The sequence below is a fragment of the Nelusetta ayraudi genome, unplaced genomic scaffold (genome assembly GCF_046127955.1).
Source record: "Nelusetta ayraudi isolate G7.1 ecotype Tasmania unplaced genomic scaffold, CSIRO-AGI_Nayr_v1 ptg000011l, whole genome shotgun sequence".
In the NCBI taxonomy this organism is placed as follows: Eukaryota; Metazoa; Chordata; class Actinopteri; order Tetraodontiformes; family Monacanthidae; genus Nelusetta; species Nelusetta ayraudi.
Window position 1 is genome coordinate 16319765 of NW_027466061.1, and position 70465 is coordinate 16390229.

At 45.0% G+C, this 70465-nt stretch overlaps 4 protein-coding genes across 10 annotated transcripts; 1 reads left to right on the forward strand and 3 right to left on the reverse strand.

Moving 5' to 3' along the window:
• Nucleotides 1-12303: 12303 nt before the first annotated feature.
• Nucleotides 12304-21344, reverse strand: ss18 (SS18 subunit of BAF chromatin remodeling complex). Of its 7 annotated transcripts, XM_076021465.1 has the most exons (11): nt 20948-21065; nt 20603-20679; nt 20335-20419; nt 19681-19837; nt 19000-19230; nt 18646-18816; nt 18269-18346; nt 16949-17071; nt 13727-13857; nt 13236-13298; nt 12330-12468 (listed from the first exon to the last, which is right to left on the reverse strand). In XM_076021465.1, exons 1-10 carry the CDS (start codon nt 21023-21025, stop codon nt 13281-13283), a joined length of 1149 nt encoding a protein of 382 aa, XP_075877580.1. In that variant the 5' UTR covers nt 21026-21065; the 3' UTR covers nt 12330-12468; nt 13236-13280. The 7 variants fall into 7 exon arrangements, 4 of the variants coding, with proteins under 4 accessions (XP_075877578.1, XP_075877577.1, XP_075877581.1 ...); XM_076021463.1 differs by lacking the exons at nt 13236-13298; nt 20948-21065 and adding an exon at nt 21142-21343 and having other exon boundaries at nt 12304-12468; XM_076021462.1 differs by lacking the exon at nt 13236-13298 and having other exon boundaries at nt 12304-12468; nt 20948-21066.
• A 585-nt stretch (nt 21345-21929) lies between these two features.
• psma8 (proteasome 20S subunit alpha 8) lies at nt 21930-24923 on the forward strand. Its single transcript, XM_076021467.1, has 7 exons — nt 21930-22130; nt 22704-22830; nt 23008-23132; nt 23296-23418; nt 23563-23682; nt 24285-24347; nt 24440-24923. Exons 1-7 carry the CDS (start codon nt 22029-22031, stop codon nt 24533-24535), a joined length of 756 nt encoding a protein of 251 aa, XP_075877582.1. The 5' UTR covers nt 21930-22028; the 3' UTR covers nt 24536-24923.
• Nucleotides 24924-44966: 20043 nt separating this feature from the next.
• Nucleotides 44967-53475, reverse strand: kctd1 (potassium channel tetramerization domain containing 1). The gene is made up of 5 exons (XM_076021456.1): nt 52777-53475; nt 51874-52052; nt 50745-50889; nt 49197-49502; nt 44967-46231 (listed from the first exon to the last, which is right to left on the reverse strand). Exons 1-5 carry the CDS (start codon nt 53011-53013, stop codon nt 46070-46072), a joined length of 1029 nt encoding a protein of 342 aa, XP_075877571.1. The 5' UTR covers nt 53014-53475; the 3' UTR covers nt 44967-46069.
• Nucleotides 53476-64734: 11259 nt separating this feature from the next.
• On the reverse strand, nt 64735-69971 carry LOC142885212 (aquaporin-4-like). Its single transcript, XM_076021458.1, has 5 exons — nt 69706-69971; nt 68842-69259; nt 67650-67814; nt 67037-67117; nt 64735-65905 (listed from the first exon to the last, which is right to left on the reverse strand). Exons 1-5 carry the CDS (start codon nt 69765-69767, stop codon nt 65651-65653), a joined length of 981 nt encoding a protein of 326 aa, XP_075877573.1. The 5' UTR covers nt 69768-69971; the 3' UTR covers nt 64735-65650.
• Between the last annotated feature and the right edge of the window lie 494 nt (nt 69972-70465).

Sequence of the window (70465 nt, forward strand, 5' to 3'; positions counted from 1 at the left end):
AGATTAGGTAGCTCAGCTGAGTTTGAAGAATTTGTTTTTAAAAAAAAATGACCAAGGGGTCTGCACACTGCTCACTTTTTGGTCTCTCAAAGTTTTTCCTCTGAAGTTGGCACGCAGCTCTCTTGGGACTTCCACAATCCCATTCTGTACAAAGATGTTTATCTTTATGGCTTTTGCACGAACGGGCAGATTAACCCCATAACAGGCAGGCATCTTATAGCTGATCTGAGCATCATTAGTCCCCATTAATAACCCATGGAAGTGCAAATAGCTTTTTTTTATCATCTTAATTACGTGACATCTGAGGTCTTTATCTAACGACGGCTCTTTAGAGTCAGACAGCCTCTGCGACTTCGAGTGTTCTTTCTAGTCTGCGAGCGCACCAAGAAAAAAAATCGAGCGTGTTAAACACACTCACGCACGCACACACACACACGCACACACACACACACACACACACACACACACACACACACACACACACACACTGGCAATCTACACTAAAAAGGATGCCATTGCCCATTAGAGAGATGGATTGACAGGGGTGCAAAATAAATCTTTGTGGCAGTGAGTCAGAAATATAAATAGAGCACCTAAGATAGATTTGTCTCTGGTGTTGATGAAGCTACCTTTGGGGGTAAAGCTCTGTCTCTTTAGTAATGAGGACAAGCACAAACAGTTTGGTCTTCTAATGAGAAATGATAGTTTTTGGAGGCGCAGAACAAAAATACCGTGGAACAAAACCTCACCCTAAACATTTTCTGCTGCAAATCTCAGCAGAGGTGCCAGGGATTCATCTCGGAAAGATTCAGCCCCACCTGGTGGACTTGAAGCTCACAATACCCTCCTGTACACAAGTACGAAAAATTGTTCCCCATTATCATTGTACCAAAATTGTGCTGTATTGACTACAAATTACATTTTTTGGAGGGTTGTTTGTTGACACGATTTACAGAGTAATGATGATGTATTTTCAGCCCTAAAATAACAAATTTAGGCTCCTCAAGCTGCTGGATGAAAGGGGATGCAAAAATTCTGCTATTACAAGCTAGTTCACCTGTTAGGTTTTTTTTCTGATGTTATTTATTCATTTATTTGGTTACCGTCTGTAATCAAAACTTCTAGTCCATGTGAGGGTGGAGGAGGGGGGCAGCATTTACAGCAGACTTATTTTAATTAGATCAATAAATGATGGTAAAATCAGGTAGGCAGGGGAGGGGATGAATGCTCCATTATCCATTTTATCATCAAAGCGAGCGCCGTGCTAATTATGCTAGCAGAACCCAGCCGGAGCAGCCCACCAGAGACTGATAACGGAGGACTGCCCAGGGTTACAGTGATTGCACACTGCAAACTCCCCCGGCACCACCCCCATCTCAACGGACAGGTTGGGTTGCTGATGTTTATGCAAACACTGGATTCATAATGATAAATAAATAAATAAATGAGAGCACTAAGAGGGTGAGGCGCCAGGCTATTTTTTTTTTCTTTTTTTTTCTTGTGCTTTTGACTTGAGTTTGAGAGCTGGCCTCCCATTAAAGTGCCATTGATAATCGATGTAAGGCATTATAGGTAGTATAAATCACACTTTGACACCTGCTGTATGGGTCGTTAACAAAGAACTCACCGGGGAGGACAGACAAAGCAAGAACGCAGACGCGCAGAACAGAGACGGCTCAGGCTCAGGGCTCAGGCATTGATAACAAAACAGTGCCACAGTGATCAAAGAGCTAATTAATTGGAGGGCTTAGTGCTACCTAGTATGAGGTCACATACACTTCATAGCAGCGAGGCATTTTTCCCGGTGAGAAAGAAAAATATTTGGTCTGCAGATACACATTCAGGCTGCCTGCTTTCTAATAACGCTTTGTAATCTCGGCTCAAATGGTTATTTGCAGTTACCGCATAACCTCAGACCACCGGAGGTGGTTTTCAAATATTAGGAGGCAGAGAAAGAAGAAAAAAAAAAAAGGTTCCTGTGAAAATTTTTAATTGAGGATGTAGTTATTTCGCCCGAAAAGGCATGCAGGAAAGTGCACACGCAGGCATTTGTAACCTGACTGTGCTACAGAGGGGGACCATCTGAAGACTCGCAGGCCCTTTGATGTCTTCTGAATACGGGCATAATGCATGTGTAATTAATAAGCCATTTGCATATGATGAACTAGGGCACTTAGTCAAAGTTCTCGGGATACAAATACCTGAGGAAAACAATAACAACGGAGAACATTAAAAAGGGGAGTCTATGCAAAAAAAGACAAATCTATGGCTCGCTTCGGATTAGAAATACATTAGCAGCTAATTATGTCCTAATTGCCAATATTTTAGCAGGTGTTTGTACTTAACCAGTGGTAATGCCCTCCTGGAGCAAGCTCATCAGGGCTATTCTCCAGTGGGTGTGCGCAGTCCTTCATGATTAAGATGCGACAAGATGGACTCCTGGTCAAAAACACACACGCACACACACGATAATGAGGCCACGCAACGCAGCAGCAACAAGAACAACAATGACGAGAACGCGACATCAATAATCATCATGCGAACGCAAAGCAAATGTTAATAATGGCAATGAAGGCAAAGACAAAATTGAGGATGTGTGGGACAAAAAAAGGTTGAAGTGCCAGTTCAAATTAAATGCAAATACTAGCTGGATAAATACACAAATGTGGCGATGAGGAACCGTCACCGGCGCTGAGATTTAAGTGGGGAGGGCACACGGTTCAAAGACGAGCATTCACTTTTTTTTGCGGCCCAATATTTTCAAAGCAATCACAGACTGCAGGAGGCGGAATTCTCTTACCTAATCAAACAGCAAATGTAACCCGGCGCTTGATTAAATATTGAGCTTAGAAGTTTCACACATTTTTTTCTTCCGCCCTTACGCCTGCTGGTGGCAAGGGAACATCAAACTCCCATAAGTCCCTGGAGTTGGTCCACTCTGGAAAAGTGCTGAGTGTGCACATCAAACCGTGGACGTGCCATGAAGTGAAAGTAAATGTAAACCGCGAGTGCATCAATCCTTGAGTCCTCTCGCCGCTTGTGACAGTTTGTCCGTGCCTGATGAGTCTATGTCGAGTTAAAGGGATAGTTCACCCAGAGTTGACTTTGCTACTCTACCTTATTTGAGGATCTGGTGACATTTTCTAATCCACTCAACTGTTCACAGATGAAACATATTCCTCCCAATTAGAGCCCACTGTGGTCAAGCACTCCAGTATGAACAAAAGATCTCAATACTGCTTGTGTGTCATCATCTAAGTGTGTTAGTCCAATTCTTTTTTTCTTTTTTTCCCCCCAAAATGGCAACTTTAATATCGTGTTTTTCGCCAAAATATCCTATTGGGCGGAATTCATGAAAATCCGGTATGGTTTCACGGATAACAAAATGTCACCAGAGCCTCCACTGACAAAGTGCTTCCGTTGTAAATAGGTGAGATTTTCAGTGCAATACCCCCTGCCTGGAAACAAGCAATCAAGCCGCTCAAGCCGGCTGCTTTCCGTGGTTCGACACTGTGCATCCTATTGCGAGGCAGTGACAGGAAATTGCAGAGTTATCGCTGGTCCTGACCATTATTAGTGGAGGCCTGCACTTTTTCCCCCCACTGCAACAAGTCAGGGTGCCGGCGGTGAAAACGGCCTCTGAGCAGTTTCCAGGTTTTGCTGCACAAATTCAGAGACTCTTCAGCTAGTGATTTGTGAAAGTAGTCCGGGCTGAATTGCATATATCCTTGCATGTTATTGAAAGTACCCCAAACAGCTCCCTCAACATTTACCTCCTCTTTTGATCCTAAATTCCACATTTTTTTCCTGCACTTAGTACCCAACGTTGATTCAGATATCTGCTCAACTTTCCTCCTCTGTCTCCCCTCCCACCCCCCAGGCCCCCCCGCTCTGTTCTTCACTCTTACCATTGTATTGTTCGACCTTGAGTGAGATGCTGTCAGGCGCTTTTTTAGAACATAAGCGTTGCAGTTTCCCCATAATCCACTGGGAGCGTTGAGGTGAGAGCGGTGGCCCACTAGCACTCTGAGTGGCTGGCAGCGGATCAAAAGCAAACGAGGTTCCTGAGCTCATTCCAATTATAACAGCACACACTATCAACTACAAATACAAACAGCACGTAAGTGATAGCGCTGGTGGCCTGGAGGACTGCTGCCAGAGAGCAGGCAGCATGCTAATCAGGATAACTCTTGCCATGGGCTATTTAGGGAATAGCCTCTTATCCCACCAATTCCCCAAGCCTTAGCCAGGGAGACGAAAGAGAAAAAGGGGAGTGAATTCCCCGAGTGCGCAATCCAAGGACAAAATATTAGAAAATGGATCTTTATCTTTGCTCTCGGCCAATATCCATATTAATTACAAAGAAAACATTGGATATGTACTGAATAAAATATAAAGAGATTTGTCAAACACACACAGCTACAAATTATGACCAGACTCTTTAATTGCCTCTTGTTACGATCCTATTTTTTTTTTTAATCATCAAACAAAAGTAAAATAATCCTGGATAAATTTTTACCTTGAGCGGTAGATTATTTTTCACATTTTGAGCGTCTCTGATCGCATGTTGGCTCGCCTCGCTGCTCCTGGCACCCCAAACTTTAACCCGCGTTTTTAACCTCTGCGATCGCAGGGTGCAGGAAATCCAAGTCATTTGCACATCATCCTCACACTGTTTATTTGCAATTAGTCTGATTATTCGCAACAACATCTTCCCGAGAATCCCATTGTAGTCAGCCAATTTCGGCAAAGTGATTTATATCCGGTCGAAAGCCACGGGGGAAGGAAGTGAGACGCTTGGAGCACACCGCGGTAGCGTGCGCGCACCCCCACTTGCACGGACAACCCCTCAGAGTTTGGCAACTCTCCAGAGCCATGCAGGGGCGGTAGAGTGCAGCGGGAGCCTGAGTGAGAAGCACACATTGTGCACGGCGGGACCCCACCAGCCCCGGCCCGAAGGCACAACTCTCAAGGACACGGAGAACTGGGGCAGAGAACTTGCAGGCTTCCCACTGCTAGGGCAGGCGGAGCGAAAGGAGGCAAAGTTTCCACAGTGTGCGACGGTGTGAGCCAAGCCGGCAAACGGCTCCGTCGTCGCAGTTGTACGATTTCTGGGAAAGCAGGCGGTATTAATCACAAAAATGTTTAGAAATATCTGCTTTGAATGATAATACCTTCTCCCCTGCTCTCCTGCTTTCCCAGCAACAGAGTGTGCTGTGATGCTGTGATGCTGCCGGCCTGTGCGCTCAGCCTGGGGTCTGCGGTGGTCGACTGCACATCTGACTTCTCAGTTCTTCTTTGCATTGCGCTGCAACTGAAATATTTGCTAGGAGTGAAAAATGCACTGGTGTTTATCCACTTACGACAATGAACATTTGGTTGAGTCACTGACTCCATTATGGAAAGCCAGGAAAAAGGGAAACTTTGTCAAAATAATGACACGGAATTTTTAAATATTTGATTGACTCAGTATCTCAGAACAATGATGGTCAACATCAACAATCAACATTTCAAGAATCTCTCAAGAAGTTGTTGTTTTTTTTCTGAGAATATGCGCTTTTGAAACCGCATCAATAATTTAGGAAGTTTCCTCATCATCTGAGATGCCATGTCAATATATTTTGAGATACCAAGTCATTACACCATGGTACAATGGTCTGCACAGTTGCCTCGCAGCCAGACGGTTGTGAGTTTGATTCTGGGAACCCTAATTTTGTGGAGTTTTTTTGCCTTTTCTCCAAAACAGTTGGGATTGGCTCCACCCCACCGTGACCATAAGTGCAGGAGCAGCTGTGACATGAAATAGATGGAAATCATTGTTTTCAGAAAGTTTCTCCATTTCAGGGCTAAATTTGGCTTCCATAGACTTGCAAGGTGTGCACAGTAGTTCTTGTCTGTTAGGACAATTGGTAGGCTCCCGCATGACGTCTGTGCACTAAAAAGACTGAAAGAGTTGCTCTCATTGTCTCATTTTAATTATACCCTCCTATAAAAAAGAAATAACCGTCCACTGAGTTGCATTTTGTCAACGCACAGGTCTGTAATGTACTGCTAACTGTGTAAGTGCAGATGATTCTGTTTGTGTTTCTGTGTTTCCCAACTTTGATCTCCCGGTCAAACATAATCACTGACGAGCAAGTGAGCCCTGCAAGTGATCCGTTTGAATCGATGGCTCACGGTGTGGCGTAATTCCATGTTCCAAATGAGGACGTTTTCGTGTCACAGTTTAAAAGGAGGTGCCAGAAAAAGGTTCAGCTTTCCGGCATGAAACAGCCCTCGTTCCCTTTCCCTCATTGTCCTTCCAGTCAGGAGCTCGGGTTTACCGCGGGTCAACCCCCCCTATCTCTCCAGATCAGAGGGGAAGGAGCCACACTGATCTGAGATGGAGTACCCCCAACCAAACCTTAGCACATCGACCCATGCCACCATCCTGGGCCTCTAATGGAAGCCCTGGGCATCCAGGCGCCTCCCCTGCTCCCACACGGACGTCAAGTAGGGCTCGACTCATCATTGGAAGCAGCAGGCCTCGCAGCCCTCCTTTTCTCTCCCTGGGACCGGCTTTTTGGGAACATGGCGGGCAGATGTGTCCAGATGAGCACGTTCTAATTTGTGGGGCCAGGTTAATGCTCTGCCAGAGGCCCCGGCGGATCAATAGCTTTATTTCCCTAAAACGCTGGCGTGGTGAGATCCAGCTCACTGGGTGCTTTTAATACCACCATAGTTCCAGCGGTGACTGGGCCGTATTGATTGTGCCCATGTGGAACTACGTGCGCCTTCTGGGGAAGGATCTATTTGTGTCACCCTGGGCTGGGATGGGGGCTCCACTGGAGGAGTGGAGAGCTCAGCCAATGGAGGATGCCAAAAACATCAAAACAGCCATGTTTACAGATTACCCAAAGGGAAAGCAAATTACAGCAATTATGCAGGCTGTGGGAATACTGATATCAGCATACCTGCTATTTCACCCAGAGACTACTTTTATGAGGCAAGCGCACAGACAAAACAGCACACTCAATTTGATTTGATGGCTAAACCTTCAACAAACGATGGGATTTAAACAAAGCGCCGCACGTCAGATGCATGCAAAACAATGTCTTTCTGGGGGATCGCCCTGTTTGTGCCTGCCGGCTCCAAAAATCTTTTCAGTTGCTTTGAAACAAGTCAAAATACGTAAATATCCATGTGGCGAGAATATATCTGGCAGTAGCAGCAATGAACATGTAATTCAGAACATAATCGCTGGCAAATTCTTCTTTCCCCCCCCTCCCCCGTCCAAACAATGACAATTAATCAATCTTTGTAAACACTGCAAATTGCTTCACGGAAAACTAATTTAGCCTGGTAGCATTTATCTCATACATCAGTGCAGACAACATACAGAGGAGCCTTATCCAAATCGCCGGCTTTTGTTTGCAGCTGTCCTGACATATTCATGACCGGGGCCATAATAGTCAGATTCCTGTTCTATCCCCCAGAGGGAGCCGAGAGAATGGTGTCACATCCAATTACTGCAGCACAATGTGGAGGTAAATCATAACTCGTGCCATGCACTCTGAAATCTTGCGCACGCGCTGGCGCGGAGCAAACAGCAAAGCAAACAGTTGCATCAACACTGATAGAGTATCGGAAAACACATTCTCCTGGTAACATGGAGGTCATGTATGGATTACGCAGTGGAAATGGGATTGGCTGTGGGCTGCTGGCTCAAAACATTCCTCTCCAAACATAAACTGACATTGGCAAAAATCAGGGAAGGTGAAGAACCGACTCAAGATGTATATATATATATATATATATATATATATATATATATATATATGTATATATATATATATATATATATATGTATAAAATACATATATGTATAAGTTATGCTTTTAACATTACGGATATGTCCACCGGTAAGCACAAAAATTGGATTGCAAATGAAATTGCAGATGAGGACAACAATATTCTCCTCGCTGCTGAAGAAGCACTCGGGTCCTTCAGAGTTCACCCGCACCTCCTGCCGAGGAGGAAAAAAATGCATGCCTTTTGTCTCTCCCCTCCGCAGCAGGCTCACGGAGGCCCGGTGCTTTTGCCGGCTGGAGCATGTTGCGACGGTGCATAGCCCAGTTTCACCCTGGAGCGGTGCAAAGCTCCTGCCCAATAAAACAGGCTGCATCCCCAGGGCCCCTCCCTCAAGCCTCCAGTCAGCGCTTGTTTTTGCGCCATTTATTTAGTGTGACACATCTCCAATTAAACTGCGGAGGCTGCTGCATTCCCCCCCATAACTACCTCTTATACCTCCCCATAGACTTTCTGTCACAAGGAGAGTGTGGGTATGAGCGAGTGAAAGGAAGAGTTAGTGAATGAGGGAGGGAAGGAGGGCGAGAGAGAGAGAGAGAGAGAGAGAGAGAGAGAGAGAGAGAGATGTCACATCTTGCCTGCCAGCTATGATCACAATGTCATTTTCCCCTCAGTGCTTGGACGCCTCTTTTTGAAAGGTGTCCTGAATTACAATTATCAAAACATTGAACAAGATAATCGCCTTCTTAAAGCGCCTCACAATGCCGTATTCCTGTCCCAAAATCTCACTTTTAAAATCATGCCATGACTCGTAACAGGTAGAATGGCATCGCTGCCATGGGCACAGCACCCCCAGCTGGCCAGTCATAGGACTATATCAATTTGGTTTTTGGTTGACTGCCCGGCACGAGGGTGGCTACGCTCATTAAAGCCGAAAACGAAGGCACTTCACACAAAAGTAATAATTTATAATAAGTTGACACTGAACTTGAAAATAATAAGGAAAAGAATATAAGTATAAATGACATAGAACTAACTACTACCACTGCTACTAATAATAACAATAATGATTTAAAATAATAATAATAATAATAATAATAATAAGCACAATAACTAATAATAAGTATATATGTTATTATAACAATAACAAACAGGCTAATTAAGATAACACTGTTATTTGGTGTGGTGAGATTTTAGTAGCCTGTCAGAACGTTGTTGTTTTTTTTAAGATGCTGAGGGCGTGTGAAATTGAAATTAAACTAGTTTGTCGCATCTGTTATCATGTTTTTTTTTTCTTCTCCAGAACCCTTCATTTGTTCACTCTACACTGTTGGGAAAATAAAAAAGATGGTTTCAGAAGAGGACAAATCAGCGTCCAGGACAAACCTGGTTAGTGGAAGGACACGATGCTTCAAAATCACATTGTGATCTAAAAATGGACAGGTTCCCACCTTACCTCTGACCCTCCTGCGGGAACTGGCCTGTCCAGTCCCTTGCTCAGCAACTCTCTTCTTCTCTTTCATGTTCCCTCAGTAGCATCATCTTTGGTCTTGTTGGAGCCGCTGCCACAACACAGCAAATACAGAGAATAGTTGAGTTAGCTTCTTAAAGTGTCGCTGTGTGTTCTCATGAAGCGGTGCCGGGCAAGCGACCAGAGTTATATAGCCCTATACTAGGCCAGCCAGAAGTGCTGTGGCAGTGGCAGAAGGTGTAATTCTCCCTGGGTACACTTCAGGGAAGCGTAAAAAAAAGATTTTAAAAGTGAAATTTTGCGAGAGGAAAAGCTACATGGCGATGCTTGAAACGATGCCTCCTGCCTGCAACTTATTTACTGCTGCGAAGTCGCTGCTAAGTTTGGACACTCTCTGTATTATTAGGTGCCTGGATTGGTTACAGTCACACCCAGCCTCATAAATGCATGCCCCTGTCAGATGTCCTCGACAGCATATTTGCTTACTGTACACAACCATTTAAATTCCACGAGCTTTTCAGGAAGATCTCCTTGCCACCCCTTCATCCTCCCCGCCCCCCAATGGCCCCAGACACAGTCACAGGAGGAGTGACTTTGTCCGACCCCAGTACCGTCTGCGAGAGCGCAGCTGAGGGCAGCAGCTGCCAGGGAGGACTGGTGGGGGAGCGCCCAGCCCTGCCAAGCCGAGGGGCCGGGGGGAGCTCCAGTGGCAGCTGGGAAGGGTGGGGCAGCCAGCTGTGTGCAGCAGGATGGTGGGGCGACCATATGAAGAGATGCCACTAAACCTGGGCAGGGGTGCGCAAGTGCACAGGTACATTTTTATACATATAGAAACACGCGTGCGCACACACACACGCACAAATGTGAGGACGCGTGATCCGCCACACCGAGGCAGCACAAGGCGGCGTGAGGTCCTCTTAGCACCAACACCACTCTCCCATCACGAGCTCCGGCCACACATCTGGTGTACCATCTGTGTCACTCCACCCCGATGTGACAGGTAGTCCCTCTCCTTCTCTGGAGGGAGTGTAGAAGGGGGAAGAGAGGGACACGCAAGGTAATTTTGGGTGTAAATGCGCCCTGGACCTCTCTCGGTGCAGCTGGACGAAGCCCACACACGCCACTGGGCAGTGGAGTCGTTACCAGGAGGTAAGTGATTAGCACAGAGCACATGACGGCAAAACAATGATATCAATCTGTCACACGACGACGGCACCGACAGCGCGCACGTCGTACATGGAGTCTGCGGGACAAATGACCGAGTTGCATCACAGAAAAGCCCTACATTTGATCAGAACACAGGTTTTGACCAGTCTTTTGAACTGAGGCCCGTCAGCAACCAAGACATTAAAAGAAAATTCTACCCTTTCCTTACTTTGCTTTACTTTTCAGTGTTTGAACAGGTTAAGGAAATGTGCACTTTGTGATGTCACGAAGGGCACTATCACCCCACTCCCAGGAGTGGCAAACAAAGTCTTGTGTTCTGTGGAAGGCCCAACAACTGCACTGGCGGCTGAAAACAGAGGGTTAAACGGGCACTTTTCCGCAGACCTCTGAAGATTAATCAAGTGTGGCAGCTCCACCGAGTCTAGGATGAAAAATAACGCTGGATATGGGTAACTCAGTACTAAAAATAACACAAGGGAATGTATATTAAAGGTTCTTCCAATTTATTGTAATGTACAGTTATACAATGCAAAGACACAAATGAGAGCAGTTGCTTGGGGTGCAGAATGCAAAATATTAAAACAGCCATATAAACAATATCCGAGGCCAATGGATTCCTCTTCTTTCTGCCGCTGTACATATGGGATCAATAATATGCACCATAAAACACACATCAAGCCAGTGATAGAAAACTGCACAACCAGTTGGTTTTTTATCTGTTTGTTTTACTGTGAAATGAAAAATCCATCTTGGAACATTATTTTCACATCTTATGTTACATATTTGACAGTAACTTTGATATTCACAAACAACACTATTTAAATGACATACGGTCAGGCTTTTATCAAAAGGAAAAATGGGGGGGAGGGGAATTCCAGCATTTATGAGCCCCAAACAAAGGAGGGTTTGATCTCTAAAAACCGCAAACAGCTATCGACTGACAAGACTGAGGTGTTCAAAAAAGCAACCAGAAAAAAGGCTGCAGACCTGTAATTTGCAGGGGAACAACTTCAATTGAAGAACATGTCAAATCAAGGCCAAAGACTAGCATTGTAATCCTGTTGTGTAATTAAAAAAATATATTCGTTAACGAGGTCAAATTACAAAGTCCTCAACATAATACTGCAAGTGCTCGCTGAGCTTTCAAGCGTAAAAAAAGAAAATAAAAAGTTTTGAGTTTGCTGTTCCAGGTTTTTTTGTTTTGAGGAGTTTCTCCGCTTGTCAATTAATTTTCCATTTTTACACAAACAAGTCATGGGATGTTTATGTCACTGAAACAGGGAATCCTAGTTAGAAGTTATACAAGCCAACAGAGAAAGAAAACAACAAAAAATGTGCTGGATGGGATCATCATTAAAAAATGATTTAAAAAAAAAAAAAAAAAAAGAGACCTTGACACGAACACCTCATGAAATAAACAACACAGCTTTAGTACTACTTTTCAACGTCTTATACAAAGTTAGCTTGATCTAAAAAGCATTAAATATATTTTTACATCACATACATCGAGACGTGTACCATGGCCTAGCAGGAAGTTTTCTCTGGTGCATTGTTTCAAGTTCCCACAGATTCCCCCCACTGCTGGCATTATTGCTTCTGATGAACGTGGAGCTGTGGGATGCAGAAAGAAATGCACCAGAGTCAACTGAACGAGCACATTTAAATCACCTCTGATAGCCACAATTCTGTTAGCATGTTTCACAATCTGCAATGCAAGAGGATAAGGCAGTTCCATTTTTTAAGGCATTGCTGCTTTGAGACATACTGAACCAGAGGACAGAGACATTACCAAGTCAATGTACACGATAAACAATGCATTTCACAGGCAAGTAAGAGCCACGTGAGATCCCAAAAAGATGGGGAAAATGTAAATGGTACTTTTGAGAGTTGGGTTCTTTGTCTGAGAGAATCTCAGTGAGCTACAACCGTCATTTGAGTCTGTTTTCGCAGCCGACCAGGGGTCAGCTCTCAGACTGAGATCAGAGCAGAGCAGTGTGGGTCGCTGTGAACTTCTCTCATTGCTGGTAATTTCCGTAGTGGCCCTGTGGACAGAAAGAGGACACACTCATGTTACTGACCTGTCCTACAGAGATACAGAGAAAGCAACAATTCACAAATCACAACGTGAGTGCAAAAAAACAAAAACAAAAAAACGAAACAAACATCTGGAATATTTTTTCAACCATGTCCTTTAGCAAATCATGATTTATAGCTGCAAGGGCCAGTGTTGACCAGCAGGTGGCAGCATGCTCTCACAACTCGTGAGCTTTAATGTCCAAGTGTAAACCCGAGGTTTCTGCAGCAGCATGGCTGAGGAACGCTGCTTGAGAGTGGACACTACTTTTACGAATTCAGTGCTAGAACACTGATGGAGTTCTCAGCAGGGGTCGAAGTGCATACGGCGGTAAGTGAAATACAACGGACAACAATTTGGAACAACAAATAATTTCAGTCGGATGCATTTATACAAGATTTGACAGTTTCAGGCAAGTAATTCAGTGTAATTGATGGCACAGTTGCCATCCAAAAGAGACTTCCGATCAGAACCAAAAGCTTTGTGCTTTGACGATCTTTTCGCAGACAAAGTTTGCTGTGTTTCTGGACCTCATTATTCAGAATTCGACCCCTGGTTATCAAAAAAAAAAAAAAAAAAAAAAGAAGAGTACAAGGAAGAATATTATTAAGAAAGAAAAGGAGAAAGATGTGGAAAAAGATAAAGACAAAAGAGAGACAGAGGAAACATAACAAATGCAAATTAAGGCTAGGTGGTCAAAAAGTCTAGATTGGAGGTCTTCACAGCAACCATTACCTTTGCTTCTTACAGAGCTAGTCAGGGGTTCAAATCCCTGGGTCTTTATTTCCTCATGTGCCCCTGAATATTCAAAGATAAAGATATCAAAGTGTAGCTGTGGTTCCCACATTAAACCACAGGAAATACAGGGCAACAAAAATATCTCCCTTTAAACACTCAGGCAGTCTGCATCATCACGTTAAAGGAAGAATCCCCTCTAAAAGTCCTCGTATTTCATCATTATAATGACATACCTCAATAGCCGGGATGCACAACTCAAATACACAAGTGGAAACACAGTAGCAACACAAAGAAACCCAGTTGTTCTTATCTGATATCTCCCAATATGGTGGCGGCATGCACAATTAACCACCATGGCTGTTGTTGAGTTTAACTTCACTCACACTGGTCTCTGGTTTTATGCACAAAACATTCAGCTACAGTAATTCAGGCGTCGGGAGACCTGGAAAGAATGTATGAGCGGGTCTCAGCGAGGCGGGTATACTCACCTGGTCGTAGCCGTAGGGACGCTGCTGCTGGCCCTGGGGGGGTCCAGGCTGTGGTGGGCGATAGGCCCCGTACTGCTGGCCCTGCCCCTGAGGATAGTTTGGATACTGTCCTGGGGCACTTTGGGAAGGACCTAAACAATCATTAAGAGCTCACTTTAAAACGACGCACACTTGAAGGTGGAAAACATCACAGCAAAGCAAGCATGAAAAAGGCCACTTGTGCCAGGGTATTTTCCAAATATACTATTTTTTTGTTCCTGACAGGTGGTTGGGTTTTTGTTTTTTACACGTCATCCACATAGATCTTTCGCTCCCATTACAGGGGTCGTTGCTCTGTGCAGGCGGAGCTTCTATCACTCTCCTCACCCAATCAATCTTGGACTCTATCTACTCTGTCCAAACTAGCTCATTATGCTTTGTACAGTATGCTCGATATGCATGATACTGCCGCAGTCTCTGTGCCCCCTGCAGGTGATGGCCACTGCACCAGGAGCTGGATTGTGCTGTCCTGGGGGTCTTGGTGTCATCGCTTTGTCCCACCACCACGCCTAGGACCTGGACTTGTCCTATCGGCAGATTGCTCATCGAGTTCGGCTCTTGCCTTCCAAAGCATGGACACTTACACTCCACATGGACAGCAGCCTTGAATCTATTTCCTCTTCTTTGTGTCTATATCCATTTTGTGAATGCCAGGTTGGTCTGTTTTTCACTCTGTCCTGTCTGCCACCCTGGCTCACTCTGCTCCTTTCTCTCTTTCTCTGTCTCTCCTCTATTATTCACCCCAACTACTCATAGCCAGATGATGGCCCTCTGGAGTCTGGTTCTGCCCTAGGTTTCATCCCACAGGGGAATTTTTCCCTGCCACTGTCGCATCTTGCTTGCTCCGGGGGCCCGGTTGGTTCTCTCTGATTGTATAAAGCGCTTTGAGACGCCATTGGTTGTGATTTAGCGTTGTACAAATAAAGTTGCTGTCCAAGGACGTCAAACCAGGATGAGTTGAAGGGAATAACCTCATAACCTGGCCAATCAGAGGCCTGAGGAAATGGTGGAACTGTCTCAGCAGCAGCAACAGAGGAACAGCACAGGTGGGGGACATGCGTGTGCATTTATCCAGGAGCATGTCAATGATTTGACGAGGAATTTTAAAGCTCATGCTGTTCGGCCAATGGCTGCTATTTTATCTGCCGTTGCTTCCGTGCAGCTGCTTTCACCCTCCCTAAAGAGAAATGTTGACTGAGGTATCCTGTCATCTTCTCTTTTTTCCTTTCTCAAAACTTTTGGTTTAATGATCTCAGGGCGTGTGTGGGCAAAAGGCTCAACTGTAGTTGAAAGGTAAGTTTGTGGGAAAATAGACCCACATTAGAAAACGATGCAGCAAGATGAACTCAAAATGACATGTGAAAATTCCAAAAATACTGTGTTGCCTTGAAACTGGACACCCCCATGTTTTTTTTTCATTCACTAATATGCCACAAGGGGAAAAAAAAACAAATGGATAAGAATGGGGGGGCTGCGATATGTTGCAGCCATTTATTTAGTCTGCTGCCACAGTTGTGCAGTGAATGACAACGACTCAGGATGGAGGCTGGGCAGTCGTTCCCTAATAGTGCAAGACGTCAAGGATTCCAATGGTCTTTATGACAGGAACTATCTTCATTGAAAAAGAAAGAAAGAAAACAGAAGAGGACTGTCAATCAGCCCCTGTGCCATGGTGCTGCTGTCTTGGAGCAGGTGCTGCCATGGACCAATCAGCCAAGCAAAGGCTGATTGCTGCTCCAGTCAAATGAGGCCCACGCAGCATCGTTAGGCGCTGGTAATGTCTTATGTGGTTGAGAATAACCTTGGAGGGGCCTGTGAGAGACAACACACAGACGTGTGTGTGTGTGTGTGTGTGTGTGTGTTCCAGATGGAGTTCACCTCACAGCCTCTGCCTCTCTGCTAGCTCATTACAAACATGAGTTCTAGTTCAGAGGGTGAGTGGGAGAAAGTTCCAAGAAGGGAAAAAGGGACGGTGGGGGATAGGAGACTAAATAGAATGCAGGAGCTTTAATGTTGCTGCACATGGACGTTTTTTTAAGAACCCTCATTTAGAGTAGTTGAAAATCAGCACCGTGGGCTCATTACCTATATGTTCACAAAGGATAGGAGGCTCTTAATAAGCATATTCATTTTTTCCTGAATAGAATTTAATAAAGACGCACTGAACTGTGCTTTGTTTTCTGTTGGCTGTGTGTTCATCATGCTTTTATGTGTCTTGCTAGATGTCATTTGTCTGCAACAGTGCTGTCAAAAAGCTGTTGTGTTCTGTACAATAAGGCCATCTTAATAATGTGCCACATTATCCCGCTTTTTAAATGGTAAATGCTATACAGCTTTCCTAGTCTAAAGTTTTACTTTCAGAGTCATTTTTGTTGTTCACTGTATTTGAAAATCCCCATCACTACTGACACAGTACATCAAACTGGCCTGGGACCTCAGCCATGACATTACATACAAAGACTTTACAACCAGGTCAGTGTTGCAGTTTAGTGTGATAAGTGGCTGTAAAGTGAAAATAAAAAAGAAGCACCAACTATCACCTAATAAGTGCTGCTGTTCTCTTTGAACTACTGCGTGCATCAACTGCACTTTCATTTATCTTCTTCAGGACTACAGTTGAAAATAAGCCATAATGGCTTAACTACACCCTCACAGAAATGTGATTAATGAGCCTCGTCCCTGTAACCTCAACCTGCATCAAAAAACATACAAAAAGACAAACTAAATATGTGATTCATATGATTCACAGCAGTTTAAATTACATTTCTCAACTCTGTATGGCTGTGAACAACCTACACACACCTTCCCCATCATTAATGCGAGTCCCTTGCGTATAATAACCATGAGCACCTTGCCAAAGTGCCATTAAGTAAGAGGCACCAGCAGAAGTGCCAATGTGCTGCCAGTTGCGTCCTTCAACAAAATTTCTCCCGGCCCGTTCTCCAATCGCCAATCCATTCATTAAGGCGGTCCTTTAATGCTCTGTTATTGATGGTGCCCTTACACCCACCTGGCACGCTGACACAACTAAGGAGCAGTCATCACTAACGCTGCTATCTTCTGAGTTACTCTGCAGCACTGACTTAGAGAAATAAATAAATGAGCACAAGATGAAAGTCAGCGAGAGCTCAGAGTGCCTCCTACTGGTAGAAACACGCACTTACTCCAATAAACCCAACTCACCGTAACCCTGCTGCTGCGGTGGGTAGCCCTGCTGACCTGGGTACTGCTGTTGAGGCGGGTAGCCCTGCTGCTGAGGAGGGCCTTGCTGGTAGGCTTCCTGCTGCTGGCCGTACTGGGCAGTTCCTAATCAGGGAGTAACGGCAAGAAACGTGAGACTGATGTTGAGAACAGCGTAAGAGCACAAAGAGGCGGACAGACAAGGACACGGCACCAAACACAGCAAAACATCTCATCACTGTGAGCATGCGCTTTTCAGAGACACCTTAGCGGCAACATATCTGGTGCCAGAAGTTGGGTTTAACATATTAACATAAGGTTTAGGAACCAAATGAACAGTATTTTATAGTGAACTGTACATGGTGTAGTGGTGCAGACATTGAGGTGTGAATAAGTTCAGTCACCGGTGTGATTTTCAAACATACAGTGAGTTAATAAAAAAGTTAATCGTTTGAAAAAAAAAGAAAAAAAAAAAAAAAAAAAAAAGGAAAAAGAAACATGAAAACACATTTGGACATTTTCATTCCTGCACATTACAGAAGGCATCACAATACACAATGAATTGCTCACAATGTCGTTGAGGACTGATGACCCATAACAAAACTTCAATCAGTGAAATGCACAGAGGCTAGTTTCAGACGTATGTAACCAGCACCCATTACAGTTTTATATAGTTTATTATTGTTTTTATTTGCAGACAGGCTTTAACATGGAGAACAGAAAAACACAAATGAGAGGTGAAAAATAGAAATATTGTCATGAGCAGGAAAACAACAAAACAACAAATGAATAAATGTTAATTGGTCAAAGAAAGAAGAGTTGTTTTTTAGTACTGTGAGCCACTATAGAGTCCCATTAGCTACCTGAGACACCTGCTGTTGAGAAGCCACAGATCAATATGAAAGCTACTGGCAGCTAGAGATGGACTTGGCTATAGCCTCACTCTTTTGAAACTTTGATCACAACAAATTGTCTCCATTCCTCTGAGGTCAGCCTGGGTGCACAATAAGCTGCATGAGATGAGTGCTAACACACATTCAGAGCCAACGCTACAAAAAACACCCACTACACCTGGCTATGAGTAAGAGTATTCCCGAAGACTCTGTCCCTGACTTTCCTCTTTCCCAGACTGTATACACAGTCGATTCCTCTCAAAAATTAAGGCACATTTTTATGAGCCCAAAGTGACTTTTGATTTCCCAGAAAATAATGAAGAAACTGAAAATCTGATTTTCTCACAGTCTCTTTGCATCATTTGTGTTTTAACACGACTCCTGGGTTCTGTTTACTTCTGTTCTCCAAGCGCCTGGAGGGTATTCCTACCTTCTGAGGCTCCCTGTCCTGCGTGACTGTACTGGTCCCCATAGTAGTCTTCCTGCCCTGGATACTGCTGAGGGGGTCCTACATACACATACACACAACATACACACAAGTAGATTCAAGGTGTTGTTGGAAGTGGTTGTGTGAGGGGAGAGATGATGGACTCCTTGCTCCCTAGTTCTTCACAGAGAACTTTCCTTTTGGTTCACTTTAGTAACCTTCTGATTGGAGCTTTAATGTTACATGTTTAGTCACCAGGGTCTATAGTGGACAAAGGGGAAACTAGGAGAAACAAGAGTAAGAAAAGTGAGGGAGTTGGTTGGAGAGAAGAAAGGCCGACATTCACAACTTGCACACGGCAGACACACCGACAGGTATACCTTGCTGCGGGGGTCTGTAAGGGGGCATTGGCCTCTGTCCCATCACATGGTTCCCTTGGTTGACCTGCCCCATCATGCTCATTGGGTTCTGCTGTCCTTGGTAATGTTGTCCTGCACCACCAGGAGGCATGTTATACTGCTGGGAGGGAGGCTGCTGGTGCATCATGGGTCCTGTTGGGCACCGTAGAGGGAAAGAAAACCACACATACACAAAAAACTCTCTAAAACTGCAATAAAATTTTTTTTTAAAAAAAGACGCATTGCAAAACAACTCCCAGCAAGAGCAAGGGATGTGTTGTGGGGGGGAAAGGAAGCAACATTAGCAATAGAAGAGCAACAAATGAGTGGTTTCACCTTGATTTGGCTGCATGTTCATGTTTGGCCGGGGCCCATAGTTTCCCATGGGCTGCCCCTGGGTCATGTTCATTTGGTTCTGAGCTGGCATGCCCTGTGAAGACGGGACGGTGTGATTGTAGCCACCCATGGAGCCGTGGCTGCTGGGGGGCATATTCATAGAGCCACTGGGCATGTTTGGGGGCTGGTTGGGGCCTGGACCGGGACCTTGCATGGGCATATGATTTGGCCCTGGAAAATAGCAGGAAGAAAAACAAGTGACTACAAATCAAAGCACACATAAATATTAATCTCACGTACAGACGACCTGTGGCCTACAAATTCAATCGGCGTCTTGTTGTTGACAGATGACGTTTTAGGCTGATTTTTTTCTTCATGACCAGCATGCATTCATTAGGGAAAAATGACACAGTGTGCATTGTTTGTGCAACTGTTACTGAATTTAACAAAAGAAAGCAAGACAAAAAAAAACACTGTCAGTGAGTGCAAGTCCTGGACCAGCAGAGCTGGCATAAAGATGACGTCATCGTTCAGTAACACCGTCCTCCCTCACAGTTCTGTGGTGTTGCTAGGCAACACAAGTGAGGCAAAGACTGGGGGAAAGGAGGAGAAAGAAGAAGAGAGGGAAAACAAAAAGTGGGGATTTTAGGGGTCAGGCTGGGGAGAGAGGCGTCCACTCACCTGGCATTTGCCCATTCATCTGATTGGGTATGTGTGGTGCTGGAGGCCCACTGCTGACCATGCCCTCAGAGGGCATGCTGTGACCATGGGGAGGCTGAGGAGGAGGTCCACTTTGGTTCATCCCTCCAGGGCCCATGGGCATGTTCTGAGTGGGAGGCTGCAGGAACCAAAGACATGTTGACGGAAGGAAAATGAAACAAACAAGGGAAACCGAGAAAACAAACAAACATTGATAATCACTAATTAATGAAGAGTGTCGTTCAAAAACCAACAAAAACATGTTGGCCACAAAACATGGACATTCAGAGTTTTAACAAATTTATAGAACTAACTACCAAGTATCCTTTACATTGTTATTAAGATTTCTGATAAACTGCATTGCAAATAACAGGAAGAAACACGGCATAAAAAGTTCATTACAACTGCAACAGTGACGCAAGCCAAAACCACACAGAGTTCATACAAATTCCGAAACCAATACCACCATAACAAGCACTGTATAGACATTTGCATATGACTAGAGAGTGCTCAGAACTACTTTAGGTAATGTCTCTTAATTGAGGTCCCTCTCAGGTGTGTTTCTATTAAGGTGGTCAAAGGGAGCTGGGGGGAAATTTGACTCATTCAAAACTCACACAATTGACCGATACTCACAGCTGGGAGGAGGGACTGCATGTTTTGATTGGAGTCTGCTATCGTTGCCAGGTACACCAAATTTCTGTGAAGCATTTGTTGATACCTGACCGAGAGAGAGAGAGAGAGAGAGAGAGGGGGAGGAGAGAGAGAGAGAGAGAGAGAGAGAGAGAGAGAGAGAGAGAGAGAGAGAGAGAGAGAGAGAGAGACCAAGTCAAAAATGATTTAAGAAAATATAGATACTGTAAAGGGGTAAATGGGGAGCAGATTCCAGATCCCGATTACTCACTGTGAACATTCTGCAGTTTTTCCTTTACTCTGGAAGTCCATTATACACTGGATGAGCTGGTTATTTTCGTCAAGCAGCTGCAGGGTGAACGTCAATCATTTACCAACACTAATACAATTTATGAAATGGCTTATAGTAGTTACTACTATACAGAAACAATTAATTACTTTATGAAGACAGCTTAACTTTGGTAAGTCGTGTGCTTGCTGGTAGTGCGTTTTTGTTACATGTGAGAGTGCGTTAGGCGCTAACAATAGACGCGTCTTGCTAGCTAGCTGTCCTTAGCAACTGAAAGAAAGGCCTTTATTAATTTGAAATACCCCCACAGTAGCCCAGTCAATTTACATTAGCTACGTCGACAATACGTGGCGTTCGGGCTCCAGAGACTTTCAAATTCGCCGCCTTTTGACCCTGTAAAATCATGCCCGACCTACATTCGGTCAGTCTTGCATGGGCACTCTTACAATGATGCCTCAACGGTTAGCGTAGCCTGATGCTAGCTAGCCTCCATTCTGAGACGCGCTAAAGAGATGAATTACCTTTTGAATTCCAGCGGGCGTTATATCACTCTTCCCGCGTTGCCTGTGAGGTGCAAACGCCACCGACATGGTGATACAGTATGGCAATAAAAGGAACTAGAGCATACAATTGAAATTTAACAAACACCGTTAGCAAGTCGGTAGAACTCAGACCAAACAGTTCAGAAGAAGAGGATGAAATTTTGTAATGCAGTGGTCCGTTGCAGGGGTGAGGCTGCGTACGAGAAAAAAAATGTCGACGTAAATCACAGTTCATTTTGAGAGTACGATGATACGTAGTTTTACAAGTAACACAAGGTCAACAATGACATTTTCGCAATTTAGATTACACATTAATAAATACCGGTACTTTATACTAAATTAATTAGTGAGCTTCCCATTTGTGATACAATGGAACAGTCCAGAGTAGTCCAATTTGGCCACAGGAAATAAATGTCTAAACACAAGTGAAGCGTATTTCTATTATTTTAAGCTAACCTCGCCACATACTAAAGTTGGTGTTGAAAAATGATGGGACTTGTGAATGTTTATTATATTATTTATATAGTAACAGTCCACAACATGACTCAAACCTTTTTTTATACTAACCCACAAACAATTAAAAAAAAAAGCAGGTTTCAGGAAAATATAGTTGATCAGTATTAATTCTGTTTTATTCCAAGATTGTCACACAGAGCACTTAAGTGAATCATAATGTAGTTATTCTAATTATTGTGACACAAGTAATTTTCTGCGGACAAGCCATTTGGTTTGCCCCGGGTCACAGTTCACGCGCATGCGCCCTTTCCGCCACACGTTAGCTCAACATATTTTGCGCCTACTAACTAGCTGAATCATTTGGTGGAAGTGTCTCTCTTTTTTTGTAACTTTACTTGTATCACAGTATAATGGCAGCAAGATATGATAGAGCCATTACTGTATTTTCTCCTGATGGCCATCTCTTTCAAGTAGAGTATGCGCAGGAAGCTGTAAAGAAAGGTTCCACAGCGGTAAGTCCTTAAATGAAACTAACGTTCGTGCTAACAATAGCAAACGTCAGCTAGCCAACCAACTAAGCTAACAACTAGCAAGCGCTCTTCTAAGTTAAGTATTCGGCTGAAAAAACAAATTCATGACTGCGCTTTATGTATTTAGAGTATTTGTCTATTTCATTTCCCCTTGTTATGAAACCGATCTCACTAAAAATTTTAACGCTTAAAGAGATTGGAACTACACCGCATTTTGTCGCTGTGTCACTCTATAAGAGTTTCGGTTTCACTCTTTAAATGCTAAAGATGTGTTTTTCGTTCAACTTGCACATTATATTTCCATTGTCCTTTAAACACTGCAAGTGTGGGTAATTATCGTAACTTGCTGAATTTAGTGGTGAATTATTTTGAAGTTTCAACTTCCTGTCAGTTCACATCAAGCAACTCTTTCAAACATCTCACACGTCTTAGGGCCTAAGACTAAGGTTTATGTAAAGGCCTACGACTTGGGCCTTTGCATAAATGAAATTTTCCCTTTTCAGTTGATTAATCTTAAAAATTCTATGCTTCCCCCCCAACTCATTTGTCATAAAGGTTGGAATCCGAGGGAAAGACATCGTTGTCCTTGGTGTGGAAAAGAAGTCTGTTGCAAAGCTGCAGGAGGAAAGGACTGTACGGAAGATATGTGCCCTCGACGAGCATGTCTGCATGGCATTTGCAGGTAACTGAAAAGAGAGAAAATTCTGACTGAATACTGTATTTGTTTATTTCTGCATGCCACAATGTAAAGCTCTCACCGTCACCACTGCTCGTAATATAAATTGTTTTTATGTTCAGGATTTTCAAAATGCTTTGCTTTATGTTGCACAGCAAGGTAACCCCTGTCATTTCTCTTAAGGTCTGACAGCTGACGCTCGTATTGTGATAAATAGAGCTCGTGTTGAGTGCCAGAGCCACAGGCTAACTGTTGAGGACCCAGTCACAGTGGAGTACATCACACGCTACATAGCGACACTGAAACAGGTATTGCTTTCATTGTTCCTACTTATCATGTTTAATTTAGGAGATTGTATCTCTTAAATTAACTCGGGTAAAAATTAAATAAAAATAAAAAAGAAATCCTATTAAAGAGTAAATATGTCTGTGCTGCTTGAGAATAATTTGTGCATATCTTTCACTTCTGTAGCGCTACACCCAAAGCAACGGGCGCAGGCCTTTCGGAATCTCCGCACTAATCGTAGGCTTTGACTACGATGGAACTCCCAGGCTGTACCAGACAGACCCTTCAGGAACCTACCACGCCTGGAAGGCAAGTCATGATCGTTTTTATACATTACTTTAATATATATTACTGCATATTATAAATGTATTCCATTATTGCCGACTCTAGGTTTTAGTAGTGTGGAGCCGAGTGATTAATTCAGTTTGTTTTTGTCTTTGGGGGGAAAAACAGGCAAATGCAATTGGCCGTAGTGCAAAAACGGTGAGGGAATTCCTGGAGAAGAACTACACAGATGAAGCCATTGCCGGTGACAACGAGGCGATCAAGTTGGCTATCAAAGCCTTGCTTGAGGTGAGGTTGCACCACCTTTGTTGCTGTTCAGTCTTTCTTAAATCAGATTGTGGCATGCCAGAACCCAAATCCACTGGCGTTTAAGAACAGCTTTCTAAATGAAATTTAACCCCTTTGGTGGCTGGCAAAGCTGAGCACACTGTGACAGTGTGTGTGTTTCCCTGTGTAAATATATATATATATTTTTTAAAGAATGTCGACTGTAGGTGTGTAACTTTCACTGTGATTTTGTGGCATCAGTGTAGAAAAAGAGGAAGTTTCATTTTGGTCCACAGTATTGAGGCACTGGCACATGTGGACAGTGACAGTGCAAAGATGCTTCTGTACTGTAACTGATGCATACCTGTAGCACTTTATTGACCGTGCTATAACATTGCAACTCAGTCATTGTTTCATAAAATGATCGTGCTGTGGACTTCAATATCATTAGATTTTGGGGTTTTTGTATTCTTGAAAATAAGTCACAAACATGGAATAGTCACACTATCAGAATCACAACAATAAAAAAACAGTCTACATGTGACTACAGTTGTGTGATTCCAGTATTGGCCAAGTTTATTGTTTGTTGTCATTTGTCACTGACAGTAGTTGCTCTATCACAGGTTGTCCAGTCAGGAGGAAAGAACATTGAACTTGCTGTCATCAGAAGAAATCAGCCTCTGAAGGTGATTGATTGCAATGCACTTGATGTCATTAAACATCCCTGTTTTTAGGCTTGTTGATTGAAGACAGATACTCACTTCCTGGTTGTTTGCAGATTTTGGAGTCCAAGGAAATCGAGACTCTGGTGGCTGAGATAGAGAAAGAGAAGGAGGAAGAGGCGGAGAAGAAGAAGCAGAAGAAGTCCACTTGAGGCAGTTCACCAAGAGCTTTTCTTTAACACACTTGGATGATTATAGAATATCGGAGCTGCAAACAGGACGTACTCATTTATTTCTTCACAAAGATCTAAATCATAACTTGAGATCTGTTTTCCCTTGTCAGGTGTCTCAGAAAGGTCTCTCATTAATACCATTCCTACAAAGAATATTTATCCATAACATAGTTCTAGGAAGATGGCGGGTGTCTTAAAGCACATTCTTAAATCTCAAATTATGGTTTAGATCTTGTGGCTTACAGGAAGTTTTATAGCGCTCACCAAACTGCTCTGATGGTGAGGAATCACAAATGTTGAAATAAAAAAAAAACAACTGTTTAAAAAAAATGAAACTCAATACCCAATAAACGTTGATTTGTTTGTAGCATGGGCTTTGTTATTCATGAAACAAGATTTTTCTTCTTTTTAAACACTTGTACCAAATAGCCTTAGCATCTGAGTGTAGGTGGGCGAGGGTTAAAGAAGATTGGAAGGATTCTTCCTCCTCTCGATATTGATTGTCCTACTGCAAAGCAGGTACTGTGGTGAGGATAACTACTAGCTAAAACACCACCGGCGGCTGTATAGTGTGTGTGGCTATAAAGTGCAATAGTTTTCATTCATCAGCATCCTGTCGCGCTGACCCGGAATGGCAGTGGAGGAGGACTGTGTTTGATTGCCTTATAAAGCGCTCACCTCTCCCTCAGTCATTTAAAACAAATTAGTGGTGAGCCAATGAAGTGTCTAATGGTGGCCCAGCAACAAAAAAAAAACACCACCACCTTTTTTTTGCCTGTCCCCCCCCCCCCCCTTTTTTTTTTTTCACCCTAAATTCGCTTATCAAGCAACTGCTGCTCTGAATTCTCAACGACACAATTATGGCCGGCGGTGTGGTAGGGCTGCTTAATGGGATCCTGGCCTCAGACCCCAGTGGGAACTTTCAGTGACTTTAATCTGAAGCCCTTTGAAAAGTTGTGCTGTGCTGCGCTGGAGAGCCCCCGGGGGTTCCCTCTGACTCTCAAGCAAAGACATAATGGTGAATGGTAAAGTCCTTCATTTAGAGTCATCTCCTCAAGCCAGGATTTCCAGAGTCGGTGCCCCGGCTGCCTTGACTGGAGCGATTGCACTTTGTCCGCAATTTGTCTTGTTTGTGAGTCTTACAGGACACTGTTTGGCTTGATGTCCGAGGATCAATTAATCCTATGATGTTACATCGCGCATGTGCCCTCTTTAAATAGTGGCAGGCCGCAGAAGTGCTCACTCTGCAGCACCCAGCAAAGATACTGCTACTGTTTTCCACGAGATGATTTGAATCCGCTGAGCGAAATAGGTAAAACTATAATGAACTTTCCTCCCGGGTAATCCCCCAGCAACAGGGTTTATCTGATCCGTCTCGTCAATAGGAGCCGCGGCAGCACTATTATTCCGCACTCCCAGTCTTTTGAACTGCTTATGGGCAAGTTTTCTTTTTCTTTCTTCCCTTTTCTTTCTGCCAGCATTGTTGTTGCCCATAATCAGCGGTACTGTGCCCTAGGACACAGTCCATCTCTCTCTCATCGCTGGCTGCTGCTCATCATTAATGCAGAAAATAATGGCTTCACCAGGGGTCATCGACGGCGCTGCGACGCCCGAGGACATGTACTCTCCGAGCAAGAATGCACACTGCTGCGGGCTGTCGACTGAGTGCATTGTTTGTATGCACGCGCGCGCGCACTCACACACATACCCAGGAAAGAGGACTGGCTTACTGCACGTACACGCGGAAAACACTATTCATGAGAGCACACAGCAACAGATTTTTTTATTTTTTTTTTTAAAAGAAGCAGTGTTGGGGTGGTGGATCTTGATCAGCCGTGCACATACAGCCCACCACCGTGGACATACAGCCCACCGCCGTACGTTCTCACGTCATGGTTAAAAACGTAGAGGAAAGAGTAATCGGGGACGATTTGGCCGTGTCCCGGCCTGCTTGCTGACACCGTCCGTTCGACCCAGCGTCCCGCCATCTCCATCACTCTTGTCTCACCCGCCCAATTCCAACTCACATTTCACTTTGAGGATCTATTTTTTGTCATTCTAATGTGCCACCCTGTGGCTGTACTCCAAAGTATGCCCCTCCTGGGATGTTTAAAATTTGTCAGCGCAGAATGTCCTACGGTCCAAATAAGGCAACTGCTTCAAGGGTAAAAGTGCGTGCGTGCGCGCGCGCGCGCGCGCACACACACACACACACACACACACACACATTCCACATTTGCATCCCCAGGGGCTGAAGGTTACATTAGCCTTCTATTAAGACACGCCCGTGCACACACACACACACACACACACACACACACACACACACACACACACACACACACACACACCGTCTACTGCTTGTGAGAGAGAGCCAAGGTGCTATCACCTCCTACCAGCAGAGCGCAGTGTTGCATAAAAGCAGCGCTCCCATCCTATCACTGACATCTTCCGTCTTTCTTTTGCTCCCACAGATTGACAGCGTGACTCCTCTGGCTCAGCGCGAGCACAAAATCCAGTGCACGGGCTCGCTGATATTTTGCCGGGCTCCCGTGCCGTAGCGCGGACAGCCACAGATCCTCTCTGAACAATTTGATCTGTCTGGGGAGAGTTGTTTTTGCTTGAAATTGTCAGATGAAGAAAAAAAGAAAAAAAAGAAGCAAAATAGCGTTGTGACCTCAAGCGGTGGCCAAGCTGTCAAAGTGTGTTGGGTCACAAAAGGCTACGTTCTCAACACTGTCCCTTTTCTGCTTGTCATGTGTCGACAGTTACACACTATTTGTGTATTCGGAGGAGAAGGGGCCGCCTCCTCCTCTTTTTGCCCTGTGGGCCCTTCCAGCAGTACCAAGTAAAGTTTGGGCATATCGGTGTGCCGGCTTACATATCCATAAGCGATCCAAATATGTTTCTTTTAATGTTCTCTTTTAACTTATAGCCGCAGGGCGGCATTTTTGAATATCATTCTATTATCTCATATCCCACATCTCATCTTCTGTGTCCTTAAATCTCTCCCCTCCCCTCCCTTCCTCTCCCTCTCTCTCCCCTGCGCTCACACACGGGACACATAGCACATCTTGATTTTAGCCAGTTTTCTTTTTCTTTCTTTCTTTTTTTTTTCCCAAAGCCAGTCTCCACTCTTATCACCATCATACACAGCAGAATATAACGTTTAGTAACATATACCTCTGTCAGTTTTTTAGAAATATATTTTTGTTTAAATCCATTTGCTGCCCGGAGAAAGGTGCTGCAACACTAACTGTCTGCAGGGCGGCACTGAAAGCATGGTTTTGAGTTACCCCACAGGAGTTGCCTGCAAGGAAGGGTTTTGTTTCACGGGAGAAAACAAATGCATCCTTCCCTGATCGAAAGTAGACACCACCGGGCCACAAAGAGTGGACGAGGGCCGGGGAGGGCATTGAGAGAAGGAGAGGAGGGAGATGGCAAGAGTGCAAGGAAGAGGCAAAAAAACGGGACAGGCAGAGCTAAAATAAACAATTCCCAGGATGCTGCGGGCCGAAAGCAAATGGCCCCGGGGCTCCGTGGCCTCTCAGGGCCCTGGCAGAAGCCAGTCACACACATCACATAGCATTACTCGGGATGGGGTTACAGGAAAATGTCAGCCGACGCATAAGGAGGAACCATCAGCCCATAGGATAATTCGATTGCCTGAGGGAGGTGCAATCTTGCATTCCCACGATTCCTCTCTTTCCACCCACACCCTCTTTTCATTGTATTTCTGAATCCGTTTTTCCTTCCTTGTTTCATTTTTTCATGTTTTCATTTGTGTTGTTTGCTCCGGTGACTGTGTGTGTTTTTTGCGAGCAAGATTTTTGTTAATGTAATTGCGAAGGGGGCGGCAGGCTGTTCTAGTGGGTTGGCACGCAGGATGTTTTTGCGGTAGGCCCCCGTGCCCTCAGTGCTGAGGTGGGTGACACGGGCTGACGTCTTGATTTGCAACAGGATGTTTGGCTTGAAGTAAATATTATAAAAAGTAAAAAATTACATAGCCTCACAGCATTTCATGATCTTGTGTGCACTTTTATTTTTTATTAAGATATACCCTCGGCACTCAGAAACACATCAGCATTTAAATTTGTCTTTTTTTTCAACATCATTATGTGTTTCTAGCCTGTGGTCGTGGTCATGTTGCCTTGCCTTGCCTTGCCTTGTCTTATCTTGTTGTGTTTCTGCTATGGACAGGTGACTGTAAAGTGAATTGCCCTTCAGGGATTAATGGAGTGCTCTGAATCTGAATCTGAATCAAACTCAACATACACGAGTGAAGTCCATCTTGTGCTTGTTCCAAAAAACAGGACCTCAAATGATCAGCCCTTAATGATGTCACAAAGGGTACCAGTCACGCACGCACGCGCACACACACACACACACACACACACACACACACACGTATATATGCAGTCTGCTCAAACTGTAGGGGCTGTTCTTCCTGTGCAGCGTGTAATTTATTTATACGTTTATATGTTTGTTTATATGTTTAGCATGTTTATGTTTGTATATTTGCAATCTTGCTCTGTTGCAGGCACAGATGCAACATTTCTTGATTCATGCAGCTAAAATGCAACCAAAAACGCGCAACACCCGCTCGGAAACTAGTGCACTTAGGGCCAAAGCTGTTGTGTGCGCTGGTGCACCAGCGTGCAGCTGCAAATAGGCGCGTGCATAAGATAAAGACAGAAAGATGGAGGGAGCAGAAGAAAAAGAGACAGCGGGAGAGTTCAGCGCAGATATCTGAGTGCGTCTGACAGAGAGGACAGCCCCGGAGGCAGGTCCCAGCCCTTCAGCACCGAAAATGACACATGACTGCTTTGACTTTTGTCATCCCCTGTCTCCCTCCACCCCCAAACCCAAGCCTGCAACAAACACTGAGGCTAGCACAGACCCACTCTCGCGCGCGCACACACACACATGCACACACACGCACACACACACACACTCAAAGACACACAGTCACACACTGTATACTGCTTAGATTACATTATCTTTATCCCCGGGACATGAGCCCTCCTTGTTGGATGACATTTGGGCTTGTGCAGCACTAAGGTTACCTTTCTTTGCCCCTGAGTTAAAGATGCCTGTCTGCAGCATGCATTTGAAATGAAGGGCAGGAGGGGAAAAAAAAAATTCAGATGAGAAAGATTTCCAAAAGCACTTTGATCAGAGGCATCAACAGTCACGCACAAACTTGTTAAGCAGTATGTAAATTTGGGCTGATACTGAATAAAGTTGCCAGAATGGCATGAATCCATTGTGCTGCGATGATCAAAATAAAAGAGGGCTTCATACGCTGGAGGGCAAGAAAGTCACAGACATGAAGGTTTTTTTTTCCCCTCCCTTCCCCTTTTTTTCTACAAAGGGGCTGATGGGATGCAGAGAGGAGAGGAGGGGAGGGAAATGAAAGATAGGGGAAAGCCTGGAAGGATCTCAATCTAAATTAGCCGAGTAGAGGGAAGAACTGTGCTGAGTGAGACATATAATTAAAACCAACGTGATGAAAACATCAGCGCTCATCCAGCCACTCGCCGGATGAATTTTCTGAAATTGCTACCGTGATGATCTGAAGACGTTTCAAAGCTGAAGGTAAATGCCCCCCCCCCCCTTAAAAAAAAAAAATACAAACCAGTTTTCCAATTTGCTCCATACTGGTCTTCACAAAGTCCGGCCTCTCCCTTCCATCTACCTCTTCTCTGGTTCCCTTCCTTCCCCACACTGCCGCATTTCCACTGAGATGAAGAGATGTTGTCCCTTAGACTCTTGTTGCCTATCAGCTTTTAAACAAACAGTTGGCAAATCACTGAATCACTGAATTACTGGTGCAGGAACTGGTATGGTCTTAGCTCATGGTTTGGGTGCTAGCTCGTTGTGTCCAGGCAGTGCAGGAACAGCAAGCTGCGGATGGGGAAGACAACAAAGCCCAGTGACTCTGTGTCGTACTACTTCAAATTCAAACGCTGCTATGAATCATTGACTTGCCTACATTTCTTTTATTTTTTGTCTCTAACCAAATGTCTTAACACAGTTAAGGAAGGAAGGTAAATTTTAACGTAGGGCTCTTCTCCTTCCCACAAAACAGTGTACCTCCAGTAAATCTGTCCTCCTGACAACAAATGTACCTGCACATAAAAGGCCCCCCCTCAAAAAAACAAAAAAAACAAAAAACAAGCCTGACTTTTTGTGAGAAAAAAAATTCCGCCCCCTCAGGTGTGTTCCCTCTCACTCTACCTCTCTGCACCTGCACTGAGTCTCTCAAGTCCTCCATGTGTCTCCGCGTACAATGGAGACAGTGCATCGCCTCTGGCACCTCTTTCCAGCTGAGAGCCACCTCTCTCCAGAGGACAGGAGAGGAAAACTGCCAGCACTAACAACTGATCCCGGCAGATAAAGGTGCAGATAGGCACGAATAGAGTGCCTTGGACAACACTTGCCTCGGCCGGGGTCTTCGGCGACGCTTCCTTTCGCTCTGAGACAGGGATGATAACAACAGCAAAGGGCAATATACTCAAGATGTGAGTGAAAAAACTGTTAAATTGGCCGGCAATTTGTTAGAAAATTATCCTAATAATTGTACTGCAATGAAAACAAAAACAAAAACAGCGCTCGCCAACATCTCCTCCCGTACGGAACCACGTTCTGATCCGATTCATCTGGTGCCGACTGGCCCGGCAGTTCGGAGAGAGCACGGTCCGCAGGTCGCCCGGGACACAGCTGGAAAGCTGCAGGCGCAAAGTCTGGACCTGATGTGATTAGGTGTACATCAGCTGCACGTATAAAGAAGGAATGAAAACAATGTTACGCCTGGAGAGCGATGCTATTTGTAACTGATACAACACTATGAGGCCCTTAGTCTGAATCCACAATTAAAAACTGGTTCCGACCGGCCCGCATTCCTCCACCCCACCCGGCTTACCGATCCATCCCAGCGCGGTGTGGTTCTAAGAGCCGAGCTCCCGCGTTTGTCCTGACAAAGACCTTGGTAGGAATGGGGTCTGAGTTAGAGTGCTTATTTTATTCTCCTCCACGCCGCTGCAGGCTATGGCTGTATTAATGCAATGGCAGGGATCTTTGAAGTTGTGACTTTATGAGACAAAAGCTAATTTCCTTCCCTTTGTTCATTATCGAGAGAGACTTCCAGCCGGGCGGAAAGCATGCTGTGCTAATTATTCCGTTCATGAGTCGTCTCCAAAGTATGTAATGGATTTCCACTGGGCTTCTCGCAGGTAAGCAGGCCGACACGATGTACACACTTCTGTCAACACGCTGCTTTACGGCACTTTGGTGAGCGCTCCCAGGATGAGGGAATCTTTATCCGCGGGGATCTTAAAGATATGACAGGTGGCGCAAGCAGAACTAAATAAAACGGAACCGACAGGCAATCACAGGCCCCCAAGACTGTTTGTTCAAAACACAACTCACGAATCAGGCTTGATTTATCGCGGCACGTTCTCACCCAACGCCGGGGTAAATATATCCTCTGCAGTCGAACGAAGGCCCCAAAACCACTTTGCAACTCATTAAGACCTGAACCCAATTTCCACAAACAGAGTTTTCAGAGTTTGTGGGGGCCAAGTTTGACATGTGACATAATGGGATTTCCGTCTCTCCCTGAAACCAAACTTGGCAGAGCATGAAGGGAAAGAGGCAACATTTCACATTCCCTCTTTGCGGCGTACCAGGATGCCACCCACAACACCTGAGCGCGGCCCAATCAGGGAGGCGTGCGAGTCCCGCCTGCCGGAGTCTCGACGCGTCTCCTGCCACTCGCACTCACGTCAAGACGCCGTAAAAAAGAGGGCTGTTGCGGCGGTGCAAGTAGCGCCGCACACCTCCTTTCCCCATCGCCCTCCTTCCCTCCCTCCCTCCCTCCTCCTTCTCCTCCTCCTCCTCCTCCCCTTCTCGCTTCTGCTTTGTTTGTGCTCATTTCATTCCGTGCGCAGCCTCCTGGCAGGCAGGTCAAGGTTTACCCTCCCACCACACACCATTTCCCTCGCATGCCGCCTGGGGGAGGAACACTAGGTGCCCGAGGCAAGGGCAAGCCCAAACAGCTCACACAACATTGCCGCCATCACCACCTCCAACACTACTGATAGGCAGACCGGCAAAAGAAAGAGAGAAAAGAAAACAGGAAAAAAAGGAACCTGTGCTACTGCTGCTCACACAAATGATTTTATCCTGTCGTGTCTTTCCCCAATTACACCTTTCTTGTTTTATTCTCCTGCTGCCCGCTGCCCTTTGTCTCACTGTACATTATTGATTTCTGTCACGAGTAACGTATATGTCTATTAAGCGACAGATTTAATAGAGCGACAATAGAAGGCTACTCATTTGTTCCCCCTGTAGTGTAAGTGTTCATATTGAGAGTCTGATACTAACCCTGGCTAGGAGCTACTGCTGGATTTTTAGCTGTAAATGGAAAACGCCTGTGGGCTTTTCATTTTCTGGGCCCAGACGTTCCCTTCATGGTGTCGGAGCCCTTGTGTTCACAGAGTTCATGTTTTGCTCCGGGGCCTCTTTTTTTTATTTTTTTATTTTGTTTTATCTCATAGCTTAGACTTGCAGGGCTTTAACTCCCAGAGGACTCCTGCGTAGCAACAGCAGAGATCAACAAAGTAAGTTTGTTTATGTTGGCTGTGTCCGCATGTTGTCGACTTATACATTTCTCAGTCTCCATTTCCTGCCTCTCCTTGCCCCAGGGGAAGGGAGCCCTCTAATTGGATCTTGTTCTAATTGAGCCTAATACTGGAGCTAACCGGAGTTGGGCCCTGTGGCTAATGAAGAGCTGAATCAAAACTAGGCACTAAAACTTTCACTGTGTGTGCGTGTGTGTGTGTGTGTCTGTGCGCGTGCGTGGGTGTCCGTGTGGCACTGTGTCTATGTGTAACCCTCTCTCTCTATTTTTTTGCTCTACATTCTATCATAACTGCATTGTTACCCACTTTGGTTTCGTATTTTCTTCGTAAATGTTACAGCAAAAAAAGGAAAGTCTATTGGAAATAATTGTTTAGGAGACAATTTTGAGGTTATCAAACTCACGTTTAAAAGGCCCAGTGTGAAAGATTTAGTAAGACCTAGTGGTCAAAAAGCATATTGCAATCAAATGAGTATCTTTCTATTTACTTGGTCATGTTACCACTTCAACCGTTAACCATCACAATGTTAACTGTAATCAGAGAAGGAGGCTGAACGTTCCGCCCTGCAGGCCTGTTGTTTTTTTTTAGTTTTTTTTAGCTAAATAAAATCACTTATTATTAGGGGGAAAAAAAAGTTACACATTTGGGCCTTTAACAACAGCACGAGGATAGCCAAAAGGAGGTGCTGGACCTTCTCGCCACCTCCAGCAAAACGCTATTCACTCCAGTCTCAAGCTGTGCATGGGACAAGTTTCACAGAACATTTTAATGAAGGCTCTTCTTGTGCACAGGGAACAAGGGTTGTGATAACATAGCCTCTCCCCTGCGCACCATATTGTGTACATCTCATCATCATCATCCCCTTCTTGCGTTGCCACTGTTTGCCACTTTACGAAACGTCAGACGCTGTAGCACTGATGAAAACCAATTTTCAAAGGATTGATTTTTTTCCCCCTTCTCCCACTTATTTTCCGATGCCGCTGCCACACTAAATGCCATTTTCATTGGACATAAAATGAAACAAGCCAAGCACATGCGGCAGTTTCAACAGTTGCGTAGGCAACAGAGAAATGGAAATGAGTGCTGCCAGGTTTACTGCCAGAGGGCAAGAAAAGAAATGGCTTCTCTCGAGCCCCTCTGGCTAAAGGACTGTTTTAAATATATAATTTTATCCTTTTGCAAATCTTCCGTCTCTATTTTGGGGAGAAATAACACGTTTGGAATGTGCAAAGACATGTTCACAGCTTGTTTTTTTTTCTTCCATAGAAATGTTTAGTGATTTTCCCATGAGGTTTCAAATTAGTTTGCATCCATATGTCACAAATCCATCCATCTTATCTAAGGACACGGTGGCTGATCTGGCTCTTCTAGTAAAATTACAACCACATTACATACCATATGGATTATTTATGTTTTCATCAGAGTTAGAATGTTGCACAACTCAAACAAAATTGACAAACAGTCTATGAGGATTTACGTGCCCACTTCACAGTCGTTGTGTATATGGACACAAAAGTTAGCAAGCAAAACTCTAGACTATTTAAATTTAACATTTAATAGCTCTTAGCTTGTGCAGAACCTGGCACTTATAAACAGCTTAAATACGTGTGGCTCAACTTTAGTCTTTAAATTAGGAAAAATATTTGCTTCTGTAGTTTTCATGATTGTTAATCAATTTGACACCATCTTTGCATGGATCTTTCCGTGGAGTTTATTTCGAGGAGCAATAGCTGGCAAGATGTGATAGCTCAAGGTGATGCAAACTGCCAACTGGTAGCATAAATAAACGCAGGAATGGCTCACTGAGCACTCGGTTAAACCTTTATTTCTCCTTTATTTGAAGCCAGGATCTCTCCTCAAAGTCAGCCCTTGGCCGACGGACACCGCCGCTGCCGTGACTAAAACTGTGGTTGAGCTTCTAGTTGGGAATTAAAGCCGTTCCTTCACTTTTGTTCCGCATTATGAATCTGGTGTGTTGGACGCTTCTATTGTTCGGTCCAAAGCTTCAGCTGAAAAGGGGGGTTGCACAGTCGGAGGCCACCACCAGAGGGGGGCTGGGTGGAGACACAGCACTCCAGGTGGTGCCGGGTTACCAGAGCCTCTGGGGCTCTTTCCACGTCTGGCTCCAAAGCAAATATAGTGCTCAGGAAAAAAAAAAAAGAAAAAAAAAAAGCTAGCAGCCCAAGGACGTAGCCTGCAGGCCCCAAAGGACGATTGGAAGCAGATGAAAGAAAGAAATTTTGACGGAGAGCTCGGTCTCCATTATGAAACTGCAGCGTCCCTCTAAGTAGTCACAGTTGCTAAAAGGCTTTAGAGGCCGACACCACAAACACTTTGACGTGTACAGACCTGAGAGCCTTACGTGAAATTTTGCCGCCCTCTTCTCGCTCACGTGTGGGACTGCATTCGCTGAGCAGCCCTGCAGCTCTTGTCTCCTTTGCTCACAGTATCAAACAAACGGTCAGCGAGCCCGTGACTCGGAGTAGGTGAAGTGAGAGCGCACGCAAGCGCACGAGCGCGGATGTGTACGAGCTTTCTGCCCCGCCCCCACCCTCCCTCCTCCCCGAGCTTCGCAGGTTTCTCTGGGGTTTCTCGTCACCCCGAGTCTTGGAGGTGAGAGGGCGGGTGATAATTGAACACCCCGCTACTTTTAACAAATGTATTGAAAGGAGGAATCGAAAAACCTGTTAATGAGATTTCTCTCCCCGGGCAACGCTCAGGGTTATTATTCTTATAATTTTCTTAATCTAATGAGTTACTCAAAGTTTATTTTCAAATGTAACCCCCTCCCCGCCGCGCCCCACCCGCCCTTCTCCCTCGCCCTATAGGGCTCCTGTTTTATTAGCCTCCGCCACACCGCCGTGCACCAACTGTATTAATAAATGGATTTACAATGCAGATTCTGGAGGCTTTCCTGCCGCGACGGGAGCTGCAGCAGCGAGTGAACGGCAGACAAGGAAAGAGGGAGGTGGGCTGGAACATGTGGTGAGGCGCTGACCCCGCACCAAGGTGCTCATCTTTGTGTTTTGGCTTGTTTACCTCATAAGATGGCTCCTGGCTCGGGGAATGGACCATGAAAATGGCTGCTCTGCTGCGCCCACAGCACTCTATATGGATTGGGCTTTTTCATGTGGCAGTTAGGCTGCTGGGATAGGCACCCCGGGGGATGCACTCTCATTAAGGACAGTAGCCATGGGCTCTTTTGCACTGCTTCCTGTGGCCAATGACCTTCTTTTCACCCGTGGGCTCGCTGCTACACCGCGGCTCTGCTTCTTGCTCTCGCTGTCACTCCCGGCAACGCCGCCCGAGGGTGGTCACATGACTCAAGTGACTCCTGACCCGGCTGGCCTCTTGAGACCCCTCCCTTCCTGTCGGCGAGCTTGCCCAGAATGGTCGCCGGACCGCGGATGGGTCACACTTGCCCCCCAAAAATGGCGGCTACCTCCCCGGGCTTTCAGAGGAAAGATTTTCTGAGTTGACGGTGTCCAAACTGGTGTGTCATCTTAAAGCAGCGCAGACGTCATATTATTCATGTGGAAGAAAAAGTTAGTTTTAGCAACAACACTGTAAAACTTAAACAAGCCATCTATCATTTCTACGACACTGCAGCCCGAATGGACACAGGCAGAATAATAAGAACGCCTTGTCACCAAACTCCCCGAGCCATTTCCTCTGTTATGTGGTTCATTTTAGCCATAAGGACGACTAGCTCGCGAGGAGCACCTAAAGGTGATTTAAAATCTGGGCTAGGTAGTTAATCATTGATTCAGAAAAACAAAAAAGAGAAAACAAAACATTGCAGTTGCTATTGGGGCATTACGGTTCGGCGCCTGAAGTGTGCAGAGAAATGTCAATAAAAACAGCCCTGATCTCTTTCTAATTAAAGGCTAAAAGTCTGACGCCCAGTGTTGCCATTGTACTCCAACGCAGACGTCGAACCGCTTCGCCTCTTGCAGGAAGCGTCGTACAGATGTCTTAATTTGATAATAAAAGCACGTGCACTGCCCACACAGTGTTCAGACATAAACAGTGCGGTTTTTGGGAGGCAGGCTGTGGGGCGGCCCCGCACGCACCATTGGTGGACTGAGATATCAGACCGGCTCTCATCAGCTCCGCGAATACCTGCAGGCAAAAACAATTTTGTCCTCCACAAGTAAACAATTACATTACACACACACACACACACACACGCCCACGCACACACACACGCCCACGCACATATGGAGTCTGCACAAACTGTCGGGCCTGTTCTTCCTATGCAGCCCTCGCTCGCTTGCACTCTCCATATGTGTTTGTGTTAACATTAGGATGCAAACAGACACACGCACAGATACAAAGATACACACCCCGTAGGTATGAGGTTCCAGTTGGTTATATCTCTGTCTCTAAGCCCCAGTTTGATGCCCTAGTCTCATGGTATCCAACCCCCACTCTCTCTGCATCCCCCCAGGCTCCCGCGTGTGTGTGTGTGTAAGATGGCTACTGAACCAAGAGGGCATTGTTTCTCTCCAGCGGGGTTTCATAATTGAACGTTCACATTGGTGAGCTCAAAATGGACGCATTCAAATGAACACTAAAAGTAGAAGTGAAGCACGTAACCGCGTTATGCACTTGAATTATCAATGGAAAAAGTGAAGGTGAAGACTCGACACCGCTGCAGTGCACAACTGATATTTTTTATGTGTGTGTGTGTGTGTGTGTGTGTATGTGCGCGCACGCGCGGGCAAGGTGACAATCGCCATTTTTGCTATGATCTGATGCCGTTTGTGGGGGGTGCAAAGTGCAGTGAGACCCACATCAGGTTTGTGTGCTTCTAAGATGCACGCGTGCGTGAGTGAGTGCGTGTGCAAAGCAGGGGAGGAGAAAAGACGGCGGGCAGCAGGGACAAACCCGTCAGCCACTCAGATCACATCAGGTCTGTCGGGACACATTGGAGCACAGCGAGCCTGATGGGATAAGCCCCCCAGGGGTGCGAAGCAGGCCAGATGACATACAGACACAGGGGCAGGCAAGGAAGGAAGGCAGGAAGGAAGGAAGAATGGAGGACGGCGCATCCTGCCTTTAATGCGCAATATGTCCAAATAACAGCCGTGCAATTACGAATGGTAACCCTGACTACATTACGCACCAATTACGCGCTACCACCATACCGCCACAGACATGCGACGCGCACCGGTGTAGCACACGCGGTACATGTGTGCACGCTCAGGGAAGTAGCCGCAAACATGTAGCCTCGATCTCACACTAGATAACCTACATCTTGAACAACACGGCGCATATGCTAATGCGAGACGTAATGGCATCGCGTTTATGAGCTGCACACGATGCATATGCCTCCGCGTGCGGGTAAATGCACAGACACGCTTGGGTACATATGTCCGCAGGGGCGAAACGGGAAATAGACAGTTCTCGTCATGCCTGTTCTTTAATTGGGGCATTTATTGTTTTGCGGTGGTGTTTACTTCATTAAATTAAGGCACATTTCGGGGAAAAAAATGTAGCCTCTTCTGAGGTTTATATAAGCAGAATTATGCTTTCAGCCATTAAGTTGCAAATGAACATGTCTCCATGGCTGTAGGATATGCCAGTTGAAGATGCTTTTACATTTTCACACTAATCAACTTGACTTTAACATGTTGGATTTCAGTTTGATTTGCTTTCATCACAAATATTGGTTCCCCCCTTTGGCTATGCGTGTGTTGTCTGTTTGTGTGTGTGTGTATGTGTGTGTGTGTGTGTGTGTGTGTGTGCGTGCGCGCGCGCGCGTGCGCTTGAGTGGAGCGTGCTGTTTTGAGTGAGTCTGTTCTGTTCTGTCCATAGCTGCTCCACGTCAGCCCAACTGTTTTTCTAAGTAAAGATGCACGCATATGTGTTCCTGTGTATTTGTGTAGGTGTATGTGTCTGTATAAAGCACCCCCCCCCCCCCCATTCTATCACAAGGACAAAATGAACTAATGTTGAATATTCCGTATTGGTTTTACTGTAATTCTTTTCTAATTCATAGTTTATTCAATTTCATCTCCTTGAGGCTGGTAGGTATGGAAATGAGGTCTGTTCTTTTTTCTTCTTTTTTTTTGCCTGTGTAAATTGCAGCTATCACCTCGAGCCTTTCGAACAAGATTACCCAGATGGCCTTGCGTGGTACGCCTGAAGTTTTATTTTCCTCCGTTGCCTGCTTTTCCTTCTTGGCTTCGGGGGGAAAGGAGAGGGAGCTGGAAAGCCTCCTGAAGGCTCTGGGTAAGGCCAGGAGGCAGCAGCTGTGGCAAAGAGTGAGGGAGAGAGATCTGGGGGAAGAAGAAGAAGAAGTAGAAGAAGAGGAAGAGTGAGTCGGGGAGGGGAGCGCTGGGGGCTGGATGGAAAAACTGGTGGAGAGGAGGGGGTGTTGTGTTGAGAATGTGCGTGTGATGGGAGGGGCACTAAAATCTGACAACACCGACCATTATGAATGCTACCTCCCCCTCCCCCTAAACCCCACCTCCCCACCTGGTTTGGCTATCAAGGGTACTGGAATAACCCTCGGAGTAACCGCAGAGGGAGCCGGTGGGAGTGAGCACGCTCTTAATGGCAACAGGAAGTGCATGGGCGGCGCACGTGTGTGTTCGGGGTAAGGTGTTGTTTACAGATACAGCCGAGCCCTTGCCCGACGTAAACATGGGCATTAGCACTTCATCAGTCAAATTAGCAACACTTCAAACTGCCCCACTCACACCCTCAGACGGCAGGAACGGGTGGAGAGAGAGAGAGAGAGAGAGAGAGAGAGAGAGAGAGAGAGAGAGAGAGAGAGTGAGAGAGTGAGAGTGAGAGGGTGAGAGAGAGAGACGGAGAAACAGAGAAAAAGAAGCATGATAAATAGCAGCCTCCTGCCTGGCTGATCATTGTTGTGCGAGTGGTGAGATTTGTCATCGGGTTCCCACTCACCATGCCCTGGACATAATCTGCTGCTGGTTTTCTGCCCCCAGGAAGAATATAATTTTAATACATTAGGTGGCACGGAGATATGGAATTATGCAGAGTTAAAGTGCCTCACCTGTTTATTATTCTAACGTGCAACAGCCTCCATCCACACTAATCTCCAAAAGAACACACCCAACTCCCAGATTGCTGATCTTGGCTCGGAGGCAACCAGTGAAAGGAGATTCTCACCTGAGATAGGTTGTGGAGATGGGGTGGGAGGAAGAGGAAGAGGAAGAGGAAGAGGAGGCAGTGGCAGTGGCAGTGGCAGTGGCAGCGGCAGCGGCAGCGTATGTCGTCTGAAATGTTCTTGCTAAAGCAGAATGTTGGAGGGGAGGCTGAGGGCTGACAGAGATCCAGCTCTTCCCACCTGCAGATCAGACACCATCTCCAACACGCCATCACCTCTGACAAAATAGTCCATCACTGACACCTGGCTTATTGCTCGACATGACGATGGTTTGCAGCACCACAACCTTCGGCATGGAGACCATGTGGTCAACCCCCCGCTGGTGTTATCCTCTCGACAGCTTCAGAAGCTGCTCCCAGAGAGTCAGCGGTAAGCTATCACCGCTTGTTTTCACTCCCCGCATTTGTTTGTTTTGTTAAAGTTTTGCTCTCCATCATAATGAATCAGGTTTTTTTTTCATCTTGTTCTTATTTATTCTCATGGCCGGAGGTAGAATGTGGTGGTTGATGAGGGGCTGAAATGAACCGAGCCTTAGCCTTAGCCCGAGGGCTGGCGCATATCTTAGCATAAGTGATGGCCGACCGGAGGGCTAGAGCCTGGCTGAGAGCGCCCCCAGGACAGCAACTCTGACAGATCATGTATTTATAGGTCTGTTGAAAGACCTCTATTGTGTCCCACATAGCCTGGGAGCATGTCTGTCCTCTGTATTATAATAAAGCCGCTGGCCTTACCGCTATGATGGATGGGTGGCCCTCGAATGGCAAGCTCCAGAATCATTAGAGTTCTCCCAACACGCAGGTCTGCCCATGTATAAAGGCTGCGACTGGAGCGGCGCTGGCGGTGAGCAAACACAGAGCGTTGGAGACCTTTTAATCAAGGATAGCTCGCCAGTATTAATTGTCAACTTATTGTGGGTGCGAGGCAAGTAAATGGAGTCAGGGAAGGGGTTTACGTTCTTGTTGCTATTCTCGCCAAAGGACACATTCGCAATTATACCACTGGCCCAGCATGACCTCCAGGCTTTTTTTTCTTTTCTAAATCCAGCTTGGAAAGTAGCTGTACTCATATAGCATTTTACCAGGCAGCTTCAGCGGTTAGATTTCAAAAAATGTTGAAAAGTGTTCTTCCATCAGCGCAAGTCTACACGTCTGTGCGAAGGTGCAACTGAGCGCAGCATATTTATTAGTTTTCATTAGTTTTTTTTTTTCAGAGAAACTATTTAAAAAAATAGAAAAGAAAAACAGAAGATTCTTGAAAATGTGCCCCACCCCCCCAAAAAAAACAGCTTGACTTTTCTGCGCCTAAAGCCTCACAAGCAGAGTGGTGTTTGAGCTGTTTCCCAATCTCATGTTCTTCTGTTACCTCTGGAGTAGAATATAAATGATTCCCTCTCAGTGTACAGTGTATGCCAAGGGGCCTGCAGCGACCATAGTCCGGTCTAAAATTCCTCACTGCGAGCGCACCATAACTCAAGGCTTGGCTGATAAATAAGCAATGGAAAGCACAGCGTGTTGTGGAGCACTACCTCGCCTCCTCCACTTGGAGCACTGTCACCAACGCTGTAAACAGTGCAGTGGGTTTGGTTAAAGTCGTTGAACAAAATGACTGCGTGCAAGGTTTTGGAATCAAATGATCTTGTTTACTAGCGTCATTAAAGTCCCAGTGTGTATTCTTTTAAACCGATCTATTGGCATGAAATTAAAATAAATAGAGAAAATAAATTCCACATATGACTATTATCCATCACAACAACTAAACAACTGTTATGTTCTTACAAAGTAATAACAACCCACCAATAAGGAGGTGGCCAGATTACAGAACTGAGCTCTGATCTGCTCTGGCTTGCATGAGTTTAGCATGACATCAAACCTGTTATATGAACAGGAATGACCATTGGTTGTAGTATGCTCTCTATTAGATGTTAGTAAATCTTACCCAGTGTGAATTTAAAATCCCCTTTTTTCTTCCATTGTTATAGTTGAACTGACCGACGCTGCAGATATCAGCACACATTCCACCAACTGACTTTGCCTTTAAAAAAGGTGTTTGCCATTTGACAGTTTTTATGACATTTTGCCACCATCTAAAATGTGTGAACTCATTTGAGAACGAGATGAGGAGAAAATCTGTCTAATGCCATGCAGGTAAATGTCCTTTCAGTCAACCTGTTAGGAAACAGTTAGTGAGCTAAACTAAAGAGTACCTGGTAACCTGATTGTGGTTACCAGGTACTCCATGATAAAGGACTGATCTTCAGTATTTTCTGGCAATAAATTAGCCCACATACCAGAACAATCATTACTGAGTTATTACTAAGAATGTGGATATTGCCAATGAAATTGCACCTCTGTTGATTAGAAAGCATAAGGAATGTAAGTTATTCTCAGCAAGTGCACATTTAGCTGGGATTTCTGTTGCATAGGCTGCCTTGGTCTTAAGCATGTTCAAGTCATTCAAATAATTGGTTCAGGTGTTGAGCTCTTCCTACCTCTTCCTGCTCTTCCTACCGCACCAGGATCACATTTCCCTTTTAACTCCAGCAAAGTTGCTGTGACATATTATTTCACTCCTTGAGATATTAACCGATTGCAAATTGTCCATCTAGGAACACTCAGAGTCCCCCAAAGACTGCGCCCGCATTCATCACACAGATGAACTAATTTTTCCACCTGAAATAATTGCTGGAAATATGTGGCCATTATATTATAATAAAGGTATTTATGAGCCTTCAATCTTACAGCCTCACTTTGAGTTATCTTTGAAAATTTGAAATCAGCTCCAGAGGCTCAGCGAGAGGAAGGAGAGAAGGGAAAGAGAGAAGGAGAGAGAACAAGAGAAATGGCAAGGGAGAGATGTGGGAGTTGTGTTTTGCTTTTTCGCCACGGGTTACATTTATAATTATCTTGCTGGCATAGAATGGCCGAGAGGCTTTTTCAATAAAGGTAGGAGGCACATACAGTACAGAATATTACCTACAGATCAACGCGGAACAAGAGAGGGGAGTGCAAATGGAATAAGATGATATCCGGAGTGCAAAGTACATCATCTAATAAGTATATTTAGCCAGGATGTTCATTAGGAAAGAGTAGCCACCGCTTGCACACGTCGCTGCAGAGCAGAGCGCTGCTGCCAGCGGAGAGTTGATGACTTGAAGACGAGGTGAATGAGTCCATCCCCTGACCTTCACCAGTGGTGAGTAAGCAGAGCCCGCGGAGCAAGGGAAAGATGGCCACAGTCACTTTCTCCGGGCCCTTCTCTGCCTTTTGATGAGTGGAAATAATCACTAGAGAGAGCAAGTTAGAGAGACATGATCACACACGCACCAAAGAGGAGAGGCGAGGAACTCAAATTGCTTCAGTCTCTTCAAAAAAAGGACCTCTGAAGGACTGGAAGTCAGTTTCTCAAAAGCCATTCATCGTTTCTCCAACAGGCTGTGTCCGGAGAGGAGGATATCTCTAATTCCTTTTCAAGTTAGTGGGACTCCAGGAAGTGAGAAGGGAGAGGGCCGGGCAGGGTCTCATTAGGCTCAGGCTGCCCCACAGGTAAACTTAAAAAATCACATGGGTTGCACAAAGAGTACTGCTGATTTTAGAAACAATGCCTTATACGTCCTCCTCGTAATGAGATAGTATGAGGTTCTATAGAACACAGAAGAATTCAAAGCTTTTGACTCACTGACTTACTGAAGGAGCAACCCCCAACCCCCTCCCCCTTATGTTGATATTTTTGGAGGAACCAAGATAACCAGATTCCAAATGATTCTACTGTCAAAAGCATTGAGTGAAAATTGCTTTGTTATGTTTATAAGCCACTTGCTGTTTTTTTGGCATGTCGTGCTTTATCATACAGACAACAGTAATGATGCAAACAACAGCAGATATATCCCTCTTTTTTTCTGACTTACAAATTGATCACAGGCAACTTGCAGCTTCTGGCTTTTGAGGTAAAAAGAACGCAGCACGAGTTTAACATTCTCTACATCTGCCAACTGGTTTTTGGCTGATTGTCGATCGTCGAGCACCTGCTCTGTGAATACTAAAGATGCAGGTGCTGAAATTCGATTTCTGCGATGGAGGGCGAAAGCATCACTGTGTACCACTCTCAGTTGCACCTCTAGCCTATGAGAATAGCAGTCAGTCAAACAGGAATCTGGGGCAAAGAGGCCTGAAAGGGAGACATATAGCGAAAACCGCAGATAGCCAAAGAAAAGTGAAGATTCTGCCAAAAGGGATGAAGACAAGACGACAGGGCTCTGTGTGGGATTTCACTTTGGATTTTGGCCCTACAGGGATATGTGGAAGCACAACTGACAGGACTTGCGTGGAGAAGTCGGCTCCATTCAATATAACTAAGTAACGAATGCCCTGTGTAGTCACTGATGCACCAGCTTAAATCCTCCGAGGTACAATATCGCCTCGGTGCAGCCAGCCTTACCTCTCTGGTTGCAGAGAGCTGAAACACAGGTAAGAGAACAGTCTCCTTTTTTCAATTCAACCTATCGGCATTTGCCAAAAGGAATGAAATCTTGAAAAAAGCAATTCCCTTTAAATTCAGTGTTAGCAAATGCAGGAGCGGTCACATGTGTGAAATCCAGTAATCATACAAAATGTGAACAGAGACCATGACAACTTTAGTTGAGATTTATTTCACATTTTTGTTTTTGCTACATTCCTCTTTACTCAAATCTAGGGAGCGTAGGTGGGTCAGTCCTCTTAGAAACACTTTATATCCAACTTCATATCAACATGTGCTACAAGTCAAAGTGATCACGGAGTGGGTGGTGCGGTAAACTTTAATCTGTTATCAAGTCAGAGGCAACGCCATTGCCTTATAAAGGTTAAATGTAAAAAAGAACACAAACACATAAACAGCGAAAACAATTACAGGTCATGACTGAAAGGAGTATTATGGTCCAATCATAAAATTTCTATTGTAGCACATGGGTGGGAGGGGGGGTTGAATATTTCATACTCCCTATGAAACAAATGGTGTAAGATAATAATTTACTCAATAATTACTTTTACTGCAAATGAATGATTTTGAATGTGTAAATTTCATTATACCTGTCTGATATTTTATGACATAATCCAATAAAATAGCCTCCATCCAAGGGAAAAAAAACACTTCATTCGTATCACAATATTTTAACATCATGTGAAAAACGATGCTTTGTTAGAACTATTTATGACAACTGAGACATTCAGTACTGTAAGCAACACATTAGTGACCTTTGTACAGAGAGCGATATAAAAACAACAAAGCCAATTTGCCAGTGAGACCACAAAATCAAATCGCTGGTGACAAGCTATATGCAACATACATCAGCAGTAAAAGCCTATTTGATTTACATGGGAATAATATAAATCATATTAAACCTAATGTAGGCTCTAAGTTTTACAACAAACTTTGTTTGGGGATCCAGCAAATATAAATTATCATTTTCTTTTTAAAATTGGCTTACGGGGGGGCTAGACAATCAGAGATGTCCTGGCAATCTCAAACGTTTTCATTTTTTATCTTCATTTGGCAAAAAAAAAAAAAAAAAAATCTCCTTTTGCGCCTCATTATTATTCTCTAGATGGTTCTCAATTTTAAGAAAATGAAAAACATCGACAAGGAAACAGAGAGAGAGAAAAAAAAACTGAGTCCACAGAGCTCTGCAGCGTGCAGCATTTGGCTGCCTCAGAAAAGTCTCCTCCGAAGCGCCTCCTGCTGCTTGGGAGGCCTCTAGTCTAGCTGCTCTTGCTTTATCCTGTTTGAATTGGATCCTCGCTGACTCGGCCTCCTCAGTTCCCTCCTCAGGACGTACTCGCTGAATTGGGATGAGTCCACGCCGCCGCCGCAAGAGCCGGCGATCTCGAAGCCGCGCTGCTGCAGACGCTCCAGAACCTGTGACAGAAGCAGGAGGGGGGGGGGGGGGGGTAAGTGGTGACGGAGAAACCGAATCTTGGAGGGCGTGAACTACTCCTGCATCAGGGCTGTAACAAATACCCCTCAGTAAGCTCTCACACTGACCAAATAGAGCTGACGTAATACCGGGCCTGGGTGTCACAAGGTGAGTCAGACTCAGGTCTTTAGATGTGTGATGATGACAGCGTCAACCTCCAGCGTGAGAAAAACTCACAGCTCTGCCAGGTGACAGGAGGTCTGAGGACGAGGCATTTCTTCTTCAAGCGGCTTTTACACCTCTGGATACTAAAGGCAAGCAATTTGGACCGCCTATGTTGTTTTAGGAAGGCAGAATAAAGGTGCAGCTACCAGTTATTGGCGTCTACTTGGGAAGAATAACTCTTGTTTCTATGTCTTTTATAGTGAGTGTCGGCAAAGTTGCCAATAAATGAGTTGTAAATGACTCCAGGATGTCTACCAGGCTACCCATACAGTCTCTAACATTCAAGTAACTTTTAACTTTTGTCTCTTGTTGCAAATCTGGAAATCAGAATATCATCCTCAACTCTACAGAGTGATTGGTTTCCCAGTTGGTGGTGGGCTCTAGAGCCGGGAACAGCTCTGGGGTTGAGTTGTTAGTTGCCTGTGATGGGAACGTGCGTAGGTTTTCTCACAAGACTTCCAGGAAACTGTGAAACTGGCTCATTTTCATTGTTTTTTTTTTGTGTTGTTCTGCTGTTTTTATGTGCGGTCCATGCGCGTCTGTTCCCCATCTCACTTCCTCGCAGACATCTACGGACGTGTCCTCGGGGTTTGTAGGATCACATTCCATCGAAGGGGCCCCGGGGAGCGGCACTGCTTTCTCTCTGCCACTTGGCTCAGTGTGGTCTGCTCAGCACAGCCCCGTCTCCCCGTTTCTCCCCCAACCTCCAGGCCCAAGCCTCCGCCAAAACTACAAAGGTCCCCCTACTGCTGGCAGCTCTCTTTGCCCCCCCGCCCCCGCCCGCTTCTTCCTTCTCTCAAACCCCCCCCTCCCCTCCCCAACGCCCGCCTCCCCGCCCTGCCTCTATTAGACGCAGATACAGCATCCACCGCCGGCGTGCTTTAATAACCAAACAGGATTATGGGCCCAGCCTGGGGACAACCTGCCAGGGAGCATGCTCACTCTCTTGCTCGCTCTCCACGGCTCACACACTTCAGAGACGGGCTTGTTTGTGTGTGTGTGAGTTTTTTTTTTTGTTTTGTTTTTTTGGAAGGGAGATGGAGGCTTGACTTCCACAGACGGTGACACAGTCCAAATACTTGTGCGTGAGAGAGTTTCTTTTTCCCTTTACATGCCCCTCCGCATCATTTATTGATAAATATCTATCTAACAGCTTTACAATCAATGAATGAACGGAGTGTCAATACGTAATCAAGGAAATGCAACGATGCCAAATCATGATTGTAACATAGTTTGTTTCAAGGGTTGTCAGGACCAAGGAAAGACCAGGTACAAATTCAGAGTGTCCACACTACACATGACCTTTAGAGCCTGTTTACACCTGATATTAGCTGACAGCTTGTGAGACACGCACAGCCACCTGGCCAGGGACAAGGCACTTTCACCAAAATACAGCTGGGGTAAAGTGTGTATTGTAATATATGATATGTAATAGATGATGATCTTCTTGATAAGCAAGGAGAGCAAGTAATGTCACCTTCAAGTCATGCTAACTGAAGGGGCTAGAAGTATGTACAGAGAGAGAGAGAGAGCGAGAGAGAGTACATGACCGTGTTTAAGTCATTCAAATAATAACAAAGATACATTAAATTACGTCCACCTGGGAAAGAGCCCATGCAAAAGTATTTGGAAGGTATTTGGCAGCAGCACTCACTGATGGCGAATGGCACGGCAGCTGATGACTGCTGCATGGTGAGCCACTGTGCACCACAAAGCTGAACCAAAACCTTTGTCATAGCCGGCCAGGAGGAGAAAAAAAGTCTCCAATGTCATGATTTATTTTTTAGAAATTTCTAAAAATTGTTTTCAAACTGGATCAAAACTCTGCTTCTTGCAAGTTCCTGTTTTATTCCCTCATTCTAAATTTCAGTAGTTCGGTTACATTCTCGTCATCAGAGAGTGATTCAGATCGGAGGTTTTCAAGATGGACGGGCATCTGGAAAGCTCTGAAAATAGATTTGGCTTCTCCAACTGTATGTGTCCATATTTCTCCATATTTATGTTTGTCCAGATTGAAATTTATCAAGCTTCTCTGTCTCTTCTCAGTGTGGTACTCTGCCAAATCCAAATCTTAAATTGGGACTTTTCAATTTGAAGCAATGGCCTCCTGTTGCCATGTAACAAGCAAATCCTTTGTTCACAACATTCTTGGGGGCTCTTTATCGGGACACATCCATGTTTACACTGCAGGATATGTGGTACAATTGCATCACAAGCCACTTTGACGTGTGACCCGAGCAGTTGGATCCCAGTGTGTCCTGACGGTCCCACAATTAGTTTTCCCAAAGCTGTCCAACTGTGCACACATAGTTCAGCAAAGTGGAACCCAGCGTAACCTGCTGAACAAATAGTCCATCAGCATCAAACTGCTAAGAGAACAGCTGAAGATACGTTGGGCCTAAAAGCAACTTGCAGCTTTGCGTGACTCTCCCGCAGCACTCGGCGTGTTCTACAGAAGCCAACTGTCCAGCAGTTCTGAAGCCCAACACCAAATCATTCCACAGATCAGAGAGTGCGATGCTAGATGTGAGTAATGACGAGCTATTAGATTGATACTTTGCCAAATTCTTCAAAGAACTCATTTTCTGTAAGACTGTCCTTAGGATTTGATTTGATTAAAAAAACAGAAAAAGATCAGATATTGCAGATGGACATCAGCAACTTCATTGGAAAGTACATAAAACAAGACCAAATTTCTCTGTACCAATGCAGCGTACCACTGCAGCCGGCTGCTTCCATTACCTGGACAGAGTTGAGGTGGCAGTAGCCGTTCAGAGGGAAGCGGATGACGTGTGTGGAGTCGTGGTTCCATCCGGCATTGACCGAGTTGCACATGACGTCGCCAATTTCCGGGAAGACGTCCTCGATCAGGGCCTTGTCGCCGCTGAGCGTGATCCTCTCGCCCAGGTCGGGGGCCACGCGCACCACCAGGCACTCGCAGGGCCGCAGCACCCGGCTCAGTTCTTGGTCCTGGCGCCAGCGCTCCAGCTCGGCCAGCATGGGCTGCAGCTGGAAGTAGCGCGCCTCCTCGTACAGCAGGCTGTAGTCCTGTAGGGCAGCAGGAGACGCTGGCATTTTAGGGTACGACAAAAATATATCTGCAATCTTCCACCATAAGAATTTCAGTGTTTTAAAAATAAAGGGTAGTTAATATTGACCTTACAAAGTCTAGGTGAATTTATTTTCCTGGCTTATCTTGACAACTTCTTTGAAAACGCATGTCCATTGCATCTCTATGACACCCTCACTGTCCTTCCTCTAGTAACACTGTCTGAATAAAAGTTTAGAGTGCTCAAAAGTCTTGAAGCAATATTTTTCATACTTAATTGAGCATTTGTGAAGCAAATGTCAACACAGCAGATGCTTGAATCTATAGCATGTGTCATCGCATGCATTAGGTCATTTGGAATAAAATACTCCCAGAATAGTTTAGGATCTTCTTCAGCTGTAAATCTGTCTGTAATGCAGATGATAATAATCCACAAACAGGCATTTTTTTTGTAAAAAAAATAATTTAAAAAAAATCGCTGCGGTCTGAGGAGTGAGGAAAGCGGGACGTAGCGCAACAAGTAATGCGGCCTTGTGTGGGTTTAAAGGTCTGATCCTTTTCTCACAAAACTCCAGGGTCCAAAATAAAAAAAAAAATCTAATGACTTTGCAATAAACTTTTTCATGCTCTCCTAAAAGGAAATATTGAATGCGAACGTGACCTTAGCCTGAACTTGAGTCTGTCTTGTGTCTTTGCTTATTTTAGCTGACATACTTTCCACTGATTGAGTCACACTGTGGACAGTCCATCAGATAATATGGTTATTTGTCTTCTCCCAGGGCAAGATAAGCAATTACTGCCTAAATGACACATACGAGTTAAAAAAACAAAAAAAAAAAAAAAGGAATGCTTAACATAGATTCACATACAGTAAGAGTCACCCGAGATGGACACTTGGCACCAGAACGCAGAAGAAATCTAGCACGAGGATTTAGGTTGCTACCGCTAAAAATCATCATAGCCTGATGCATGCTTACTGTTTTCCATAAATGATCTCCATCTGTTTAAACCTGCAGGGAACTGAAACTGCATCTCATGAGGAATAAATGCCTTTTTTTGCGATGTAGCTCTGTTCGCCCCTTGGGCTCGGCCACAAGCATTGTTTTAAGCAAACAGAAGAAAAAAATAGGACCTTAGGCGACTTGAGCCAAAGCATTCACTCTTCACACAAAGTTTGTCAGACTTGCTGACTGGCCAGCAACGGGAGACGTTGCAGTTTTCTAGGATGGACATCCACTCACTTTGAAGTCGTCTGGGATGAGGAGCTTGGACGTCCTGAGGAAGTTGAGGATGTAGCGGAACATGTGTCCATCCCTGTCAATGAAGTAATGCTGCTTCAGGCTGTCCAGGACTATGGGCTCCGTACCATCAAAGAGGCGACCAATTCTAACCCGCAGAGAGAGGAGGGGAGGTGGGGTTAGGCAGAAAGAGAGGGGTTGAGAAGGGTGGGAGGGACAAAGTGTCAATATTCAAATCTTTATTTATCTGCCTCTCTCTCTTTTTTTAACGCTTTTGCAGCGTTTATTCCCGACACAGGCAGGCGGCTGATTATGCAAAGGGCTGTGAGTCACTCATTATCTCAAAACTGAAGTGTTTTTCACACCTTTACAGTAGCATGCAAGCTCAACGCACGCAGCAACGGTGAAGGGGAAGGGAGGAGATTAGAAACAGAGGTGGTATGAAAAGGTCAGGGCCAGCTGGTAGCCGGGTTGCCCCGAGGCTGGGAGCCAGCCGGCCTTGGGCCCAGGCTCGGAGCTTCACTGCGGCCTCCCAGCCTCCAGATGGCTCGTACCCCTCGGCCCTCAACTGCTGCAGTGACAGCTGTCATAATAACCAAGTTGCTTTTGTCTGCACACGGCATCCAGCACTTGTTTACTGCTTCTGGAAACAGTTGGCTTTATCTCATGCTCAGAGATTTTATGATACTACCTGAAATGAAAAAATTTAATTAAAATGATATATGTGTACGTATATATATATATATATATATATATATATATATATATATATATATATATATATATATATATATATACATATGTTTATTCAAAAGCATATGATGGTAGTTTTCCATTCAGAACGTGATTTTTTTCCCCCTCCGCTTAAATTCATCCATGAGATATTTTTGTGATTTGATGAGATGTGACATTTGACTGTTTAATGTCACGGGTTGACATTAAACGTTAAACGGTGTTGACATTTTGACACTGGGTAACATACAACTCGATAAATCTAGCTTGGGAAAATACAAAAAAAAAAAAGTGCCTTACAATTTAGGTTTGGGCAAAATGCTAGAGAGCGACGTTCACAAAAACAAACAAAGTTCACCTCAAACCACACAGTCAGAATGCACAACAGAAGCAGGCTCACCGAGATTCTGGGAATTTCGTGAGGGTGGCCAGGCTGCTGGTGTACATGTGTCCGCCCACGTCTATGTGCACGGGAGCATTGGACTTGGTGAGCTGTGCGGGTGTCGGGATGCCCTGGTTACTCAAGGGAGACACTGGCGACCGTGTGATCATGGGCCTGGACATGCTTGAGCGATTATCCTGCAAAGACACAAAACACAACAATATCACACTTTAGATGTGCAAGACAGACAGTCTGGTGTGCTCGTTTCTGCCTGTCCGCAATATGTGCTGATGCTCCAGCCACAGCAGAAGCAATTACGAAGATTTTATCTTTTTCTCCTTTCATTTTAGAGAGTGAAATACTTCACCTCTGTGTAACACATCTGAGTCTGGAGTGAAAAGGATTCTCTCCCCCTGCGCGCTCGAGCAGCCTGACCTTGACCTGAATGCTGCCACAATCCACAAGCATCCATTCCTGTGGGCCATAATCTCCAAAACCAAATTAATTTGGAGCATCAATCTCATAGTCTTGGAAAATGAGCAATAATGACTCTCGATTTGAATTCCGTAATAGGATCTGGAGAAATTGTCTCCTGTTAACCTACAAACACCATTAGCAGGCAATTTCCTGTGGAGATCTCATTAGAAAACGACTTTGAACCCACAAAAAAAGTTTCAGACCCTGAGCGGGAAACGGCCGCGCTTGTGTCTCATGCCAGACTGAGGATTACCGCACATTTCAACGGGCTAGAATCGTTTAAAGAAATACTAATACTTCACTACGCACAAAATACCATTACAAGCCAGTTTATCCACTCACAAACCCTGCAGCAGAAGCGCCGGTTCAAACACCCTCCCAGTCTAACGTTCTCCACACAACAACCAAAGTAACGGACCGATCCCCCCCCCGCGCGCGTTTTACCTGCGCCGGCATCACTGTGTTGGGAGAGGAAGTCACCGAGTGGTCATTCTGCTTGAGCGACGCCGCGGGAACGGGCTCTCCGCGGACCGCGAACATGAGCGAGTGCTCCCTGCACTCGGCCGCCCGCATCGGAAGCCTTTTGAGCGAAGCGTGCATCGACTCGTCCACGGAAGTGATTGGACGCGCTCGCTTCCTCGCCTTCTGATGCGTCAAGTCCATGATGTCCGTCTCGTCCATCGCAGCGCGGACCTCGGGGTTGGAGCAGCCAGGTCGCGTTCGAATTCTCCCTTCTTCTTTTTTTTTCTCTCCCCCCTCCCTCCTTTCCCGCCTCGCCGTATTTCCCCTTCCTTTCCCCTCTTCTGCTCCTCGAGCGCCCACCGCCTCGCGCTGGTGCCAAAATGTTGAGGGATATGGAGCTGCGTAAAGAGAGCGTAGCGGAGCGGCTGCGTGCGTGGCTGTCGCGCCGAGCGGCTCCCTCGCAATGGCTGGGAGAAGAAGTCAAAGCCCCGGCAACATTAGCATCGCAGCGCCTGCGGCTCTTTGGGGCTGTCGCTGTTTCAGTGGCAGGTATGCGTGTCGCATTTTAACCCGAATGCCGCCCCCACTTGTGTAATAATAATTAAAAAAAAAAACACCGACCAGATTAAGAAGAGCTCGTCTGGTTACGCGCACAGACGCGGACCCGTGGCGGATGGCCTTTGCCCCCTATTTGAGAGCTGCGTCTGTGCGCCGCGCCGTCACCCTCCGTTTGAGGTCGCTGCACATGTTTTTTTTCTTTTTTTCCTTTAACTTGCAGCGCGTTTGTTTGGTTGCTGCACGCTCGAGCTGAGGGTGCATGCGTGTGGAAGTATGGGGGAAAGAACCCACCCAAACAGTGACCATATCACAACCTGGACCATACAACATGAGTTGTTCAAATTACTAAATAGATAGATAGATAAATAGACAGAATGACTAGATAAATACATAACACACACACACACACACACACACACACACACACACACACACACACACACACACATATGTATATATATATATATATATATATGTATATATATATATATATATACATATATATATATATATATATATATATATATATATATATATATATATATATATATATATATATACATATATACATATATATATATATATATATGTATATACATATATATATATATATATATATATATATAATTTTTGACCCTCCAATTTAAAAAATGACAAATGTGTTCCCAAAGAAGGCTCCCTTTTATAACTGAAAAACATAAGAGTTAGATCTATCTTTTTTCAGTTCCTCAAGTTATGGTTTTCAAAATGATGGCACAATTCTCTCACTTGCAACTGGGCGAACGGCGCACACGACACAGGGTCGCTGGCCTGTGTCATGTGTTCTGGGGAGGGTGCCAGGCAGGCAACCAAAGTGATTTAATCCTACACCAGACCACCTGGGTGCGCTGTGGCAATGACATGGGCACCATGTTGCAAGTCACAGCTCGATGAGTTATGAAAACATCTTAGAAAAAAACGTTTTTGGATCAAAAATGATTACAGCGTCTCTTTCCACGCACCACCTCCACTGACACCACCAGCATGGCAAAAACACCCCGCTAATGACTTCATAGAATACAAAAACAGACCACAACGTGCCCGGCTGCCTGGAAAAGTACTTCCACAGCACTCTCCTGGGCTGTTTTTTTTCTCCACAGAAAATGCAGGGAATCCACAAATTTTAATAACATTCAGATTAAAATTAATTAGTTCAACCACTGGCCTTAAAACATCCACACTCCTGCTTCTCATTGGCAGTGTGAGTTTCACACCTAAGACACCCAATTAGCAATTAAGCTTGCCTTTGAGTGTAGGCCTCCAATGCTGGTGTGTGATCCTGGTCTGATTTGCATGCCGCTTGTGCATGCGCTGATAAGCGCAGGCAGCAGCCATACATAGTTTTAAAATTCAACTCCAGAATCCCTCGCAGAAGGCAAAAAGGCCTGCAGGGTAAAAGAGAGAGAAATCACATGGCTGCTCTTCAAAAGGGGACCTGTGTAAGGCAGCCGGCAAAGTGCGTGGGATCACACTCAGAATGCAGGTAATTTGTTCCCTGACTAATTTGTGGAGATGGTGGTGTGTGTGTGTGTGTGTGTGTGTGTGTGTGTGTGTGTGTGTGTGTGTGTGTGTGTGTGAGAGAGAGAGAGAGAGAGTGCGAGAGCGACTGTGTGCCTGTGCCTGTGGAGAGTAAGTTCTGAAAACAGCTTGGTGGAATTGGATTTCCTCAAAGCCTTGTCATCGCAAAGGTGGATTGAGTGTAAAATCTGTGAGGCATTATGGAAAATTGCAGGGGAGAGAGAAGAGAGTGAAAGCGAACGGGTGGGTGGGAGGCGGAAGGGGGTATGAGGTTAAAGGAGCGATCGCTCGTATCCCCAAAATCACCCGGAATTGCTGAAGCTACAGATGTGTTCATACATGTGTGCACCGTTTCCTTCCTGCATTCAGGCATCTAGCTAAATGCTCATAGTATGAGAGTCATGCTCTCGTATCCATCTTCTCTGGCTCTGCAGAGCAGTTCTTCAACACAGGCCGCTCTCCTACCTGTTGCCATTCTGATTCTGGCAGGATCTCTCCTGTCACAGAATTTCAAACTTTCCAGCTTTTCAAAGTCCAAACTTATGTGTTTAGGGAGCTCACCCGTCTCGTCAGCATGTGTAATTTAGTATATGCAAAAAAAAGGGAAAAAAAAAAAAAAACTAAAACAGACACGCTGCATCAAAGCCCGGAGTAATTTGGCTGCTCCAGTTGCTCCATGTTTTCCATCTGAACTCTTTCAAGCCTTTTATGCAAAATCATCGTTTTAACATCTTTACAACTGGAGACACAAACGCGGTGACTCCGCTTGGAGATTTAGGAAACCAACAACTGCTCCAAAGCCATGCATGAAGCGAGCACCTGTCTGTTTTTTCCGCAATCAAAGGGCCCTGTTGGGATAAACAGCGGCGACAAACCAGCTTTCAATTTTCCATCCCACAATGCAGCTCTCCAGTGTTTCAACATATCGCACAGGACACAATTAGCATTTCAGATCAGAGCATTAACATTCAGTTGGAGGCAGGCACACTGGTATTTACATAATCTGGATGGGTTGTCTCTGCTTTCTTGCCCGTGGCCATTTGTTTGAAATGTCCACACACAGACAACGACAGACTTTGGGTTAACTTCAGTCACAGCAGGCTGTAAAGGCACGACGGGGTGGGGGGAAGTAGGTAGCAATGCTGTCGTAACAAAATCACACAGGTGTAAATATTGTAAGCCGGCTGGCTGATTGATCAGATTTGAGTCATATTAGAATGTCGAAATAGAAAGCCACATTTACGCTTAGACATGTAGTCACTACTTCACATGAGGCCTTAAAAGCATTGTGTTTGTTGAGGTGAAGATATGTTGTTTTGCACAAGATCTCTAAGTTTATTTCAAGTTTTAGTCTGAAAAGTGGAGAAAAATGGCACACTTTTAAGTGCACTTTTATTTTTCAACTCTATTGTGAGTTAACTTTGTGAATTTCTGGTTAGACTATCTTTTAAAAATTATTATTAGTGTTCCAGGTTGTGTACAATGACCAGTGGCATAAAACTCAAGGCCGCCCTACTTAGAGACGACCTCAAAGAATAACCGCGTTTTACATCTCACACAAAACAGCACATTTTTATTCAAGCAGTGTCACGATGTGAACGTGTGAAGTAACACAACTTTTTGCTCAACTTGCTAGAGTTTGAAACCATTGCAGCTTCAATAGGTTCTTGATAGGAGGGGAGCAGCAGCACGTCTGTGTAAGAAGACATGCAGACATAAGGAGTGTGATGTGTGTTTGGTAGCTGCAGGCTGTGGGAGTCTGTCCTGTTGACTGTCCCAGGGCAGGGGAGAGGTGGTGTCCTTATAGGAAATATCACAACATCTATCTCATCAGGCAGTGTAGATGTTGATGTCAGGATGGAGTATAATCAATGAGCACAGCTGTCTTAAAAACACAACAACAAACAATAAAAACAAAACAGACGCCCAAGTAGACTGTTTCCCAAAGTGTTACTTGACTTTAGAACAGATGTGCGAGCGCTGTGAACGCAGCAGAGAGCTGTTGTTAACACAGCGCCATCAAGCGATCAACAGTGGCATTCCGACGTCTCAATCTGATCCTATTTGCAGTGCACCCGACAATCGGACCAAACGGTTGTTGGAGGAAGAAAAAAAAAAAAAAATAATAATTTATGATTTATAAAAATAGTTTCGATTTCGTAGTAGATTCTTTGATATAAAGATTAAAAAAAAAAAAAAACTCAAAACAAATATAGCCATGCGAGTCAGTTCTTTATTTTTTGCGCTCAGGATTGTTGCCTGCTCAGAATTTATTTTAATGTATCAACTTTGAGAGTTTTCCTTGATGTTTATGTACACAAGGAAATCGTCTGCGGGGGGAAACCTTCCGCGTTATTCCTCGGTCAACTCCATCTGCCGACTGGAACCTTGGAGTTAATTACGCACGGCGCGGTGGAGGCGCCGGAGGGCTTCGATCAAAAACATTCAGCCCCTTGAAAACATCGCCTTCTCCCACATTAGTAGGTTCGTCTCAACAATGCCGCGGCTTGTGTTTGTGGGATGATTCACCGACTCCGCGTTGACGTGGGGAGGTGCTGGTGGTGGGGGGAGAAGAAGGTAGCCTACACCCTGTCGAATAGTGCCCGCGGCAAAATGACTCCACAATGGCGTCTTTCATTAAAAAAAGAAAGGCGGAAAAATATCTGGGGCAGGCAGGAAACACAGCAGGCGAAACGGCTTCGGAAGAAAAAAAAAAATCTTTCGTGGGAGTCGAAAAAAGCTGGTTTGAGTAAGTAAGTTATGAACAAGTTACACAGCGACACGGACACGGCGGTGCTTTCGGAGGCGAAACGCGCCAGGAGCGAACTGACGCGTTGCGGTTTGGGGCGACTGAACCCTGATCGGCACGAAACACACTCGGATTCGCAGTTTTTGCCGCTCATGTCGGACCGGAGACACTCCGGTGAATCGCAACTATGGAACAATAGCCAGGAAGTGGTTAAATGTTTTTTTTTTTTAAGAAGTGTACCGCTCGAATCGTTTGGCACATGCGTAAAAGCTGCTGCGCCTCAACGTCCCAGCGAGTCGATCCAGCCTGTGTTAGAAAAAAAAGAAGCATAGCGAATAATAAATCCGCGCTTACCTGGAACACACAGTGGCACAAAGTCTCTTTTTATGCACCTTTTCCCTCCGATTTGGGCCCCGGTCTGCTTCTCTTGCTACACCAGTGAGAAATGCAATAGCTTGGCTTAGGTAGACAGAGCAAAATACAGAGGATACTTGCTCCAGGGCTCCGAAACCCCTCTAGGCAAAGATCAGGATACAATTAGCTCATGTCTCTGCCCCAGTCTCAACCAATCTGCAGAATAAAACTCGGAGGGAGTCAGCGAGGGGAGAGCTCACAGCAGCGGCAGCGATTCAATCTTTGTTGAGTTTATGTATTTTTTTTCTCCCTTATATGAAATCAAATAAAGAAATCTGCGGGTTTTTTCCCCTCTCCTTCTTTTTCTGCATTTACAACCGCCTAACTCCTTCTGCCTGCAACTTGCCCAGTGCCTCTCTCTCGCAGAGGGGCTGATTTTAATCGTTATGATTAGTTTTGATGTAACGCTCCCCGGGGCGATTGCTCCAAATGGATGGAGTGTTTCTTTGCCAGAGAGGAAAAGCAGCAGATGATGATAATTATATAGATTGTTGGGGGTGGAGAGGTCTCTTTGATTTGTTTTCTCTCTCCCCCTCTCTCTCTTCAACTCTCCTGCACCTAACCCCTGTCGGTCTGCGGCCAATAAGACGCACCGGACTCACTGTACGCGCGCACAGACAACTTGTTGATAAACATGGAATCGACGCGTTGAATTAATGCAACGCGGGTTAATGAAATTCTCAGTCTGGAGTTAGTTGCGATTTTCTTTTATTGTCTCTCTTTGGGCACCCCGAAGCGCGCGCGCGACACACACACACACACACACACACACACACACACACACACACACACACACACACACACACACACACACACAACCCACACACACACGCCACCGCCACCATATGACGTAGTTGTACAAATAAGCACTTGCAGCTTGCCTTGCCCCAATCAAGTCTGAATCAGTGCCCGGGGGTGATGTGCGAACTAATTTCAAATGTTCAGCCATGCATGAATTGGGGAAGATTGAAGTCTTTAGATTTACTCGGGTTCTGCACTCAAGTGAAGGAATTCCACATTTGAAGTGTATGTTTTCTTGTATTTAAAAAAAAAAAAAAATACAGGTCATGCATCATTATGGCAGTCAAACGTGGTTTTTGTGCGTGAATTTGGTAAGGGAACCGACGCTGCTGTGCGTTTTCATACTTGAGGCTAAAACCTCCTCTCTTGCGCCCCCTACCGGCAATACCGTCAACAAAACAACAACAACAACAGACAGAAAAGTAGCGTTTGTGATTCGACTTCAAAAAAGCGGGTACAGAACACACAAAGAGACAAACAGGCCCAGAGTCTGGGTAAATATTTACTGCCAGTCTGTGTATTGTGATGTTTATGGAGGAAAAGTGAGGACTCTGAAGTTCAGGCAACAGTGGGATAAATGTAATATGAGCAGCCACGAAAGAATGTGAGTGTGCAAACAAAAGATTCCCCCCCCCCCCCCCCCCCCTTTATAATTGTTCTCATCAAGGAATTCCCCTCACAGTGCCTCCTCTGGCTCGGTCTTTGAGGAGTGGCCAGCCGTCCCATGCTGATGTGATCTGGGGTCCTTATAACTTTCCACTTTTCTACCAACATGTCCCACAGGAAAACAAACACAGGCATTAAAGTGTTAACATGCAGTGCTTATACCCAGAGCACGCCATGCAGTGGGCATCGACCACTCGGCAACACACACACAAACACTCACACATGCACATTTTTATGCCATTAGCCAGACAAGGAAATCGTGAACAAAGAACACCCGAGGCTTTTTAATCCAGTACGTTATCCATTTATCCGCACAACTGGAACCCATTCATGATGGTCCCCTCTCACTTCACGATTCCAAATATGTATCAGATGTGTGGGTTGCGACTCTCCCCAACACATACGGCGTTTGTAGGAAAAAAGCCATTGTTCTGATGCCTGCATTGGGAGTCATAGTTGTGTTTCAATGTGGACCTACAGCACCACACAGCAGGCACACGCAGTGCTGGCTGGCTGGCTGGCTGAGGCACATTTCAGTGGACAAATTATCCAGATTGGTTGCAGATGTGAGTTTGGCCTAAACAGAAACGGGAACAGCCCCAAATGACATCACAGAGTTGTGAGTGCAAACAGGGGAAAACAGAGAAAGCGGTCCTGTTAAAAAAAAAATTGACAACAAAAAAACAAAACATTCTGCCAACTCTTACACTGCTCCCCCGCTTGCCCCTCTGCACACAGACTAATTTCTAATTGAGCAAGAAAATAATGGAAAGCCATCTTCATGGCCTGACAGCACTGGTGAGATTCCCAGGTAGAGCCTGGCCTGCCGTGACAAACAATGAGTCAACTATTTCATTAATTTTTTTATTATTACCTCATGAGCATTTTAATATCATCCCAAACCTGCAACTTTTTTGGCCAAATAGATGCTTTAAATTTAATTCCCACTGTCAACATGGAATCTGATACAACTTTACACAATGGAAACGAGTGCTTGCGCTTCATCACAATTATTTTAACAACAGCAAAGGCTTTGTTTTTTTGCCACATGGATGCATGCTTCTATATCCAGGTGGCCTAGAGAGTGTTTCTGAGTGATAGGATGTTTCTAGGCAGCCAAACTTTCTTTCCAGCTGGACTTTTATTTGTCCCCCTCGCGGACCAACCAGCGTGGACTAAGTGAGTGTGGCCTAACTTTGTTTTGCCTCCGACCATGTTTAATAACTGCTGGTGTGCTCGCCACCACCAGCACCTTGGCTGGCCCGTGGTTATATAAGGGAGTGGGCTGGATGAAGGGAAGTGCTGAAACTGCTCCAGAGCCTGACTCAGTTCACCCTGCAGGGGAGGCAGCGCTTTTGACAGCAGCGTTCATCCAATATCATGGGTCGAACACAGCTCTGTCATCAAGATACACCTCAGGTTCTACAGGTCAGGGCATCCGGTCCGGCACCGGAAGCCTTGACGGAAAAAAATTGGAAGTGCATGACAGAGGAGGTGCTTCGCTCTGCCAGTAATGGCAACCCTTCACAACAACCCGGCAAGCCTACGCACTCTTCTCTCTCCGCTTGTGTGAGACATGCGATGCTTAAAAAAAAAAAACAGAAAAACTCTGGGGTGCAAACTTTTGCGTGGTGCGTACGTGTGTGCATGTGTTTGTGTTGCCGCCACAGTACCGCAGCCAAGCAAAAGGCGGAACGCTGAACTATTCCTTCTTTTAAAAAAAACTGCGGCTGTAAGTCGTGTTTCTTTTTTTTCTTCTTCTTCTCCGTGCCAGGCAACCCTTTTGCGTAGCATCACTCGCAGCAACGTTTGGCGGATTGCTATCAGCCCCTAACCTGCTCGTCTCACCCAGGGTGGACGGAGGAGTCGGTGACACAACTGTAAGGGGAAGAGAGACAAGAGGTGGGGGCTGCCTGGGTAACGCTGGGAGGCTCTAATAAAATGTAATCCTATTATATGGTTCCCACTAGAGGGCAACAATAATAAAGGTTTCCCTAATAACACGAGCAGACCAAACCCAAATGGAAAACAGCTCCTCCGGTCAAGTCCCACACTTGTACATATATCCTCTCATTAACCCAATTGCTGTTGGGCCACATTACAACCGACGGGCCTTTGAGATTTAAGCTGCGATGGTGAGGCAAGAGTTAAGTCAAACAAATGCGTTTCATCAAACTGCAGTTTCGGCTCCTCTGCATAAAGGAATCGGAGAGAGGAAGAGGAGGAGGAGGAGGAAGAGGAGGAGGGGGCGGAGGAGGAGTGACGGAATGTGCGCGGCTGGGCTGGAAAGTTGGAAGTGGAGCCCCGAGGAAACCAATCAGAACTTCTCCACCCTCCCCTCCTGTGTCAAAGCCACCGGGGTCTCAGGTGTGTGCTACAGGAGCTAATACCTCCCAAACTTGATTGTTTTGTGTTTGACTAATCAGGCTTTGGCAAATTACAGCAGAATGATAGTCTCATCACCGGTAAACAAAATCACTGTATTGTGTTATCCAAATGGTTATGCCGTTCAATTCCTCCTGCAAGGCGAGCTGTCCAAAATCAAATATTTGCCACTGCTAAAAGTTGTACAAAAAAAAGTTGAATTTTCATCAGGCTGAGGTTCTCCACAAAACAAACTCTCCTCGACTAATATTCGCCAGAATGACAACCTGCTTGAAAAAGAGACGTAAACACAAACTCATACCCTGATAATGTAATGAATGAGTTATCTCACTTCCCAGCTACCTTACGCAAATGCACTAAAATATTTATCATAAGTGACGAGGTGAGTGAGAATATCAATCATATTCTTAGGACAGCTTGAGTTATTAAGTGAGCCAATGTAACAGCATTACAAACCCAGAATAACAAAGTTATTTATCTCTCTCCCTCGCTCTTCCTCTCTCTGCATGTGTGTGTGTGAGTGTGTGTGTGTGTGTGTGTGTGTCGTGTTTATGTGTCAGACAGCATCAGACGGAGAGAGTGTCGCATGCCTTCCTGTTCCTGTACCACCCTCCAACCCCTGAGCTGCAGACTCAAGGCAGTTTCCAGAATCAAACAATTTCACGCAGCTACTGGAGGAGGAAATGAACTGAGCCCAGAGCAATAATAAAATTATACAAATGTTATTACAGACTCGCCTGCTACTGTCCTACTTTAATTCAAATTTGGACACTCCAGGCGGTGCTGGTGGCAGAGACCTTCCTGAATAAATCAACATTAGCTTACGTCTAAATTATTAAGGAAGTGGGAGACTTTCTTGTTTATAGTATGAATTATTAAACAAGTGTTTAACACTGTTTTTCCTCATGAATCCCCAAATATTATTTGCTAATGATCTTTAAGGTGTGTGTTTTATCTTATGCCCCGCTTCTGTTGTGCGTTGGGAATTGGGAATTTGAATGTTCAAATTGCAAGAAATCCCCCAGCTGCCAGCCAGACAAGCTGGAGATACACCCAGAGATATACAGTTGGCTGCCATCTGTATGATGTGCAAATGAGGCTCCAGTTATGACAATATTCCCATCATATAGCCATTGTTGGTATTTGCAATGCATGTGCATGAATGAATTATGGAGACACTCACAGCCAGTGTGGGTGCTACCAGAGCACTATTGTGGTGTTTCCTCTGCTGATAACTTTACAGCCAGACAGCTGTGAAAGGTGGCCGTAAAAGCAGGAGTCATCCTCCTGCGCTGCCCCCGTCAAAATCAATCCTTTTTAGTAAGCCGATAGCATCTGCTCATTCATCGCAGGGCAGATGTGTACATTGTCGGCGGCTCGAACAAGACTGTGTTCAATTAGCTGCGTAGAAAGGTGACGTTTGAACGTTCTGTTCACCCTCCCAGTGAAAGTCACACAAGGCTGAGCTCCCGCTCCCACCGGGGCTGCTCCCCTCACCTGTCCCCCTCCCTGTAATCTGCGGAGGGCCAAGTGTTTATGAACGAGCGGAGTTGAACCCAGTCCCCATTATTCGTCTCAAGAGGAGCCAGAGTCAATGCATTAAACATCAGATTTATTTACTCATTTGTTTTGGCAATAAAGATGATAAAGGGTTAGCTGAGAGGGCGCTGGCCTGCAGCCACTGAAGCCCCCCAGGGGGCGCGCCTGCAGGTAAAAAGGATGGTGCTGCTGCTTGGAGAGTCAATGCTGCTTTTTAATCAGCGGCAGAATAAACAAGGCAAGTAATCATGAGTTTCGAAACAGAAACTTTTAATGAACAAACAAACCGCACTCGGATCTGTATTTTATTAACATGAGCCTTTTTTTTAGGTGACAAAACACCCAGTTTCAAAAAGCTCTTTTTGACAAACTCACTTTGAGTCTCTGTTGAGTTCAATGTGCCAGTAACAAGGCTGAGCAACATTCAGTCCTCCTGAGAGCTCCGGAATAAATAGTTTCGACCTATTTCAAATGAAACGGACTCAATCAAAAATTGATGAGCGTCTCTACTTTAACTCAGCCTGCACATGCAAGGCTCGTGGCTGCCCTCCGCTGGAAGAAAAAACAAACAGGCGCACCGCCACCCCCGCATATATTGTAATTCACATTACGGCCAGTGGGTGATGCTGTTGGCACGCAGACAAAACTACTACAATTTAAGAAGGGATGAAAAACCAAAATAGGAAGAATCATACGTAGGGGAAAATGACTGAGTCACACTAACGTCCTGCTGCAAATGTGATGAAGACACACTGTGTTCATGCAGCAGGAGCACTGGGCTCTGATCGCTTCTTGCAAACATTTACACCGTGAGATCAAAAATGTTTTATTCTCAAGCAACACAAACTCTCTCTCTGAAACACACACACACACGCACACACGCACACGCACACGCAAACGCGCGCGATTACAAAGTGGGACCATTTCCGGTTTCTCTCTCTGCTGATGGAATGAGATTACCCGCAGCCATTCCTAGAGAGCTAAATCACAAGAAACGCACATCCTGGGTATTTATCTGGCCACAGGGACACATAATGTGAAGCTAGATGAGCCAATCCATCATCGATCCGAACCACTCCTCTCCCTAGTGGAACATCCCCACTGCCCCAAACAAATGAATCAAGTGAAAGTGAAAGACTTAACCCCCCCCCCCAAAAAAAAAACAAACAAAAACAAAACAACAACAAACAAACAAAACAAAACAAACAAAAACAAAACAAACAAAAACCAAAACCAAAAACAACAACAACTGTTGTCTTCCCACAACTTAAAAACAAATCAATAAGCTAAAGTAATTTCTTTATTCATTCATAATACAAGTTTATCATTTGTACCCTTGTTTATCATTTGTACCATTATTATTAAGTATCATATCTCCCAGCAGTTGTAGTTTATGATAATGAATCAAGATTAGGGTGATAATCAAATGAAGACACCAACAAATATAAGTCAAATGTCAATAAGTTAAATAATTAAGTATCAATTCCTGCCCTATACAAAGAAACATGAGTTGCGTTACGAGGACAAATCTATATCTATATTAAAAAAATAAATAAATCACATTTTCATAATTGAGAGAACAATAAAAATCGCATGATTAAACAATGAACACGGTGAACATGCTGCCTTGAAGAGGAGCTAGGTTTTCTTTTTCTGAATGATGCACTGAAAATAGAGAGAGCACTGGAAGCCCGCTCACTTAGTATCACGCTTGTCTGGAATTGTCTTACATTGCCTGGAACCTGTAATGTGCTAAATGAGCACTGGGAAGAAAAAACATAACAACAACAAAAAACAACAAAACATGGACCAAATGAGATACTAATCCAGAAAGAACAAGGCTTCATTTCCCTCTGCAGTCCTCCAATTCAGCGTGATGACCCCCCATATAATTACTTGACCCTTCGCACATTTCCTTAGCAGGCCGTATCGCTGGCTGCTGTTCTGCAGCGTGCTGCAGTATGCTGCTGAAATGTTAGCGGAGGACCTCAGGAAGCGTACTGTGCAGTGTGCAGGTGGTGGTGGGATTGAGTCGTAAAGTCGTATTAGCTTTGTGACAACTAGAGCAATTCACACCGGCTGTGAAGCCTTGTGGGCAGACACTTTGCTTCCAGGCCACCAGAGGAAGGACGAGCTCTACCAAAGATCTCCCTACAGGTTGGTCTCTATTTCCAGTGCGCGTGATAGTCATACCGAAGACAGCACTTCGCCTGGCGTGTCACTGAAGGCGCCTTTTTTCTCAGCTTTCTCCACGTCGCAGACGGTGTGGACGGAGCCCACTTTGACGGTCAAGTCGTCCGTCTCCACCTCTCTGTACCGCCCAGTCGAGTCCTTCTGGAAGACCTGCTTCAACCTCTTCTTCATCTCCGGGTCAGGGCAGTACAGGTACTCATAAAGGCCAGCAGCCAGGACGGCTCCAAGGATGGGTCCCACCCAGTACACCTACCGCACAAATCGACAGCAACAGCATCACCAGGCAATAAATCACATTACACTCGCAGCTATTAAACTCTGCTCAGCAACACGGGACACTTTATTAGGTATTTCAGCCTCTGCAGCATCCAGCACTTGGGAGACACTGAAATGTGATAGCGGCAAACAGTGGCTGTCAGTGTCTGCCAGCGCGATTAGCCAAGCACACAACTCAATAAATCTTCATCAAGCCTTCAACACGACAACCTGCTGAGTGCAAGTAACTCAGTGGGAACGACCACCTGGGGTAGAAAAAAAAAATAACTGCTAATGATGTATCATCTCAGGTTCAGCGACTTCTTCTTTAAAAACAGTCTTTGAAAATAATTAACATTTGCTTTCTCTTTTTAAACAAATTCATACATTTAAGAACGCATGAACAGAGGGTTTCTCTGTTTTTTTTTTAACTCTGCTAATTTCATCCCGGTGGTTCCTGGAAGGTGTGAGATGCCATTCTGTGACCATTCCCTTCGGCCTCAGCTGTTTCTCTGTTCTGGCAGCAGTGCTGAAAATGTGACCTTATCTGATTTCCACATGTTACGCTGTGCCAGAACTGTCCCACTTCGAGATGTTCACTTAACTTTAACTACCGCGACCTCTTATTGGCAGGTTATTCAAAGATCAGTTGGCCAGATTTTTATACCTTTATCATCAGAGGCCAAAGACTCGAAAAAGACGGCCTTTGGCACTGTCGTTTAACATTGATACATTTATAAACTGAAACTATGCTTCGTGACCTGTTTTCACCTTAAAGTTACCATGTTCACAAACTCAAAATTGAATCGAAACCAATGAAGAGTTCAAATTGTTCAAAATTGAAATGGTTGTATTTAAAACCAAATTAGATATTTTAACCTGTATGCCAAAACATGAGATACAAAATTTAAATTAGGAAGGAAGAACAAAGAATCGTGGATCAAGTCAAATTAATGTCACGTCAACTAATTAGTTTACACACCACTTGTAACATGTCAATGATGAACTAGTTCAAAAATAAATGTTAAAACGACAGTGCCGGGAAGAATGTATTGATTTTTCTTTTGGTTTAGTTTGTCAATGTGAGATTCACTTTTGGAGAAGAAATTAAGCTGTACATCTTACCCAGTGGTTCTCGAAGTTAAGTGTGACAATTGCAGGTCCGAATGAGCGAGCGGGATTCATGCTGGCTCCTGTGTAAGGAATCTAAGATGCAAAGCAAAGTGGGGGAAAAAATTATGAATATTTCCCCCCAAAAAAAGATAACAGGCATGATGCTTTTTAAATGATGCAGTCAGAATGTTTACAGAACATGTCCTACACTGTAAAATAAAAATAAATGCTGGTTATGGTGTGTGTCTTCAAGCAGACGTACTGCAGACAATAACATCCATTTCCCTGAGCATTTATTTGCTCTACAGAGCTCAGAGAAGCCCCAGAGAATAGTTGCTAAGCAATGGCAGCATCCAAAAAAAAAAAAAAAAAATCACTTGTGGGTCTGCACTGACGAGAAAAACACACACACACACACACACACACACACACACACATGAATAGAAACTGTTATGCACCTGCTCTTCCTTACGACAACTAGAGTGTTTCACTGTCCGCTGTTGACCAGTCTCCACTCACACACAATCCTTTATCTGCTGGTCTTTGTCGCGGCATCTTCAGATGAATGCAACTTTGAAGTGAGCCTTTAAAATTGAGCCGTGAGGTGTGGCAGCGAGGCACTTACAGCAAATAAGTGGCCAACAGCTACAGCAAAGCCGATGGCGAGGCCGGCGGAGCCGCCGAGGTCCGTGCGTCTGGGATCGCAGGTGGCAAACACAGTGAAGACCAGTTCAAATGTGATCAGGAGCTCCACGAGAAGGCCGTGTCCAGCTGACAGACTGGAGTTCACCTGACAAACAGAGAACATTCCAAATGAACTGTCACTGACTTGCTGAAGAAACTGACAGGATGTGAAAGGCCCAGCGCGTGAGATTTGATAGTGTTTTGCAAACAATGCTGATGTTCTTTGATTTAGTCTGATTGTTAGAATCTGTTTTCAGATAGTCCCTGTCCTCTCTTGTGTTGTCTCGTGCTTTTATTCCTGGTCTAGATTCCAACGTTTTCTGATTGTATATGATTTTCACATGTGTCATCCTGCCCCTGATTGGTCTCACCTGTTTTTTCCTACTTTCTTGTAAAAATAGTTCCTGTCATCCTTTGTCTGGTGTCAGGCTGTCGTCTAATATGGCCAGTGTGAGTCCTGCGAATATTGTTTGGTTTTAACATTATTTATCATTATTTATTTTTAGGGTTTAGCGCCATTTCATGTTCCTTTCGCGTTCAACAAAAAAAGGGACTGTTTTGCATGTCTGTCATGAGTCTGCATTTGGGTCAGCCAGTTTATGCAACTGTGACAATGTTGAGCACAACACTCAGATTAATGTAACAGCTAGTTATTGTTAGGAATGTCACCCAATCATGTGCCCTTTGTGGGTCTATTTGGAGATGAGAAATAACATTGAAATATGGAAAAGTTAGGGATCATAATTATTCAGTAGTTAATGTTGGCTCTACTTTAGTTTTGGCTGAATAGCTACTGTTAGCTAGATAGCAACTGAGCTGTTGGCCTAGAAGTAGAGATTTTTTCCGTGGGGGTTTTAAATAAAAAAAGGTTTGTATTGGTCCGTTGGTACGGCATCACACTAAGACAAAACAGCGTTGGAGTCGTTTGAACAGTGTTTCAAATGCTTTCAAGACTTGAGAGCATTGAAATGTGAATGTGAAGGCAAAGAGCTCAAGGTACTGAGCCTTTATTTACCTAAAAAAACAACAACACCCAACTCATTTGTATATGTATTTTGTTCTTCCTTATCCTGCCACTGGATCTGTTTAAATGCTACACACTGGGCCCTTAAAGTGAGGGAAGTCCACATTACCGTGGTGACGCCAAAGGAGCCTCTGACAGCAGCAGGTGTGACGAGGTAGAGGATCCCTGCCCCTGTCACGGCGCCCAGGCACTGCGCCACCACATAGAACACGGCTTTGGCCAGGCTCAGCTTCCCGGTGACCACCATTGCTGCGGTGACAGCTGGGTTGATGTGGCCGCCGCTGATGTGGCCAAAGCACTGCACCATGGTGGCGATGCTCAGACCGAAGCACAGCGAGATGAGCACCAGGTCTGCGGGCGGAGGCTTCTCCTGCCCTGCGGCCCAGTTGATGGTGGAGCCCAGGCCGAGGAGGACGAAGATGAGCGTGGCCAGGTATTCCCCCGACACGGCCCTCCAGAAGCTCTTGGTCCAGATCCCTTTAAAAGCCGTCATTGTGCTCTGACAGTTGCACCAAGGCAGGAACCTCCTGGCCGGGAGAATAATGAGCAAGATGATTAATCTGCTTGTGTATTCCAGTTGTGTGCACGTGGCTTGAAATGCACTGAACCCAAGCGGGACGGTTGCCTGAGGGCACTGCGTTTATTACTACACCAGGGATTTAAGCTGGTGACTTCTCGTCCCTAAATGACACAGCGAGCTTTCTTTAAACACTGTGTGTGCGGGCAGCGATCGCGCAGACGAAGCATAAAATGACTAATTGGTGTCACTTGGAACAAACCTTTCTCTTAAAGCAACTTCTAGATGCTGAAAAATGGTCAGTGTAAAAAAATAGGTGTAAATTCTTAAAAATCCAAGAGAACCAAGATACCAAGAAAACAAAATATCGGAATTAAAAAAAAAGTCATGCTTGGCAAGCCAGTAAAGGTTGTTCCACTAATTTCTGATTTTCGCAGATAAGCAGTTCAAACTCACCCAAAGTAACGTCTTGCTCTCTGTCTCTGCGTTCCAAGGGAGTGAGATTTGCCCTCGTTCATGGGTCGTTGAGAGTTGTTCAGCCAGCAGAGACGGCTCTCCGCTCATCACACCAGCAGGCAGCAAGAGGTCTGCACGGTGGCCGCGTACTCACAGCAAAAAAGCAGCGGAGCAGTCAGCGGCTCTGTCACTTCAACGGGATCCTCACATTGTGCCCTGGGAATGCGCGGGGTGGCTTTATTAAGTTACTAACTGGGCATCACCTCACGGGAATTGAACAGCCTGCTTACAGGGGGAGGAGCCATGAGATCTGCCTGCAGCGAGCAGCGACCCAGTGGGGCCTCAGTGAGGACAGTCATTGCATGAAGTAAACTTATAAGTGAAAAGCCCGTAAACTCGTGAGCTTGTTACTCCGACTGATCTGCAGTTTAAACTGCACACAGAACACAGCAATATCAATATGTGTTATCAAAAGCAAGCCATAGAACTTGGTGGTAAAGAGGAGTGGTTACAATACAATGAATCAAATATTGAAGTGCAGCTGCTTTAAAGGTGTTCTGCTTGAACTTAAGCTGGTTTTTGACAGCAACTATGTTTACTGTGTGCATCATCAACACTATAGTATGCAATGAAAACAAACAAAAAGGCACAGCATATACTTGAGAAAAATAAATGACAAATTAAAGCAAAAACGTCATCTTTTAACTGTCAGGTGTCAAGTCGTCAGTCTGCCATCAAGATCAAGACACAGTTTTCAGCT

What these genes read in the sequence shown, in the direction of transcription:
- ss18 (XM_076021462.1), bottom strand. Translation starts at nt 21,025, where the DNA reads ATGATTTTACAGGGTCAAAAGGCGGCGAATTTGAAAGTCTCTGGAGCC. An exon ending in GATGAATGGGCAAATGCCAG is followed by an intron (nt 19,231 to 19,680) that starts GTGAGTGGACGC and finishes GCTATTTTCCAG; the next exon opens with GGCCAAATCATATGCCCATG. An exon ending in GAACATGCAGCCAAATCAAG is followed by an intron (nt 18,817 to 18,999) that starts GTGAAACCACTC and finishes GGTGCCCAACAG; the next exon opens with GACCCATGATGCACCAGCAG.
- psma8 (XM_076021467.1), top strand. Translation starts at nt 22,029, where the DNA reads ATGGCAGCAAGATATGATAGAGCCATTACTGTATTTTCTCCTGATGGC. An exon ending in ACATAGCGACACTGAAACAG is followed by an intron (nt 23,133 to 23,295) that starts GTATTGCTTTCA and finishes TCACTTCTGTAG; the next exon opens with CGCTACACCCAAAGCAACGG. An exon ending in GAACCTACCACGCCTGGAAG is followed by an intron (nt 23,419 to 23,562) that starts GCAAGTCATGAT and finishes GGGGAAAAACAG; the next exon opens with GCAAATGCAATTGGCCGTAG.
- kctd1 (XM_076021456.1), bottom strand. Translation starts at nt 53,013, where the DNA reads ATGGACGAGACGGACATCATGGACTTGACGCATCAGAAGGCGAGGAAG. An exon ending in ACGAAATTCCCAGAATCTCG is followed by an intron (nt 50,890 to 51,873) that starts GTGAGCCTGCTT and finishes TCTGCGGGTTAG; the next exon opens with AATTGGTCGCCTCTTTGATG. An exon ending in GCCACCTCAACTCTGTCCAG is followed by an intron (nt 46,232 to 49,196) that starts GTAATGGAAGCA and finishes CTTCTGTCACAG; the next exon opens with GTTCTGGAGCGTCTGCAGCA.
- LOC142885212 (XM_076021458.1), bottom strand. Translation starts at nt 69,767, where the DNA reads ATGAACGAGGGCAAATCTCACTCCCTTGGAACGCAGAGACAGAGAGCA. An exon ending in GCTCCTTTGGCGTCACCACG is followed by an intron (nt 67,815 to 68,841) that starts GTAATGTGGACT and finishes TCTGTTTGTCAG; the next exon opens with GTGAACTCCAGTCTGTCAGC. An exon ending in CTGTTGGCCACTTATTTGCT is followed by an intron (nt 67,118 to 67,649) that starts GTAAGTGCCTCG and finishes TTTGCATCTTAG; the next exon opens with ATTCCTTACACAGGAGCCAG.